This window comes from Leuciscus leuciscus (assembly GCF_965113295.1).
Source record: "Leuciscus leuciscus genome assembly, chromosome: 11".
NCBI lineage: Eukaryota > Metazoa > Chordata > Actinopteri > Cypriniformes > Leuciscidae > Leuciscus > Leuciscus leuciscus.
The window spans coordinates 30071602-30143690 of NC_138735.1; the positions used below are offsets into that span (position 1 = coordinate 30071602).

At 39.7% G+C, this 72089-nt stretch overlaps 4 protein-coding genes and 1 long non-coding RNA gene across 7 annotated transcripts in view; 3 read left to right on the top strand and 2 right to left on the bottom strand.

The window, feature by feature from the left end:
• Positions 1 to 388, top strand: part of slc6a16b (solute carrier family 6 member 16b) — a 16160-nt gene extending 15772 nt beyond the window's left edge. Inside the window, 1 exon segment of the mRNA XM_082183292.1 lies at positions 1 to 388. This exon segment is cut by the window's left edge and continues 2103 nt beyond it. The gene's annotated coding sequence lies outside the window, so the exon portion shown is untranslated.
• An 8528-nt stretch (positions 389 to 8916) lies between these two features.
• On the top strand, positions 8917 to 37137 carry slc17a7b (solute carrier family 17 member 7b). The gene is made up of 13 exons (XM_082183468.1): positions 8917 to 9002; positions 13708 to 13960; positions 16735 to 16853; positions 17093 to 17207; positions 17427 to 17514; positions 17737 to 17823; positions 24157 to 24299; positions 24394 to 24543; positions 31472 to 31604; positions 31733 to 31843; positions 32660 to 32787; positions 33172 to 33241; positions 33795 to 37137. Exons 1-13 carry the CDS (start codon positions 8941 to 8943, stop codon positions 34094 to 34096), a joined length of 1761 nt encoding a protein of 586 aa, XP_082039594.1. The 5' UTR covers positions 8917 to 8940; the 3' UTR covers positions 34097 to 37137.
• On the bottom strand, positions 36574 to 44252 carry LOC309508929 (hemicentin-2-like). The gene is made up of 8 exons (XM_082183488.1): positions 44231 to 44252; positions 43397 to 43448; positions 42688 to 42732; positions 41554 to 41772; positions 41186 to 41458; positions 39754 to 40038; positions 38846 to 39082; positions 36574 to 38274 (listed from the first exon to the last, which is right to left on the bottom strand). Exons 1-8 carry the CDS (start codon positions 44231 to 44233, stop codon positions 38057 to 38059), a joined length of 1332 nt encoding a protein of 443 aa, XP_082039614.1. The 5' UTR covers positions 44234 to 44252; the 3' UTR covers positions 36574 to 38056.
• A 12655-nt stretch (positions 44253 to 56907) lies between these two features.
• Positions 56908 to 59130, top strand: LOC309509842. 2 transcript variants are annotated; one of them, XR_014210088.1, is made up of 4 exons: positions 56908 to 56964; positions 57459 to 57515; positions 58013 to 58085; positions 58164 to 59130. It is a non-coding gene; the product is annotated as an uncharacterized lncRNA (long non-coding RNA). The 2 variants fall into 2 exon arrangements; XR_014210089.1 differs by lacking the exon at positions 56908 to 56964 and having other exon boundaries at positions 57219 to 57515.
• A 5093-nt stretch (positions 59131 to 64223) lies between these two features.
• Positions 64224 to 72089, bottom strand: part of LOC309508926 (high affinity immunoglobulin gamma Fc receptor I-like) — a 26627-nt gene continuing 18761 nt past the window's right edge. For both annotated transcript variants that reach the window (XM_082183485.1, XM_082183486.1), the window contains exon 8: positions 64224 to 65883. In XM_082183485.1, the coding sequence (XP_082039611.1) occupies positions 65594 to 65883 (290 nt within the window). In that variant the 3' untranslated portion in view covers positions 64224 to 65593. The remainder of the gene's footprint in view (positions 65884 to 72089) is intronic.

Below are 72089 nucleotides of genomic sequence, written 5' to 3' on the forward strand. Positions count from 1 at the left end.
TTTCTGAAAGTGAACATCTGACCCACAGGCCAGACATTTTATGGCTTATAGTCATTGTGAAGTAATGTTCTCTGCCTCTCACAGGGGTTGATGGGTCTTCTGTGTTTGTTCAGTAGCTTGAACAGAGTTTGTTCTGGTCCTCTAATAAATATGATGAAATGATAATTTAATATTCCTTGTAGAATACTTGATAAATCTGTGTTTTTGAAGCGTAGTTTCTTCTCTTTGATGTAAATGTCCCGTGCTACAGAATATTTTCTGTTGTTTTTTGGTCAAATGATTCTGATGTTTTCAGTTTGTGTGTTTGATGGTCACGCTGAAACAGACATATTGTACAGTTTGCCTCATGATGATCTTGTTTCTGTATAAATGGTTATTTGAACTCAAATGAGATTTGTTTTTTGTCCTGTAAAGGCTAATTATGTGCATGAAGATGTGTGTGTGTGTGTGTGTGTGTGTGTGTGTGTGTGTGTGTGTGTGTGTGTGTGTTTGTTTGTTTGTGTATATATATGTGTGTGTGTGTGTGTTTGTGTATATATATATGTGTGTGTGTGTGTGTGTGTGTGTATACAGTACAGGCCAAAAGTTTAGACACATTACTATTTTTAATGTTTTTGAAAGAAGTTTCTTCTGCTCATCAAGCCTGCATTTATTTGATCAAAAATACAGAAAAAAATGTAATATTGTGATATATTATTAGAATTTAAAATAATTGGTTTTCAATTTATTATACTTTAAATTATCATTTATTTCTGTGATGCAAAGCTGAATTTTCAGGATCATTACTCCAGTCTTCGGTGTCACATGATCCTTTAGAAATCATTCTAATATGATGATTCATTATCAAAGTTGGAAACAGTTCTGCTGCTTAATATTTTTTCATAACCTGTGATACTTTTTTAGGATACTTTGATGGATAAAAAGTAAAGAGAGAAAAAAAAAAAAGCAAATGTTTTAAAAATAGAAATCTTTTGTAACAGCAATATACACTGGTCAGTAATTTGGGGTCAGTCAATTTTTTTCTTTCTTTTTTTGAAATCAATACTTTTATTCAGCAAGGATGTGTTACATTGATAAAAAGTGATAGTAAAGAAGATTTATACTATTAGAAAATATTTTTTTATTTTGAATAAACCAATTATTTTAAATTGTAATAATATATCACAATATTACATTTTTTTCTGTATTTTTTATCAAATAAATGCAGGCTTGATGAGCAGAAGAAACTTCTTTCAAAAACATAAAAAATAGTAATGTGTCCAAACTTTTGGCCTGTACTGTATTTGTGTGTGTGTGTATGTGTGTGTGTGTGTGTGTGTGTGTGTGTGTGTATATGTATGTGTGTGAGTATATATATAATGTGTATGTGTGTGTATATATGTGTGTGTGTGTATATGTATGTGTGTATATGTATGTGTGTGTGTGTGTATATGTATGTGTGTGTGTGTGTATATATATGTATGTGTGTGTGTGTGTGTGTGTGTGTGTGTGTGTGTGTGTGTGTGTATATATATATGTGTGTGTATATGTATGTGTGCGTGTATGTATGCATGTGTGTGTGTGTGTATGTGTGTATGCGTATGTATGTGTGTATGTGTGCGTGTATGTATGCATGTATGTGTGTGTGTGTGTGTGTGTGTGTGTGTGTGTGTGTATGTGTATATATGTGTGTGTATATGTATGTGTGCGTGTATGTATGCATGTATGTGTGTGTGTATGTGTGTGTGTGTGTGTGTGTGTGTGTGTGTGTGTATGTGTGTGTGTGTGTGTGTGTGTGTGTGTGTGTGTGTGTGTGTGTGTGTGTATGTATGTGTGTGTGTGTGTGTGTGTGTGTGTGTGTGTGTGTGTGTGTGTGTGTGTGTATGCGTATGTATGTGTGCGTGTATGTATGCATGTATGTGTGTGTGTGTGTGTGTGTGTGTGTGTGTGTGTGTGTGTGTGTGTGTGTGTGTGTGTATGTGTATATATGTGTGTGTATATGTATGTGTGCGTGTATGTATGCATGTATGTGTGTGTGTGTGTGTGTGTGTGTATGCATGTATGTGTGTGTGTGCGTGTATGCATGCATGTATGTGTGAGTGTGTGTATGCGTATGTATGTGTGTGTGTGTGTGTGTGTGTATTCTACAGTCCTCTCTAGTCTGTTTTTGTGCTGCTCGTTGATGTGCAGTCGTCGTGGCGTGTGTGAGAGCTCAATGATCCTGGGACTTTGGTTGTCATGGTGTGAATCTCCACCCTGGAAAGAGAAGATCCACAAACAAAGTGATGCTCAGCACAGCTGAAAGACTGGAGAATCACTGGAGGAGAAAAGTTCATAAAGACTGAGATCAGAAACCCAGTGGAAGGTATGTAAAAGAAGACATCTTTAGCATGTTGTTGACCTGCTGTTCCTGAGATCTGCGTCTTGCTGTGAACTCTAGAATTATGTGTTTATTTTGATTTATTAGTTGAGTTGATCAGGATATAAATGTGCAGAATGCTCATGTAAACCTGCAGCTGAAGAACTTTATTTCATCCTGACCTCTTCACATCAGATCAGGCCAGAGCTTCAGTCCATTCTACACCCGGAGGGATCTTGTTTACTTGTGCACTGGTTTGAGGATTCTCAATTAATACAAAGAACACGTTTAATCTGCACATGATCCTAAGTCCAAATTTAGTGCTGATAGTTTAATATTTTTATGTAAATTGAATTGTAAGATATAAGAATATAGGTCTGGAATGCATTAGAAGCGGCTCTCGCATCTGGATTGATTTCATTGCCTTTCAAACTGAATTATTATAATTTCTTTGTTGTTTTACCAAATGTAATAATCCTGATGACAAACCCGCAGAAGTGTTTTTTTTAAAAAAATATCTAATCAGCTGGCACAACTTACCCCAACACACCGTCTAAGTTGTCTTCTGTCAAGGAGAAATTTTAAATAAAACAAAATCTATATTTTAACCTGCTTTGAACTGAAATGAAAGTGTCTATAGCATAAATGACGAATAAATGATGCGCATAATTCATAAACTAGCCAAGATGATTTAGCCTAATTATATGAATATTTGAATAGTGAATGTTTAAAGTTTAAAAATAAAACGTGTAATGTTTTGTAACAATTTGTAATGATGTTTGTAGTCGAATTTCTAGTTTATGGAGGCAAATGGTGTCAAAAAAAGGCAAAAATGTGTCTCAGCTCGAATCTCATGTGCATCTCTCAATAACAAGATATGATCGGCCTTTTCTGAACATGAGTTCAGCGCTGGATTTAGATCTGAAGCACAAATCACTACCTAAAAAATCTTTTATGAATGCTATACAAATTATTCAGTTGAATTGAGTGCATGTCTTTCTGAAATATATATAGGCTATATAGTACCAGTCAAAAGTTTGGAAACGTTATTGTTTGTTGTTGAAAGAAGTCTCTTATGCTCAAGGCTGCATTTATTTGATGATAAATGCAGAAAAACTGTAAATATTATTACAATTTAAAACAATGGTTTTCTATATAATATACTGTATATATTAAAATATAATTTATTCCAGTGATCAAAGCTGAATTTTCAGCATCATTACTCCAGTCTTCAGTGTCACATGATCCTTCAGAAATCATTCTAATATGATGATTTGATACTCAGTTATTGTCAATGATATTGTGCTGTTATTATGTGAGCTACAAAAGGAAAGGAAATCGAATAATCATGCGAACTCATCGGGATGAACTGAGACTGAGTCCCACAGGAGAATGAAACTGAATGCTGTTCTGCTCACGGCCACTAGAGGACACTGAAGAATTCTGGATGATAAACGGATTTTCTCTCATTAGTGCTTCATTATCATCTGTGTCAGGATCTAACTAGTTATTTTTTATAAACAAATGACATTTGTTTGTTTGTTCTAATGATTCTCTCTCTGTGTGCAGGATGCTCAAGTGGACTCTGGTGCTGCTGTGTGTGAGTGTGTGTTTGGGTCAGAATCAAATCAACACCGACCCGGCAGAAGAAGCAGGACTGACCTCTGATCAGCATGACCACATCACACTGAGACAAGCCTGTAAGACACACACACACACACGCACGCACGCACGCACGCACACACACACACACACACAAAACTATCATCTGATGCGTGTTTGTTCTCAAAGATTTCATTATGACCACCTAGATGCTATTTTATTTTATTTCATTCCATTATTTCACTTTATTATTTTATGTTATTATGTTTTTTACATTTTATGGTCTGGTCTGGTCCAGATACACACTGTGTGTGTGTTTTCTTCTGACAGATGCTCATTTGACGATGAACAACAACAAGCTGGCCGTGTTCATCGCTGCTGCTGTAGGAACTCTGACGCTGATGGCTGTGGTTTACTGCATCTACAACCAGTTCTACAACAAAAACATTTATTCACACACTCAGCTGCTTGAATCTGGTACACACACACACACACACGCACGCACGCACACACACGCACGCACACACACACACACACACACACACACACACACACACACACACACACACACACACACACACACACGCACGCACACACACGCACACACACACACACACACACACACACACACACACACACACACACACACACACACACACACACACACACTACTTAGATCCCAGATATAAAGTACACAAAATAAAATCATAGCACACAATGACATTACAAAACATATACATTTTTCCAAATCTTAGACTTTTTAGAGACCTTGTTTTAGATGGTGACACTAATCCGTCACGGTGCAACAAGCACTTAAAAAAACTTGATTATAAAATAGAATTATCATAATAATTGTCATTTGAATTGATTCTCTATTGCAAAGTATAGATAAAACATTTAATCTAATTTTAAAATGATTATTTCACCTAAAGGTTGTGTGTGCTTTTTAATGTTTATTTGCGTACATTAACTATTCTTTCAGTGGCTCCAGGTAGATGAATAATATATAATGCACATAATTAATAATACACACATAATGATGAGTTTGTAATCTGTGTGGTTCTCAGATATCGCTCTGGATCTGAGCAGCTCGTCCTCGTCTGTGTTTTCTGGTTATGTGATGGAGGGATGGATGCAGCAGAGGATTGAGAAAGGTGGAGGAGGGAGTTACGGATCTCTCTCTGACACTCCTTCAATAATCACTCTCCCTCCTCCTCTTTCACCACCTCAGCGAGCGTCTCCCTTTCACTCGCTCTCTCTGTCCCGAACGCCGCCTCTGAGGACCATCTCAGCCCAGGATCTGGAGAAGAGCTTCCTCTGAGCCGTGTGTGTGTGTGTGTTCTCCCTTTCACTCGCTCTCTCTGTCCCGAACCCCGCCTCTGAGGACTCATCTCAGCCCAGGATCTGGAGAAGAGCTTCCTCTGAGCCCGTGTGTGTGTGTGTGTGTGTGTGTGTGCGTGTGTGTGTGTGTGTTCTCCCTTTCACTCGCTCTCTCTGTCCCGAACGCCGCCTCTGAGGACCATCTCAGCCCAGGATCTGGAGAAGAGCTTCCTCTGAGCCCGTGTGTGTGTGTGTGTGTGTGTGTGTGTGTGTGTGTGTGTGTGTGTGTGTGTGTGTGTGTGTGCGTGTGTGTTCTCCCTTTCACTCGCTCTCTCTGTCCCGAACGCCGCCTCTGAGGACCATCTCAGCCCAGGATCTGGAGAAGAGCTTCCTCTGAGCCTGTGTGTGTGTGTGTGTGTGTGTGTGTGTGTTCTCCCCTTCTTTCGCTCTCTCTGTCCCGAACGCCGCCTCTGAGGACTCAGCTCAGCCCAGGATCTGGAGAAGAGCTTCCTCTGAGCCTGTGTGTGTGTGTGTGTGTGTGTGTGTGTGTGTGTGTGTGTGTGTGTGTGTGTGTGTGTGTGTGTGTGTGTGTGTGTGTGTGTGTGTGTGTGTGTGTGTGTGTGTGTTCTCCCCTTCATTCGCTCTCTCTGTCCCGAACGCCGCCTCTGAGGACTCAGCCCAGGATCTGAGCCTGTGTGTGTGTGTGTGTGTGTGTGTGTGTGTGTGTGTGTGTGTGTGAGAGAGAGAGAGAGAGGGTTCATTTTACATCTGTATGCAAAAGTGACGTGACCTCTGACACATTATACGGCTTCTATAACCTCTGCTGCAAACATTTAAACTTGACTACCCTCTTCAGATTTCAGCTCAGGGCTGCTGTTATTGTGCTGAATGTAACATTCTTTAAAGATTTAATGATACACATGTTCTATTCTATTCTATTGTTCACTTCTCTTGTGTGTTCTGTTCATTTTCTTTGCTATTAATATATTTTTTTTTACATTGCTTAAAGATGTTGTGAATAGAACGCTATTCTCTGCTGTTGTTCACCTCTTCTTTATATTCTCTTCATTTATTTTCTATATTCTATTGTTCACTGATGTCCTCTCTAGTCTGTTATATTCTATTAATTTCTGTTCTGTTGTTTTCGGTCCTATTCTATTTATTTCCTTTGCTATTAATATACAGAATATACGATTTTGTGATTGTAAAGCTCTATTCTATTCTTTAAAAATGTAATTATTTGAATAGCATGAACTGGAATGGAATGGAATTCAAATGGAATAGAGTTCAAATGACCAGAACAGGATCTGGCTCAGCTGCATCTGCTCTTGTAGGAAACAATATTTGGTATCACTTCACATTAAGGTTCATTTGGTTAACAATAGTTAATGCATCAGGCATCATGAAATAACACAATTTTAAGATAACACAAGATTAATATTTGACATAAGTTGTATAAATTAACATGAATGTATTTTTAAATAAATGAATTATCAGTGGATGATAATGTCCACTAACATTAAACACTTTGGAGTCTGAATTATTTATTATTATTATTGTTTATCATCAATTTAATATGTCGTTTCTGAATAAAACAATCACTTTCTTTAAAAATTTTTTGTTATCATCTTTGTTTAGCTGTTTATTTATTTTTTAAGAAAATATTGGCCTTTAGCTTCAATTACGACCTAGATCAGTTCTCTAATATTGGAAACATGTTTTGTTTACTTGTAATTACTCAGTAAATGTAAAATGATCGTTGTTTGCTCAGGACTAGGGAATAGTGACCACATTTTAAACAGAAATATGTCTCTGGATCAACATTACTGACAGACAATCACATTTTAGGGACAACGTTAAACTCCCTGTTCGGGTTGATTTCGGAATGTTGTTCCAGGACCAACAAAACATCCCGTCCTATTTGGCGCATTCACAGCTCGGGTTCTTGAGTTGTTTGCAGTGGCATATTGTGTCCACTAAGTGTGTCTCGCATCTTATTTGCCTTGTGGATTAAAATTAGACAGCTAGTGTGCGTGTATGCCAGAGTTAGGGATCGGGGCCCGATCTCACACACACACACACACACACACACACACACACACACACACACACACACACACACACACACACACACACACACACACACACACACACAGAGGGAGGGTTTAAGTCGTGTGAGCACGCCGGCTCTTCACTCTTACAGATTTACTCTAAGCTCATTTCAGCACCTTGGACAGTGACACACATTGACACCAGACCTCCATGTTCATTACAACCCCAAAACACAACCACTGCGTGTCTAGTTAAACTAGTCAAACTGTTTCTCCGAGTCTAACAACATATCGTTGCAAATAAAGTTTAGACACTTAATGCTGGTTTCATTGTCTTGTACCCCTGGCTTTTCTCCAAGAATTGATCCACCGGTATTCCTTTGGGAGTGTCATTCCAGGAATTATGTTTGAGGCACCGGACGTGGAATTATGTATAAGGCATCCACACCAGTTTTGTTGTCTGCCACTTTAAATGCTCGCGCTCAGAATGGATTTTGATTGGCTGTCAATGTTTTTTATTGTTCATAAGGGGGATTTTTTTTTTTTTTTTCAGTAAAAACTATTTTGTTTCTTTGTGTCTTTATCGTTGTGGTGTGGACTTAATGTTTCTCATAGAATGAAGGCCCTTTCACACTAAAAACGATAACTATGATAATATTGCCAGCCACACAAACACTTATTAGCCTATAAGCACATCCTGCAGGTATGTATTTTGCGCTTTAAATGCTCAAGCAGGAGAGATTCTGATTGGCTATTATCGGCTGGAAAAAAATCGTTTTGAAAGTAATTCCAACCATATCGTTCCTGTAGTTATCGTTATAGTTGTGGTGTGGACTCTTAATTCTTTTAAATTTACAACGATTTTTACAATTACATTTTGTAATGTTATCGTAACACCGTGCCCTAAAGTACACGCGACGCGCGTTAAAAGGTATATTTTCCATGTTAATCAGAGTTTTTGTCCTAACCGGCCGCGACGGCGACACGCCGTCTATTTTTCTGCGACGTCGCGGCTGGAACAACAAACACAAAGTGTGGCAGTGATAATCTCACACCGTGTCCTAACCAGACGCGATGTGATAAGATTCCAGCGACAAATAATTTGTCTGTCCACACTAGACGCGTCGCAACTGCGAGATGCGTCAAAATCAATCAAAAACCCACAGCCAATCAGAACAGCGTGTGGGCGGAGTCTCGCGGCAAGAAAATGGATAAGTATCAAATTCACAAATATTACACTATTTAACCATTATTAAAAATACATAGGCTACTGAGTTACTAAAACAATCTTTGTCAAAGAATACACTTGTTTGTTCACAGTTTGAACATTTAATTTTAAGATCTGAGGTGAACTATCCATTATTGCTTTTAAAGCTACAAAGCTGGAGCACTAAATGATATTCAAAGTCACATTGCATGCTTTTAACATTAAACAAAGCACATAATATGTGTGTGTGTGTTGGTGTGTGTGTATGGGTGCATGCGCGCCCGTGTGTCTGTGCGAGGGAGAGTATTAGCGTGTGTGTGTGTGTGTGTGTGTGTGTGTGTGTGTGTAAGGGGTAGGTGGGTGAGTGCTTGTGAGAGCAGGAGCGCGCAGATCTCGCCCGGTCCCGCAGTGAGTTGTAGAGGATGGAGGTCCGACCTGAGCGCTTTAAAGCAGCAGCGGCCAAAACACTTGGAAGAATAAACCGGTAAGACGCAAAAATAACTAATTAAAGTTTTAAAGAAATGTCTAAGCCGGTTTATGTGTTCATATTAACAGTTGAATGTCTAATTCTGCGTAGTTAAAGCATTAAAATAGAGCTGAATGAGGTCTAATTCTGATCAAAACTGTTTAGCCAATAGTTGATATTTATCAGAACATGTATTGTAAAGATAAGATGTTGAGATGGAGATGGTGGGATTATAGCATGTGACCTGAGGTACAGGATCGCAAACACGCAATACAGTCATATAGAAGATAAAGACAGGATTTAAGTCCCTCTTTCAGTGCTTTGATGCTTGTTTCAGTGACATTAGACATTGAAGAGATACTCGTTTGTGTAGTTGTTTGTCAAGTGTGTATGTGAGTGTGACTTTATTAACGCGACCAGATTAACTCGACTGGACTCTATTAATAGCGACCCTTGTCCGGTTTGTGTCGTCACATTTCACCTGTCAGGTGACCACTTCCGTTCTGCATCATGGCATCATGTAAAGATGCCCAGGTTTAGAAAAATACACTTGATAGGGGATTTTAGTTTACTTTAAGCGTACTGATCGTTTAAAACACTCCCTGGTAATATAATATAATTTTTTTTGTTGAGTAGTCTGAGTATACTGTTCAATTGTATAGACATATTTGACCTTAATGTAGCCTATAGGCTCATATATGATTAATTTAAATGCATATTTTATAATATCTATGGCATTTTTTTATTATACCCTTTACAGTGGTAGTTACCATATATAATGTCCACATTTTATATTAAATTATTGTTATTATTATATTATCATAGCTGCACTTTTAGGATTTTCTGCATTTATCCTCCCAGTTTTTTTGCAACATATTCACTACCTTATTTTTTGGCAGCTAAACTTGTAAACTTATAATTGAGATTAATTATAAAATAATTTTAAATGAATAATATAAACTTCCCTCACAATGTTCCTGTTATAAATGGGAAAAACAAACAGTATACATTATGTAGTGCGGAAGAACACTTGTAATGCACCTGTAATAGACTTTAGATTGTAATTCAGTGGAAAAGATTTTTTAAAGAGAACTATATTGTGATAAAGCAAAAAGATAATGAACTAAATATGAAATGCTTTCTAAAACAAGCAATCAAGACTTTTGTTTCAGCAGTAAATTGTTAAATATTGTTTTGCAATGAACACTGGTTAAGTATTAATGTGTCAATTAATACTTAATGACATTCAATATTTAATATTATAATCGATTCTTCAATGTCAATGGAATAATTACAGTAATATTGAAGGCATTTGATGCTTTTCTGCATTTATAGTTTCCTGCAAAAGTACAAGTATTTGTATTTATCCCCAAGGGCAAAAAAGTCTTCGTATTTAAATGATATATATGCAGATAAAAATGTTATCCATTTAATCAGTGTTCATACTTTTAAGGATCAAATCAACTTTCATTGATCTGTCACATTAGCATACTGGGAATAACACAATCTCTCTCTCTCTCTCTCTCTCTCTCTCTCTCTCTCTCTCTCTCTCTCTCTCTCTCTCTCTCTCTTTCTCTGGATTTTGAGCGGTCTTTAATGTGTAAATCCAGGCCTGAAATAGATCTCCAACTAACCTGCTGCTAGTTAAATCCTCTCTCTCTCTCTCTCTCTCTCCCACAAGTCATCACGGTCGTCCACGTCACGACTGCTATTACTGGACTGGACAGTGTCATTAAACTGTTAGTTCTTCCTGCACAATGTGAGGATGTTGTTACACATAAACGGCCATTTAAAAGCTCAATTCTCTTACTTGAGTGTGGATTCCTCTGTAATCAGATCAAATGGGATCAACAGGTTATTATATTGGTGAAAACACCCTCCTCGTCTGTGATAGAAACATGTTACCGTCTGCTCTTCTGATGATGCTGTGCATGTGTGGTTGAAACCGTTGTGTGTTTTGTGCTGTACGAGCCTTAAGCAGAGCACTTAACCTCACGTTCCTCCAGCGGACTGAAGCCGTAAGAAGTGTTAGATTAAAAGTGTCTCGCTAGCAGAAAGTCTGGTTCACTTTGCTGCTTATTCTGGACAGATTTAAACGGGAACTGACGTGGACTGATGCATAAAGTGACCGGCAACAGGTCAATTAGTTTTTTTGTGACATTTAGTAAATCTGAAATAACACTGAAATGTGTAAGAATTGAGAGTTTCTGTCCATCCAAAATTAATAAGAAAAATAATAAGAGAATAAATTGAAATATAGGCATAGTTCCTCTGCATAGTGTTATTTTAGTATTATTTCTAGTTTTATAGTATTATTAATATTTCCAGTTAACTTTTATTTTAGTTCTTTCTTTTTAATTTTAGTTAAATTTTAGTTAGGCCTATGCTATAAAATTTTTAGTAAATTTTTTTTTTAATTTCAGTGCTTGAGATTAAACATTCCAGTTTGTTGCCTGAGTTGCCTTTTCATTTTCATCTTATTTTTAATTGAATTGAATTGAATTTATTTGCCATAGTACTGCTACACATCTGAATGACTAAGCCTAAACTGATTGTTTTGTTTGTAAATGGTTTAAATGCATCTAACTGTCCTCAAATACATCAAAATCTCTATTTACCTCTTTAAATGTACACTGTAAAAAACACAATTTTTTTTATTTTTATTTTATTTTATTTTTACAATTGAACACTTTCAGTCACATCAGAATTTCATGTTTAAATCATCGTGTTACTTTGCGTTTCTTTGAAATTATTTGTGAAATTTACTAGCAATTTCTGAGCGCAAATGCTTTCAAAGCATTTTTAGTGTAGATGGGAAATATGGAACTGGATGAACTGATTTAGGAGAACAGAGAGGAAGAATGGATGGATGAAGGGGGAGGGAGAAGAGAGGCAGAAAAAGACTAAAATAGAAGGTTTGATCAATAATTCAGGCTCTGAGGAACATGATTATTTCATCAGCTGCAGTGGTGCTGTAACCTGACGGTAAGAGTCTGTGCTTAACAGTGATGAGAGATTCACATGGATGTTCACTACTGTACCAAAGGCCAGATATTTGACACATCTGATGTGAAATTTTGTGGTCTTTAAGTCAAGCTTATTATTCCTGCTTATGTTTAGGGTTATTGATGTGCCCAAACCTCTAATGGTGATTGTGTGTGTCTTCCTGCTGTGTTTGTCCTCCAAACATGAGCGAGTCCTCAAAACATCGTGCCCTCTTTTTGATGGAATTATTGTGCTGTTACTTCACTAAAGTTGTGTCCCAAATGTGTCACCATACACTGTGCACTACTGTATGTACTCAAACTGTGTAGTAGTGTATGAATTTTATAAGGTCGTTCCCCCTTCGTTACATAATTAAAGCTGTGACAGTCGAGTGCATGACGTATCCAACATTTTTTCAGTTAACGAAGTGCATCATCTGGATTTTTCTATTTGGAAAATTCACTACTCACACTATTTATACTACAAAACGTCATAGAATAGTGCATAGGAATGCAAACTGGGAGTTTTGTCCAGTCAAACACCACTCACAGATTTTTCTGAAGATATTTATGAATATTTAATGTGATTCTGTGAAGGAAACTGCTGCTCTCATAGCGTGTTACTGTGTGTTTAATCTGGATTAGATGTGCCACATCGGTTCATTATGAATGTGAACCGGGAAGCGTTTTACTACTGCCTCTAATTTTTGATTTATGAACATCAGAAAGTTCACAGCATTAAAATGTCTTTAAAAGCGAAACTCTGAGATGTTTCTCCTAAAACTCCTTAGCACAAACACAAACAGATGCATATCAAAATTGTCATACCTTTAGAGTTTAGAGCTATAAATTAATTATGGCTATATGCAAATTAATTATTAATGTGCACTCAAAAATATTTATGCTTCCATTTAAGATGTATGTATTTTGAATTGCAATTTCGATCCATCTGGATTACACAGTTTATCATACATACACTAATAAACTTAATGTGATGCATAGTCAGTCATACATAAACATGTAAGATTTCTGCAATCAAAAAATCATATTATTAACTCTTTTTGATTTTATTTTATTTAAATAATCATATTTTCAGGATGCATTTATTCAAATTTCTTAGAATCAGCATAAATGTGTTCATGGTGAATTATTATTTTTTATTCAGTTGACATGGCTAGCTGTGGAACAAGCAATATTCAGTTAGTTAAAATGTATGAGATTTTATTGATTGATTGATAATAGTAATATGAACCTGGTTATTGCATATTTAACAGTTTATTAGTGCTATTCCAGAATTCTGACCTGTTACTCTTTTCATTTATGTATGACTGACATTACATTTATTAGTTTGTGCTAAAACTGTGTAATGCAAATGGATGAAAATTGTACATGCTGTTCCAATACATCCAGAAAATCTTACATTTAGCCATAATAATTGAGTGTGGAGCAGCTCAGAGCATATCTTGTAAGATTTTGATGAGATACTCTGGTGTCTTGATCAATCTGAGCACATTTTAAGCCTTTATTAAGGTTTGTTTCTCAGGAGACCCTCAGAATCACGAGTCTTCAGGAAAAGCCTCCAGCTCTCTCATTACCGTCCAGGGAGAAAGAAGTGAGATATTAAAGAGATTTTTCTCAGTTGTGTTTCCCGCAGGCAGCTGATCCTGACGTCCCACGGGTTTAGTGGTGTATGAAACAGTTTTAAGAGCATAATGTGTGTTGGTGTGTGTGTTTGTCAGGGTCCTAGAGAAGCGTCAGGAGAATGGCGAGACGATTGAGTTGTCGGCGGAGGGTCGTCCTGAGCTCCAGGAGGAGAAGGATCTTCCGGTTGTGGACTGCACATGTTTCGGCCTTCCCCGACGCTACATCATCGCTATCCTGTCAGGCCTGGGATTCTGCATCTCCTTCGGGATCCGCTGTAACCTCGGTGTGGCCGTGGTTAGCATGGTGAACAACCACACCGTCTATAGAGAAGGCAAGCCATACGTCGTGGTAAGTTGGATTTCATGTGCGACCAAAATTCAGAACTATTTTCACCCTTTCAAGTTTTTCCATGTAAATTTGTCATTGTTCTCAAACCCTTAATGTCACTATATTTCCATTCAAAGTTGCGAATTTTAACGCAAAATTGGAATATCACACAAAACATTTGCGAATAAAACAGCGTTTCCATCCAATGTGTCCAAGAGAACAAAATTGTCACTTCCTGGGAAATTGGCGCAAAATATATGTAATAAAAATGGAAGTTGCTGTAATCGGTGAAGCCACTCTGGCTCTTTATTCCTTCATCATAAATGACTTGCGTTTCAGAGTCCGGATAACTATACGGTTATCCGGACCACACGTGTGTCTTTTAGTCCCATATAGTCCATATAGTCATCCCTGATTGGTCTTAACCCCAGTGACGGGTAGGTTTAGGGGCGGGGTTAGGGGTAGGCCATCGTATGATTGGTCTTAACCCCAGTGACGGGTAGGTTTAGGGGCGGGGTTAGGGGTAGGCCATCGTATGATTGGTCTTAACCCCAGTGACGGGTAGGTTTAGGGGTGGGGTTAGGGGTAGGCCATCGTATGATTGGTCTTAACCCCAGTGGCGAGTAGGTTTAGGGGCGGGGTTAGGGGTAGGCCATCGTATGATTGGTCTTAACCCCAGTGACGGGTAGGTTTAGGGGCGGGGTTAGGGGTAGGCCATCGTATGATTGGTCTTAACCCCAGTGATGGGTAGGTTTAGGGGCGGGGTTAGGGGTAGGCCATCGTGTGGTCCGGATAACCGTATAGTACCCAGAACGGAAATGCATTAGACGCTGTCATGATCTCTTGCGTTCGGATGCTTTTGTTTGGAAACGCAATCATGCGAGACGCTTCGAGGGAATTAGACCAAATCATTCTGATCACAGACCGACCAAACCAACATTTGAGATGCTGTGATGTGATTGGTCCGCTGTTATCCAATCACATTCTCAGTTGAGGCAAAGTGAAGGGAGTTTTTTTGTTGCACATTGAGCGATTAATTATGTAAATGTGTTTCCATCAGTACATTACTAAATGTTGTGATGTTACTTTCATCAAGATGTTGTGTGTCAGTGCAAGAGTCCAGCACTCTGTCAAGTCTCCTCCAGCACATCCCAAACACTTTCAATGAATTTAAAGGACAAGTTCGGTATTTTACACTTAAAGCCCTGTTTTCAGATCATTTCTGATGAAATACAATGGTTAAGATTGAAATTTGGACAAATGCTGCTGGCCCGAGAATTTTCGGTTTCTGTGGTAGCACCCCCCCACCTCCACAATGGTTGCATAGGTGCATATCGTAGTTTTTGTCCAACTCCATTGACTTGTATTGGATGAAAAACTACGATAAAACCTGTTGGAAAGCATCTTTTGCAGCGATTTTTGTGTGAGCATATCAGTGAACACCCCTGACCACTCTGTGAGTTTCACGTCTTTGTAAACGAAAGTTTAATGCGTTTTAGGAAGGATTATTCCAGTGCACCTATGCAACCATTGTGGAGGTGGGGGGGTGCTACCACAGAAACCGAAAATTCTCGGGCCAGCAGCATTTGTCCAAATTTCAATCTTAACCATTGTATTTCATCAGAAACGATCTGAAAACAGGGCTTTAAGTGTAAAATACCGAACTTGTCCTTTAAGCTCTGGATTCATGTGAGGAAATGATTCTTCAAGCTTTTCACAACCATTCTTTCACAATCTGAGCCTGATGAATCTGGATATTATCATCCTGGAATATGAACATGATGTTCTTCATACATGATTGTTTCAGAAATGAAAAGCTAAACACTCCAATTAGAGTTAGAAGAACTGTTGCCAAACAATATAACATGTTAGAAACATAATAATCACTGCAATAATGATCCAATCATAGACTCTTAAGCTTTTGCCTATTTAAATCCAAACAGTGGCTTCTTTTGGCCAGGCAGTGTGTTTCATGTGCATGTCTTCTAATCGGATAAAAAAATGTATCCACCTCAATTGAGTGCTTATGTTTTTATGTGCACTTTTAGATTTTATGCGCCTCCACTGTTTTTTATGCGATATTCCTAAATGAAAAATTAAATAAAATTTCATGTTCATGTTTCATGTACAATTTCCACCCTACTAGATTTTCTGCAATTTTGTCATACATTTTCAAACTCCCCATAGTTGTTCATCAGATCTTTGTGTCCAGATAATCTTGCAATTACGCTGCTCAAATGTTATTTTTAGATATGACAAACCGTTTGTGTATAATGGCTGTATCTCAACAAGACTTTACTCTTTACAGAGAGCACTTTACAAATGTTGACCAATAGGTGGCGCTGACACCTAACTTGTATGTTGTAAATAAAGACTGATTCTGCTCATAATCTTTCAGTTTGGCATACAATCATGTTTGATGCAGAGCATTAGATTTTTTGATGCATTTTAAAAGCAACACTGCTGGTAAATGAAAAACCAAGTGTGCTTGTTACATGCAGCAATGCAACATGACTTATTTTTCATGAGCACTGAGTAAATTATAATGTGATACTTTTAAAAGTAACATTTCCCAACAGTGTTGCATACAATATTGTTACATGACTCTAGTTATTTTGCATTTTGTTTTAGTTTTGCTGAGTGCATGCATCGATTCATTTGGTGTGTTTCATTAATAAAAGCAATATTATAATTTAAGGCAATGCAATCGTGTTATTGGAGGATTTCAGTATTGTTTTATGCATTATGTTGTAATTTGTTGATTATATTAAGTGTAGAAAGTTTGTGTGTTTCAGAAAGCTCAGTTCACCTGGGACCCAGAGACAGTAGGAATGATTCACGGATCATTTTTTTGGGGATATATTGTCACTCAGATTCCAGGAGGCTTTATCTGTCAGAAGTTTGCAGCCAACCGGTCAGTCATGCAGTCTTTAAACCACAGCGAACAGACACACACACACACACACACACACACACACACACACACACACACACACACACACACACACACACACACACACACACACACACACACACACACACACACACACACACACACACACACACACACACACACACACACACACACACACACACACACACACACACACACACTGTTGATGCAGTAGATGTTTCTCTCTCTCTGTTTCTCAGAGTGTTTGGCTTTGCAGTCGTGTCCACATCTATCCTGAACATGTTGATTCCCTCGGCAGCACGGATGCACTTCGGCGCTGTGATTTTTGTGAGGATACTACAGGGGCTGGTGGAGGTAAAAAAAAAGGAAAAAGATATATATATATATATATATCATAACTTAGTTTTTCCCATGAGAAACACAAATTATATGACATATTACTTTTAAAAGTAACATTCCCCAACAGTGTCACATGACCTCTGCATGTTCATCCGGGTATTGTGTAACTGAAGCACAGTATTGCTCTGGTTACAGTTTATGACTTCATCTACTGTTATTGTCATTTCTGCCCAGGGTGTATCTTACCCAGCATGCCACGGGATCTGGGCCAAATGGGCCCCGCCTCTGGAAAGAAGCCGATTGGCCACAACAGCGTTCTGTGGTGAGGTCATTATTTTTGGATAACCCCCCCCCATCCCATTCAGTGTTTTATTCAATAAATAAAACAATAAATATGAAAATTATGATTAATATTATAATTAATATCATTAATATTGTTTTTTTTTACTATAATTTTCATTTAATATTTAATATTTTTAATGAATACATGTATAGTTTGCATAGATGTATGTAGAGTGTATATGTGATTTGTTGTGTTTCTCAGGCTCATACGCGGGCGCTGTGATAGCCATGCCGTTAGCTGGAATTCTGGTTCAGTATTCAGGCTGGCCCTCGGTCTTCTACGTATATGGTGAGAAACACACACACACACACACACACACACACACACACACACACACACACACACACACACACACGCAAAACGGAGCGTCTAACAGAAAAGTTCTGACTGCTGACTGAACATTGGTCAGTGAGCGTCTCCCGCTCGGCGCTGTCAGCAGATTTAACTCCGCACAGCTAAATAAAACAGGCTGGAGGCAGACTAATAATTAATATTTCTGATGTAAATATTTCTGTGAAACGTGTAAAGTTGCACAGAAGAAAGCCCAATAGGACCTGCCCTGTACAGTTTAAGAATCTGTAGCCATAGTAGAGGACTATTATTTTGTTGAGCAGACCTGACCTGAGCGACAACTGATGACGTCACATGCTCAGATTTGCTTGACCAATCGGCGGAAGGGGGCGTGTCAGGCCGCCCACATGTGGAAAACGAATTTTGAAGTCATTTATTCGTTTTTTACCTGTGAAACTAAAAAACGAAAACTCAAGCCGAAATCTCGTTTTTTCGTTTTTTTGAAAAAACGAAAAAACGAATAAAGGAGCCGTTTTCTCGTTTCTGCTTATTTCATTTCAAATTGGAAAACAAACTATCAAAACGTACACGGACCGTCGCCAGTGTTTCAGTGTGTGTCGCAAGTGTTTCAGTGTGTGTCGCAAGTGTTTCAGTGTGTGTCGCAAGTGTTTCAGTGTGTGTCGCAAGTGTTTCAGTGTGTGTCCCAAGTGTTTCAGTGTGTTTCGCAAGTGTTTCAGTGTGTGTCGCCAGTGTTTCAGTGTGTGTCGCAAGTGTTTCAGTGTGTTTCGCAAGTGTTTCAGTGTGTGTCGCCAGTGTTTCAGTGTGAGTCGCAAGTGTTTCAGTGTGTGTCGCAAGTGTTTCAGTGTGTGTCGCAAGTGTTTCAGTGTGTGTCGCAAGTGTTTCAGTGTGTGTTGCAAGTGTTTCAGTGTGTGTCCCAAGTGTTTCAGTGTGTTTCGCAAGTGTTTCAGTGTGTGTCGCAAGTGTTTCAGTGTGTGTCGCAAGTGTTTCAGTGTGTGTCGCAAGTGTTTCAGTGTGTGTCCCAAGTGTTTCAGTGTGTTTCGCAAGTGTTTCAGTGTGTGTCGCCAGTGTTTCAGTGTGAGTCGCAAGTGTTTCAGTGTGTGTCGCAAGTGTTTCAGTGTGTGTCGCAAGTGTTTCAGTGTGTTTCGCAAGTGTTTCAGTGTGTGTCGCCAGTGTTTCAGTGTGAGTCGCAAGTGTTTCAGTGTGTGTCGCAAGTGTTTCAGTGTGTGTCGCAAGTGTTTCAGTGTGTGTCGCAAGTGTTTCAGTGTGTGTCGCAAGTGTTTCAGTGTGTTTCGCAAGTGTTTCAGTGTGTGTCGCAAGTGTTTCAGTGTGTGTCGCAAGTGTTTCAGTGTGTTTCGCAAGTGTTTCAGTGTGTGTCGCAAGTGTTTCAGTGTGTTTCGCAAGTGTTTCAGTGTGTTTCGCAAGTGTTTCAGTGTGTCCCAAGTGTTTCAGTGTGTTTCGCAAGTGTTTCAGTGTGTGTCGCAAGTGTTTCAGTGTGTTTCGCAAGTGTTTCAGTGTGTGTCGCAAGTGTTTCAGTGTGTTTCGCAAGTGTTTCAGTGTGTTTCGCAAGTGTTTCAGTGTGTCCCAAGTGTTTCAGTGTGTTTCGCAAGTGTTTCAGTGTGTTTCGCAAGTGTTTCAGTGTGTCGCAAGTGTTTCTGTGTGTTTCGCAAGTGTTTCAGTGTGTTTCGCAAGTGTTTCAGTGTGTGTCGCCAGTGTTTCAGTGTGAGTCGCAAGTGTTTCAGTGTGTGTCGCAAGTGTTTCAGTGTGTGTCGCAAGTGTTTCAGTGTGTGTCGCAAGTGTTTCAGTGTGTGTCGCAAGTGTTTCAGTGTGTTTCGTCCCATACGGCCTCCCATACACTAATGTTGAGGCATGATGCTCATCTGTTGGTGTTGTACATGTGTTCAGAGTTCTTCTCTCCATCTCTCTTCTCTCCATCTCTCTACTCTCTTCTCTCCATCTCTCTTCTCTCTTCTCTCCGTCTCTCTTCTCTCCATCTCTCTACTCTCTTCTCTCCGTCTCTCTTCTCTCCATCTCTCTACTCTCTTCTCTCCATCTCTCTTCTCTCCATATCTCTTCTCTCCATATTTCTTCTCTCCATATCTCTTCTCTCCGTCTCTCTTCTCTCCATCTCTCTACTCTCTTCTCTCCATCTCTCTTCTCTCCATATCTCTTCTCTCCGTCTCTCTTCTCTACATCTCTCTACTCTCTTCTCTCCGTCTCTCTTCTCTCCATCTCTCTACTCTCTTCTCTCCGTCTCTCTTCTCTCCATCTCTCTACTCTCTTCTCTCCATATTTCTTCTCTCCGTCTCTCTTCCCTCCATCTCTCTACTCTCTTCTCTCCGTCTCTCCTCTCCATCTCTCTACTCTCTTCTCTCCGTCTCTCTTCTCTCCATATCTCTTCTCTCCGTCTCTCTTCTCTCCATCTCTCTACTCTCTTCTCTCCGTCTCTCTTCTCTCCATCTCTCTACTCTCTTCTCTCCATATTTCTTCTCTCCGTCTCTCTTCCCTCCGTCTCTCTACTCTCTTCTCTCCGTCTCTCTTCTCTCCATCTCTCTACTCTCTTCTCTCCGTCTCTCTTCTCTCCATATCTCTTCTCTCCGTCTCTCTTCTCTCCATCTCTCTACTCTCTTCTCTCCGTCTCTCTTCTCTCCATCTCTCTACTCTCTTCTCTCCATATTTCTTCTCTCCGTCTCTCTTCCCTCCATCTCTCTACTCTCTTCTCTCCGTCTCTCCTCTCCATCTCTCTACTCTCTTCTCTCCGTCTCTCTTCTCTCCATATCTCTTCTCTCCATCTCTCTACTCTCTTCTCTCCGTCTCTCTTCTCTCCGTCTCTCTTCTCTCCATCTCTCCATCTCTCTGTTCTCTCCATATCTCTTCTCTCCGTCTCTCTACTCTCTTCTCTCCGTCTCTCTTCTCTCCGTCTCTCTGTTCTCTCCATATCTCTTCTCTCCGTCTCTCTACTCTCTTCTCTCCGTCTCTCTTCTCTCCGTCTCTCTTTTCTCCGTCTCTCTTCTCTCCATCTCTCTGTTCTCTCCATCTCTCTGTTCTCTCCATATCTCTTCTCTCCGTCTCTCTTCTCTCCGTCTCTCTTCTCTCCATCTCTCTACTCTCTTCTCTCCGTCTCTCTTCTCTCCATATCTCTACTCTCCGTCTCTCTTCTCTCCATCTCTCTACTCTCTTCTCTCCGTCTCTCTTCTCTCCGTCTCTCTTCTCTCCATCTCTCCATCTCTCTGTTCTCTCCATATCTCTTCTCTCCGTCTCTCTACTCTCTTCTCTCCGTCTCTCTTCTCTCCGTCTCTCTGTTCTCTCCATATCTCCATATCTCTTCTCTCCGTCTCTCTGTTCTCTCCGTCTCTCTTTTCTCCGTCTCTCTTCTCTCCATCTCTCTGTTCTCTCCATCTCTCTCTTCTCTCCGTCTCTCTGTTCTCTCCATATCTCTTCTCTCCGTCTCTCTTCTCTCCGTCTCTCTTTTCTCCGTCTCTCTTCTCTCCATCTCTCTGTTCTCTCCATATCTCTTCTCTCCGTCTCTCTTCTCTCCATCTCTCTTCTCTCCATATCTCTACTCTCTACTCTCTTCTCTCCGTCTCTCTTCTCTCCGTCTCTCTTCTCTCCATCTCTCTACTCTCTTCTCTCCGTCTCTCTACTCTCCATCTCTCTACTCTCTTCTCTCCATCTCTCTTCTCTCCATCTCTCTGTTCTCTCCATCTCTCTCTTCTCTCCGTCTCTCTGTTCTCTCCATATCTCTTCTCTCCGTCTCTCTTCTCTCCGTCTCTCTTTTCTCCGTCTCTCTTCTCTCCATCTCTCTGTTCTCTCCATCTCTCTGTTCTCTCCATATCTCTTCTCTCCGTCTCTCTTCTCTCCATCTCTCTTCTCTCCATATCTCTACTCTCTACTCTCTTCTCTCCGTCTCTCTTCTCTCCGTCTCTCTTCTCTCCATCTCTCTACTCTCTTCTCTCCATCTCTCTACTCTCCATCTCTCTACTCTTTTCTCTCCATCTCTCTTCTCTCCATCTCTCTACTCTCCATCTCTCTACTCTCTTCTCTCCATCTCTCTTCTCTCCATATCTCTACTCTCTTCTCTCCGTCTCTCTTCTCTCCGTCTCTCTTCTCTCCGTCTCTCTTCTCTCCATCTCTCTACTCTCTTCTCTCCGTCTCTCTTCTCTCCATCTCTCTGTTCTCTCCATATCTCTTCTCTCCGTCTCTCTTCTCTCCATCTCTCTTCTCTCCATATCTCTACTCTCTACTCTCTTCTCTCCATCTCTCTTCTCTCCATCTCTCTACTCTCCGTCTCTCTACTCTCCATCTCTCTACTCTCTTCTCTCCATCTCTCTACTCTCCATCTCTCTACTCTCCGTCTCTCTACTCTCCATCTCTCTACTCTCTTCTCTCCATCTCTCTACTCTCCATCTCTCTACTCTCCATCTCTCTGTTCTCTCCATCTCTCTGTTCTCTCCATATCTCTTCTCTCCGTCTCTCTTCTCTCCATCTCTCCTCTCCATATCTCTACTCTCTACTCTCTTCTCTCCGTCTCTCTTCTCTCCATCTCTCTACTCTCTTCTCTCCATCTCTCTACTCTCCATCTCTCTACTCTTTTCTCTCCATCTCTCTTCTCTCCATCTCTCTACTCTCCATCTCTCTACTCTCTTCTCTCCATCTCTCTTCTCTCCATATCTCTACTCTCTTCTCTCCGTCTCTCTTCTCTCCGTCTCTCTTCTCTCCATCTCTCTACTCTCTTCTCTCCGTCTCTCTTCTCTCCATCTCTCTGTTCTCTCCATATCTCTTCTCTCCGTCTCTCTTCTCTCCATCTCTCTTCTCTCCATATCTCTACTCTCTACTCTCTACTCTCTTCTCTCCATCTCTCTTCTCTCCATCTCTCTACTCTCCGTCTCTCTACTCTCCATCTCTCTACTCTCTTCTCTCCATCTCTCTACTCTCCATCTCTCTACTCTCCATCTCTCTACTCTCTTCTCTCCGTCTCTCTTCTCTCCATCTCTCTACTCTCTTCTCTCCGTCTCTCTTCTCTCCGTCTCTCTTCTTTCCGTCTCTCTTCTCTCCATCTCTCTGTTCTCTCCATCTCTCTGTTCTCTCCATATCTCTTCTCTCCGTCTCTCTTCTCTCCATATCTCTACTCTCTACTCTCTTCTCTCCGTCTCTCTTCTCTCCGTCTCTCTTCTCTCCATCTCTCTACTCTCCGTCTCTCTACTCTCCATCTCTCTACTCTCTTCTCTCCATCTCTCTACTCTCCATCTCTCTACTCTCCATCTCTCTACTCTCTTCTCTCCGTCTCTCTTCTCTCCATCTCTCTACTCTCTTCTCTCCGTCTCTCTTCTCTCCGTCTCTCTTCTTTCCGTCTCTCTTCTCTCCATCTCTCTGTTCTCTCCATCTCTCTGTTCTCTCCATATCTCTTCTCTCCGTCTCTCTTCTCTCCATCTCTCTGTTCCCTCCATATCTCTTCTCTCCATCTCTCTGTTCTCTCTACTCTCTTCTCTCCGTCTCTCTTCTCTCCGTCTCTCTTCTCTCCGTCTCTCTTCTCTCCGTCTCTCTGTTCTCTCCATCTCTCTCTTCTCTCCATCTCTCTGTTCTCTCCATATCTCTTCTCTCCGTCTCTCTTCTCTCCATCTCTCTGTCTCTGTTCTCTCCATCTCTCTTCTCTTCATCTCTCTTCTCTCCATCTCTGTTCTCTCCATCTCTCTGTTCTCTCCATATCTCTTCTCTCTGTCTCTCTTCTCTCCATCTCTCTGTTCTCTCCATCTCTCTGTTCTCTCCATATCTCTTCTCTCCGTCTCTCTTCTCTCCATCTCTCTGTTCTCTCCATCTCTCTGTTCTCTCCATATCTCTTCTCTCCGTCTCTCTTCTCTCCATCTCTCTGTTCTCTCCATCTCTCTGTTCTCTCCATATCTCTTCTCTCTGTCTCTCTTCTCTCCATCTCTCTGTTCTCTCCATATCTCTACTCTCTTCTCTCCGTCTCTCTTCTCTCCATCTCTCTTTTCTCCATCTCTCTACTCTCCATCTCTCTACTCTCTTCTCTCCATCTCTCTACTCTCTTCTCTCCGTCTCTCTACTCTCCATCTCTCTACTCTCTTCTCTCCATCTCTCTTCTCTCCGTCTCTCTTCTCTCCGTCTCTCTTCTCTCCGTCTCTCTACTCTCCATCTCTCTACTCTCTTCTCTCCATCTCTCTTCTCTCTTCTCTCCATCTCTCTTCTCTCCGTCTCTCTTCTCTCCGTCTCTCTACTCTCCGTCTCTCTACTCTCTTCTCTCCGTCTCTCTCTTCTCTCCATCTCTCTCTCTTCTCTCCATCTCTCTGGCTGCAGGTAGTTTTGGGATCTGCTGGTATTTGTTCTGGATTCTGGTGTCCTACGAGAGTCCGGCGGCTCATCCGACCATCACGGCGGAGGAGAGGAAGTACATTGAGGATGCCATTGGGGAATCAGCTGGACTCATGAACCCACTGACGGTACGAACACACACGAGCGCATGTTTAAACACTGATGATAGAAACTCGTGCAGCATGAGGACCAGGACTCTCTCCTTCTTCTCCTCTCACGCAGAAATTTAAAGCTCCATGGCGGCAGTTTTTCACATCGATGCCCGTTTACGCCATCATCGTGGCCAATTTCTGCCGGAGCTGGACCTTCTACCTCCTGCTCATCAGTCAGCCGGCGTATTTCGAGGAGGTGTTTAAGTTTGAGATCAGCAAGGTGAGAGAAGTTCTCCTATCAGAGCCTAGAGTTTCAGAAGAGATCTCAGCCGTACATCAGACTGTGCTCAGACGAGAATAATCATAATATTGTTCATATTTTGATTAGTCAGTGTTGTGTATTCAGCCTTCATAATGATAATAATACAACTTAAAACAATAAATATGATTATTATTCTTATTATGAACACTGAATATACTTTTTCATAATAATAATTAATAATATGAAAACAACAACAAATATTTTTATGAACATTGAATAATAATAATAATATTGGGATTAGTCAGTGTTGGTTATTCATATTAATAAAAACAAAAACAGTAATTTTATTGTTATAATGAACACTGAATATAATAATAATAATAATGATAATAACAATAATAATAATTATATGACAACAACAAATATTTTTATGAACATTGAATAATAATAATAATATTGTGATTAGTCAGTGTTGGTTATTCAGTGTTCATAATAATAAAAACAAAAACAGTAATATTATTGTTATCATGAACACTGAATATAATAATAATAATAATAATAATAATGATAATAACAATAATAATATTTTGATTAGTCAGTGTTGGTTATTCAGTATTCATAATAATAATAATAATAATAATAGTTGTTTTGCTTAGTGTGGGTTCTAATATTTGTTATTAATAATAACAATCGTTGTTATTATTAATAATATGATAATAACAATAAATATTTTATTTTTATGAACATTAAAAAATAATAATAGTTATATCAATCATATTATAATAATTGCTTGGTGTGGGTTATAATAATCGTTATTTCACTTAGTATGGATAAAAATGATAATAATTATTATAATAATTGTTATTATTTTTTGTTAATAATATAATAATAACAACAACTAGATGCGAAAGTTCGTCGAGACAAACTTTAAGTTGGCTTGAGAAAGTTTGGACCAGAAAGTTTTTTGCTAGGCGGTTGCTAGGATGTTATGGGTGGTTGCTATGGTGTTGCTAGGGTATTTTGGGAGGTTGCTAGGGTGTTCTGGGTGGTTGCTAGGTGGTTGCTAGGGTGTCCTGGGTGGTTGCTAGGGTCTTTTGGGTGGTTGCTAGGGTGTTCTGGGTGGTTGCTAGGGTATTCTGGGTGGTTGCTAGGCGGTTGCTAGGATATTTTGGTTGGTTGCTAGGGCCTTTTGGGTGGTTGCTAGGCGGTTGCTAGGGTGTTCTGGGTGGTTGCTAGGGTGTTTTGGGTGGTTGCTAGGGTATTCTGGGTGGTTGCTATGCGGTTGCTAGGATATTTAGGGTGGTTGCTAGGGTCTTTTGGGTGGTTGCTAGGCGGTTGCTAGGGTATTTTGGGTGGTTGCTAGGGTATTCTGGGTGGTTGCTAGGCTATTTTGGGTGGTTGCTAGGGTGTTTTGGGTGGTTGCTAGGGTATTCTGGGTGGTTGCTAGGCGGTTGCTAGGATATTTTGGGTGGTTGCTATGGTGTTTTGGGTGGTTGCTAGGGTGTTCTGGGTGGTTGCTAGGCGGTTGCTAGCGTGTTATGGGTGGTTACTAGGATGTTTTGTGTGGTTGCTATGGTGTTGCTAGGGTATTTTGGGTGGTTGCTAGGGTGTTTTGGGTGGTCGCTAGGGTGTTCTGGATGGTTGCTATGGTATTCAGAGCGGTTGATATGGTGTTACTAGGTTGGTTGGTAGTTGTCACAGATGGTTACTATGGAGTTTTTATAGAGTTCTTACTTAACTAATCGCTATTAGCATGTAGCTATTCACTGCTAGCATGTTGAAAGTGCTGTTTGCTAGCATGAGTCAAAAGAGCCAAACCTCATCTCTATACGATGTTCTGATACAGAGATATAGGTCTTGCAAAACGGTTGCTAGGGTACTCAAGTTTGGTTGCTATGGTGTTGCTTTGGAGCTGGTATATTTAAATTAAGAAGTTTAAAGTGGTTTGAAGTTTAAAGTGGTTTGAAGTTTAAAGTGGTTTGAAGTTTAAAGTAGTTTAAAGTAGTTTGAAGTTTATGATTGATAGATAGATAGATAGATAGATAGATAGATAGATAAGTTAGATTGATAGACAGACAGACACACACACACTAACTCGCTCACTCAGACACACACACACACACTCAGAGTTTATGAGTTTAGAGTTTATAAGTATAAATTGATGAGTTTATAAGTGTACGAGTTTTTGAGTTTAGAGATTATAAGTTTAAATGAGTTTACAGTTTATAAGTTTGAGTTTAAGAGTTCAGAGTTTATACATTTATGAGTTTAAGAGTTCATAAGTCTATGAATTCATGAGTTTATAAGTTAATTAGTTTATAAGTGTATGAGTTTAGAGTTTATAAGTTTAAATGAAGTTGTCAGGGTTCTGTCACTTCGGTCTAGTTAATTTCTTGGTTTTGTGACAGAGCTCTGACACTCCCTGTTTTGTCTCGTCTCTGTGTGAGTGCGCGGTTCCGAGCGCGCTCGGGCCGTGCACTCACTTGTCTACGTGCCTTGTTATATGTGCGGGGCGTGGTGTTTGGATCCCGACACGTCTGTCTGGTTAGGTTTCGGTTCTGTGTCGGGATTCGGACATCAATGCTCCGCGTGTTTGTTTTCTTTTGTGAGCGCACGGAATGAGCTTTCGCTTGTTCTCGTGCGCTCTGTCTTGTCACGTGAGCGCGCGCGGTTTCGAGTTCGCTCGAGCCGCGCGCTCTTCTGTCTGCATGTGTTTTTTCTTGTCTTGTGCTGTGTAGCACACAGCTTGTTTTTCACTGGCTGTGTGCTTTCATGTTGTCATGTTTTGTGTGAACACGTGGCTTATGAGTTTTCACTAGCTGCGTGTTCATGTCTCGTTTTGTGTTCTAGTCCTGTTTGTTGTGAGCACATGGCTTGTCATGTGTTTCCTTGTGCCATGTGCTCTCTAGTCGATTGTCTAACCCCGCCCACCTTGTTACCTGATTATTGATTCATTTTCCCCACCTGTCCTCCCTCGTTACCTGCTTTGTTTGCTCTCCCTATTTATTCTCCTTGTGTTTGCAGTCCTGGGCTGGTTCGTCGTCGTATCTATGCTGTGTGTTTCCCTGCTGTCAAGTCAAGCTGAGTCAAGTCTAGTCTGTCTTGTTTTTCCCCCTCGGGGTAGTTTTGTTTGTATTTGTTTTATTTTATGCTTAATAAAAGCCCATTTGATCTGCACGTGAGTCCTCGCTACTTCCACCTACCCTAACCCTGACAGAACGAACCAGCCATAAGAGGACTCAGCAGAAAGATGGTCATCTTCCTGTTTCCATCTCCCAGTGCTTGCCCCTCCACTTGTCAGACGATGAAGCACTATGGCAAGCTCTTTTCTCTTCGCCAAGGGGTGTCTACAGTGAAAGAGTTTGCCCACCAGTTTGTCATCACTGCGGAGGGGCTTGACATTAACAACACTGCGCTCAAGGACATTTTCAACAACGGCCTTAATGAGCCTGTCCCTGCCTGGGAGATGGGAATGCTGGGGATTCTTTCATTCTGGCAGTTTGTGGGGTACGTATACAACCGTGGTGAGGAGGGAGGCCTTCCACCTCTTGGCCCACCTCCTATTCATCTCACAAGCTGCCAGGTCCCCAGTCCTCCGATGACCCCTTCGGGGAGAGGGAGGAGGAAGAACAGTTCCGCCTCATCTGCCTCCTATCCACTGGCGGCTGAAGAGGCTGCAGCGCCCCCACTGGCGGCTGAAGAGGCTGCAGCGCCCCCACTGGCGGCTGAAGAGGCTGCAGCGCCCCCACTGGCGGCTGAAGAGGCTGCAGCGCCCCCACTGGCGGCTGAAGAGGCTGCAGCGCCCCCACTGGCGGCTGAAGAGGCTGCAGCGCCCCCACTGGCGGCTGAAGAGGCTGCAGCGCCCCCACTGGCGGCTGAAGAGACTTCAGCGCCCCCTGTGGCGTTTCTTGAGACTGCAGCAGCACCACCTTGCTCACGGAAACGGAGGAAGAGAAGGAGGGCTCCTGTTGCTCACTCAAGGCCAGTGGTCCCAGTTCCCGTTCCGGTGGTCCCTGTGTCGGGGGTCCCAGTGTCGGTGGTCCCGAGTCCGGTGGTTCCAGTTCCAGTGGTTCCAGTTCCAGTGGTCCCTGTGTCTGTGGTCCGGAGACGGAAGAGGAAAAGAAAGGCCTCCTCAACGACTTGTCCGGTGGCTCCGGGCCCGGGGACCGTCCCAGAGGTGACTGCTATCCCTGACTCGCCGTCCAGGCCCCCTGCCCTGCCGGCCCCGCTCAAGCTGCTCGCCCTGCCGGCCCCGCTCAAGCTGCTCGCCCTGCCGGCCCCGCTCAAGCTGCTCGCCCTGCCGGCCCCGCTCAAGCTGCTCGCCCTGCCGGCCCCGCTCAAGCTGCTCGCCCTGCCGGCCCCGCTCAAGCTGCTCGCCCTGCCGGCCCCGCTCAAGCTCCTGGCCCTGCCGGCGCCACCCAAGCTCCTGGCCCTGCCGGCGCCACCCAAGCTCCTGGCCCTGCCGGCGCCACCCAAGCTCCTGGCCCTGCCGGCGCCACCCAAGCTCCTGGCCCTGCCGGCGCCACCCAAGCTCCTGGCCCTGCCGGCGCCACCCAAGCTCCTTGCCCTGCCGGCGCCACCCAAGCTCCTGGCCTTGCCGGCGCCACCCAAGCTCCTTGCCCTGCCGGCGCCACCCATGCTCCCAGTCATGCCGGGTTCGGCCAAGCTCCCGGAAGCGGTCCCAGAGCCCGTTGCCAGCCCGGAAGCCGTCGCCAAGCAGCCTGCTCCTCCTTATATGGCCTTCCTCACTATAGTCCCTGTCTTTCCCAAGCCTGGCCAGCCTGCTCCGCCTGCCCTGATGGCTCTGCCCTTGCAACCTGTCCTGTCGATGCCACCCAAGGTCCCAGCAACGCCCTGGCCCTCAGCCAGGATTCCAGACCCGCCGGAATCTCCCTGGTCAGTTCCTCCAGCACCGCCCTGGCCCTCAGCCAGGATTCCAGACCCGCCGGAATCTCCCTGGTCTGTCCCTCCGGTTCCACCCTGGTCTTCTGCCATGACCCCAGATCTGTCTGAGCCTCCCTGGCTCAACCCGCCCGTCCCTCCCTGGTCCCTCTTTTTGACTTTGTGGATGTTCCTGCTGGCTCTGACTTGGCTCCCCTCCCTCCCTCCCCACTTTGTCTCTGTGTCTTGATCTTCCTGTCTTGTGTTGTCTGTTGGTGAGTTGTCTTGTCATGTTCCTGTCTTGTTTTTGATGTCCCGCTTTGGGACGCCAGGTGGCGTCCCTTGGAGGAGGGGTAGTGTCAGGGTTCTGTCACTTCGGTCTAGTTAATTTCTTGGTTTTGTGACAGAGCTCTGACACTCCCTGTTTTGTCTCGTCTCTGTGTGAGTGCGCAGTTCCGAGCGCGCTCGGGCCGTGCACTCACTTGTCTACGTGCCTTGTTATATGTGCGGGGCGTGGTGTTTGGATCCCGACACGTCTGTCTGGTTAGGTTTCGGTTCTGTGTCGGGATTCGGACATCAATGCTCCGCGTGTTTGTTTTCTTTTGTGAGCGCACGGAATGAGCTTTCGCTTGTTCTCGTGCGCTCTGTCTTGTCACGTGAGCGCGCGCGGTTTCGAGTTCGCTCGAGCCGCGCGCTCTTCTGTCTGCATGTGTTTTTTCTTGTCTTGTGCTGTGTAGCACACAGCTTGTTTTTCACTGGCTGTGTGCTTTCATGTTGTCATGTTTTGTGTGAACACGTGGCTTATGAGTTTTCACTAGCTGCGTGTTCATGTCTCGTTTTGTGTTCTAGTCCTGTTTGTTGTGAGCACATGGCTTGTCATGTGTTTCCTTGTGCCATGTGCTCTCTAGTCGATTGTCTAACCCCGCCCACCTTGTTACCTGATTATTGATTCATTTTCCCCACCTGTCCTCCCTCGTTACCTGCTTTGTTTGCTCTCCCTATTTATTCTCCTTGTGTTTGCAGTCCTGGGCTGGTTCGTCGTCGTATCTATGCTGTGTGTTTCCCTGCTGTCAAGTCAAGCTGAGTCAAGTCTAGTCTGTCTTGTTTTTCCCCCTCGGGGTAGTTTTGTTTGTATTTGTTTTATTTTATGCTTAATAAAAGCCCATTTGATCTGCACGTGAGTCCTCGCTACTTCCACCTACCCTAACCCTGACAGAAGTCAATTTAGTAGTTTGAAGTTTAATTTAGTTTGAAGTTTAATTTAGTTTGAAGTAGATAGATGAGTTTATTAGTTTAAATGAAGTAAATTTAGTAGTTTGAAGTTTAAATTAGTTTAAAGTTTAAATTAGTTTGAAGTTTAAAGTTTAAATTAGTTTGAAGTTTAATTTAGTTTGAAGTTTAATTTAGTTTGAAGTTTAATTTAGTTTGAAGTTTAATTTAGTTTGAAGTTTAATTTAGTTTGAAGTTTAATTTAGTTTGAAGTTTAATTTAGTTTGAAGTTTAATTTAGTTTGAAGTTTAATTTAGTTTGAAGTTTAATTTAGTTTGAAGTTTAATTTAGTTTGAAGTTTAATTTAGTTTGAAGTAGATAGATAGATGAGTTTATTAGTTTAAATGAGTCTCAATGGCTCATATAGTATATAGAACGGCAGTTTGGTTTAGTCTTCAAGGGATTTAGATTTGAATTTTTGTCGGTTGGTCAGTTTGAAAAAGTCAATGGGGAGTTTTTCCGAGTTTTGATCGTCATTTTTAGGAAAACCGTAAGTCCGATCAGTTAGAAAAGATATAGCATACCGAGTCAGAATAGTCTGAAGGTCTGAGCCGAGTTTGGAGTATGTAGAGTTAAAGCTCTAGGCTGTATTAAAGTTATATTTTTTTAGTCTCAGAAGAAGAATAATAATATTAAGTTTAAGTACAATATCAGTAAGTTGGCTCTCTCAAGCCAACTTAATTATAAAAAAAATTATGACCATTACAATTTTTTTTTTTTGATTAGTCTGTTATTTCAGGAGAAGCATCTGAACCGAAGTTTATCCTTGAAACACGTCGCTGTTCTCTGTGTTTAGGTTGGTATCATCTCCGCTCTTCCTCATCTGGTGATGACCATCGTCGTGCCGATCGGAGGACAGCTGGCCGACTACCTGAGGACACACAACTTAATGACCACCACGAACGTCAGGAAACTCATGAACTGTGGAGGTAAAGCCTGCGCGTTCATTATATAATACATATATGCTTATCCATTCATCTATTCAATCAATAACATACACAGATGCTGCTAGAAATGAGACATCTGAAGTTGTGTGTGTGTGTGTGTGTGTGTTTAGGTTTCGGGCTGGAGGCCACGTTTCTTCTGGTGGTGGGTTTCTCTCACACGAAGGGTGTCGCCATCTCGTTCCTTGTCCTTGCTGTTGGATTTAGTGGTTTTGCCATCTCAGGTAAGAACATACATTGCCTTGCAAAAGCGAGAAAGTAAAGACATTTATAATGTTCAAAAAAGATTTCTGTTTCAAATAAATATAGTTTTTTTTTACTTTCTGAAAAAATTTCCACAAAATATGCAGCAGCAGAACTGTTTTCAACATTAATAATAAGCAGAAATGTTTCTTGAGCAGCAAATCTGTATATATATATATATATATATATATATATATATTTATTTTTTATAAGAATTTTTATTAATACAATTATTAAAATTAGTTTAGTTTATTAATTTATAAAGCACATTTAAAAACAACAGATGTTGAAACCAAAGTGCTGTACAACAAATAAATTATAGGATAAAATTAAAGGATTTATTATAAAAAAATATTTAAATTATTTATTAATTAATAAAACATTTTTTTTTTTTTTATTGTTTTTGGGTGGAAATTTGTATTGTTGTTAGTTTTCTGAAGAAAAAAAAATGCATCACGGTTTCCACAAAAATATGCAGCATTAGAACAGTTTTCAGCATTGATAATAATCAGAAATGTTTCTTAAGCATCAGATCATCATATTAGAATGATTTGTGAAGGATCATGTGACACTGAAGACTGGAGTAATGATGCTGAAAATTCAGCTTTGATCACAGGAATAAATTACACCTTAGAATATATTCAAATAGAAAACAATTATTTTAAATTGGAATAATATTTTTTTTTTTTTTTACCGTAAATCTTTTGATTAAATAAATGCAACCATGTATTTCTTTGAAAAATATATAAAAATCTTCCAAACCCCAATTTTTTCGCTTTTTTCTTTTCAACCTTCAGGGTTCAATGTAAATCATTTGGACATCGCTCCTCGCTACGCCAGTATTCTGATGGGCATCTCTAACGGCGTGGGCACGCTCTCGGGCATGGTGTGCCCTCTGATCGTTGGTGCCATGACCAAGAACAAGGTAAACCATAGACTCAGAGGAGAAGAGAGTCTGCTGTGCTGGATGTGTCTGTTCCTCTTTGTGTTTAAAAAGCTCATGCTTTTCCTTATAACATTTATTGAGATCCTGTGGCATTTCCCATCTCTCTGGTTTCCTGTCAATATATACCCGCACCTTTTCTCATTCTCTTCTCTTTTCTGTTCCTGGCCATCACATGTTGTTCATGCACATCGTCCCTTCTCTTCTTGCTCTTATTTCTCTCACAATAGGGTTAGGTTGCACATATTATCTGAATATAAACTTGCACATACATTATCTGAAATGTTATGGTGACACATGCATACATAGATATCTCTATACACACACATGAACATGCACTCTTGTCCTGTGTGTTTCTCTCTGTAGACGCGGGAGGAGTGGCAATATGTGTTTCTCATTGCTTCACTTGTTCATTATGGTGGAGTTATCTTCTACGGTGAATATTTCTGTCCATTTCCTTCCATCCATCTCTGTCTGATTGTGCATATGTAATATTTATAGTTATTGATCAAAATCAATTTTGGTGTATTTTGTTGTGTGTGTAATATTTGTGGCACTTTGGATTAAAGGCTGAATCTCATGACAAAAATGTCTGGTTTAAAATAAAAAAAATTTGCATAAAGAAAATTTTTCTAAAAATACAAATATTTTAAAATTAATATTTTTTATTTGATAAAAAAAAAATTCTGTTATTTATAAAGTAATATTCCTCATTTCATGTTTAATTTGATTCAAATTAATAACTGTATTGATGAATTATATATATATATCAAAAAAATTTCTTTCAAATTTATATATTAATCAATTTGTTTAAATTATAGGATAAAAAATCATGTTTGTGTGGTCCTAAAAATAGACTTTCAGACTTTGGGATTGGGAATTTTATGCCATTTTATGCCAATTTATGTGAGATTCATCCAAAAGCCCCTTTTAAATGAATAACGGTCCACATAAATCATAGTGATGATGTCACTGCTGATGCGTTTCAGGTATCTTTGCGTCGGGAGAGAAGCAGTCGTGGGCGGAGCCTGAGAACACGAGTGAGGAGAAATGCGGGATATTGGGAGAAGACGAGCTAGCGGATGAAACGGAAGAGCTGTACCGCTCAACGGGAGGCGGCGGCTACGGAGCTACTATCCAATCAGGTGACCCCAATGGGGCGGGGACTGGAGGGGGCGGAGCCGGAGGAAGCTGGGTCTCAGACTGGGACAAAACAGAGGAATATGTCCAACCTGTCGGCACGAATAGCTTCCTATACGGAGGAGAGGAGGATAGGGGACTGACCGAATGATGTTCAGGGATTCTGGGCTCAGAGATCAAGAGTAAAGCTGGAAGAGGACGGGTGGAAAACAAGGACTGAATATTCCTCCCGTGCAGAAACTGAGTGGTTTTGACCCAAACTAAAAAGAAAACATCAGAATTAACATCAAACCTTTCTAGGGATATCACATAGATTCAGCAGAGGTGTGTGTGAGTGTGTGTGTACGTGTCAGTTTGAGTGCATGTGGACGTTTACCAGGGTACGAAAGCCTAAAACCAGCTGATCTACATGACCAATCAAACGTGTGGATGTCAAGTGTGTCCGTACTTTTGACTTTCTGGTCATGTATTTTTAGCCAGTGATCATCAAGGTTTTGACAGTATTACAGTTATGAGATATTACTGCCATTCTGCCTAAATTGTGACAATCATGAAACTGTGTGTAAACGGTGATACTCACATATGACATAGATGTTCAAATCCACTTTTGCAGAACAACTAAAGTATAATTTCAATTAAAAACAGGATTTAGAGAATTGATCTCATGTGCCAATACTGTGAGGTGTGTTTAGTATTGGTCTCATGTAGACAAATACACATTTAAAGGCTAGTGATAGAAACTATTTGGATAAACTTATAGCAGCGTTGACATACTTTTTTTTTTTTGATAGCTAATTCTCTTTAACGATAAATTTTTTGATCTTTAATTTGTATTTTTTTTTATGTATTTAATCTGTAGCAATAGTAAAGTTGTATTCATTTATTCTATTGAAGGAATATTTAGCATTCAATAAAAGTCCATCTCTATTTGCAGTGTTTGTGGCACAATAACAATTAGCACTAAAAATGGTCCTTTTGTCTCAATTTTTAATTGAGTGACAAAAAAAATTTCTGTGATAATTGACATTATCCCACAAATGTTGTCAATAGAGCTTTTTTATTGAGACAAAAACATTCCTTTAATTTCTAATTTGTTTAATTAAAACATCATATTCAGCCTTTACTTTTTTTGTTCTAAGTCGGACAAAATCGATGCCAAGCGCTGACCGTTAGCGTGGGCTTCCACTCAGCAACATGAACAACGCTGTGGAAAGATTGCACATATAGCCGAGAGAGGGACCAGAAAATGGTAGTAGAGAAGATGAGATGATCCTGCAGGTTCGGACAGTATAATTGAAAAGAAATAACACAGTTTAACTGGAATTATCGGCACTTCCTCTCTTTCTCCTCAGCATGGCACTTGACATTTTCAATATAATCTTATTTACTCTCACATCAGCATATTAAAGGGAAAGTTCACCCAAAGATGAAAGTTTCATCATCGTTTACTGACCCTCATTATCCCAAACCTAAATGACTTTATCTCTTCTGTAGAAGAATATCTGGCTTTGGAGAAATAGGATATGACTAAATGTCTGAGTCATTTTTTTTTTTTTTTTATCCCAAAATTAAAATGAACACACACACAAAAATTTTGTAACCTCAATTTTGCATGTAAGAAAATGAAAAAAAATATTAATTTTTTTTCTAAAAATAGTAAAAAACATATTGTTAATACATTTTTAATTTGATTAATACTTAAAAAAAATGTTTTAAAATTTAAATCAGCGTAAATTGTATGCATATATTTCATGTGTGTTTGTATAGTTTGTAAACCCCTTATACATATCGGAAATATCATTGCAATTATGATGAAAGTGAACGTTGATTTGAGCTGTCAAGCCTGAGACTTTGAATATGGTGTGTGAGTCATATGAACTGCTGTTATGAAGCTTTATGATTCTTTCTAAGCCGGAGATCTTCGGTCCCGATTCATTATAATTGCATGTATTCAAATGAGCGTGTTTTGTGCTCCACAGAAGAAAGTAAATCATTCAGGTTTGGAGCGACATGAGGGTGAGTAAATGATGACACAATTTACATTTTTGGGTGAATTATTCCTTTAATATAAACCAAGAAGCAGATCCCATAGAAATGAAGTGATATTTCTGTGGTTCTCTCTCTGAATAATTAAGATAATATAGTCACGTATGATGAAATCTCTCTGTAGAAGGACATTCTTGTAACACATCACTGCGGTTTGTGTCTTTTCCTTTCTTTTTGTTTCTTGGGGTTTGTTTCCTACGTACTTGTTCTATGTTGTGAAATGTGAATGTATAAAAAAAAAACTTGTGATAAAGCAACTTGTACGATTAAACTTTATTATTGTGATTATTATTATCATTGCTGCAGTTCAAACAGAGACTTAAGGTCAGAATCCTGATCTACAGCATACTAAACTAAACTACTGCTATATCGTTATTTGTAATGTAAATGTATTTCTACATACATTATTCCTTTATATTAAATAGTTATTAGATACTGTTATGAAGGGATCAGTTTCTGCGATCCATAAATGGTGGTCAAACTAAAGATGCAGTAATGAAAACCACGGTTTCATTTATAAAAAATGTAATTTGAACACTTAGAATTATAAAAAGATACTATACAAGGAACAAGAATAAACCGTGCATTGCAATATAAGTTTATTGCTGCATACAGTTATAATTTTGATGATACATTTTGACATATTCAATTAAACAAGCAGAAAATGCATTGCTTTTTAATAGTCTGAACAAGTTATTAAACATGAATAAACAGTGCAAATGCAAATACATCAAAAGTTCCTTTCTAAAAGTGGCGTTCACTCTCCTGAGCATCTCCACGTGTCCCAAAGGTGACACATTTCATTAGCAATTTGATCTTAGTCGTAATCTTCCTTATATTAAAGGGATGAAATGAAAATTTTCTCATGATTTATGCCGTTCAATGTTTCATAACGTGCTGACGTTACCTCAAGCGTGAACCCGACCCAGTGTGACCGTCGGCCGGAAGGGATGAAAGAAAAATATAGTGTAAATAGTAGTTTAAAATAATCATATTTTTCTCTCACACACCTTTTATTATCTTCAGAAGACATTGATTCGTCAGCTTGGGTCGTTTGGATTACCGTAGTGTTCATTTTGTGTGGTTTTTGAGGAGTCGACTTTGGAGGTCCATGCATTGTATTTGTAAATGTAAATTATGTGAGAATTTGGAGAGAGTTTTTAAAAAATATAAACGATTACGGCTATTAAAACTTAATTTATTCAAACATTAAATATTGAAGAAGAGGTGGAGTAAAAATATGAAATACATTGCATATATTTAGCAAAATGCTCCTTTATATTGTTTATTTGTCGAGCTACGGACACTGAATGGATTTTCTCGGCTAAATATAACGTTACTTGACAGATTACAAGCTGTTTTATTGAGATCTTTTCATGCTTGTAAGCGATTAAATGAGACATGACACATTTCGGCAGGTTGTACTGTATCTTTCAACATACCTTCTGATGTTCATTCATGTTTATGCTATAACTAGTAGTAAAGAGAGATGATCAGTTTCTCCTTAGGTCACTGGTAGGGTTGGATTAGGGTTAGAGAGTATATAGGGAACATTGGTGGAAAAGACTTCGACACAACTAAAAGATTGATTCTTGGGATTTAAGAATTGATATCGGAAGTCAAAATGAGAATTGATCATTGGTAAATCGTAATGTGGTGCTTTTTCTTCCAAGTTCTTTCATCCTTTTTATTTGCTTGTTTGTTCTTCTCCTGTTTTACAGTGTTACACCAAATTCTCTGACCCATCGGATTATGTGATCGTAATAGGCGCTTCAAAATGAACAAATCTTTTTTCAAGTAATTTTGTTAATTTCAGCAGAATATAATTAAAATGTTACATGTTAATAGCCAAATTCCCCAGACACATCAAATGTTGATCACATTTAGAATAAGAAAAAAATTGCTATGCAAGGCCAAATTATGAGAAAAAGAAACGATTAATTCATTGCTTATCTGGGTCTTCAGTCATATAAAAGATAAGTTCAAAATGACCGTTCATGACCGACCCATCATTATTCTCCAGGTCCCATTGTGAGGTACACCGCCTCCTGCCTCGTAACCCACCTCAGTCTTTTCCTTGTCCTTGGCCATAATGTGGAAAATTGGTGAATTGGATTTGATCAAAGTCTCCACCTGTCCACCTGTCAGTCGCCTTAAAACTGAATACTCCACGTTTTCTGCACTTCAGCACGATCAGCGCGATCAGCACCACGACCAACACCACGAGAACCGTCAGAATCATAGCCATAATGATGGCCAGCAGATTTACAGACTCTGGTTGTGCTATGAGAAAGGAGGAGAATGCATTTTTTTATGCTAAAAATAATGAGAAGTAGTGAAGTAAGAATTGGAAGTGACTGTAGTTCATTATGAGTAATGTCAACATTAAAATGCACGGAAAATGAAAGTGTTCATACAGTTCTGTGTGCATATGTTTTTTGCCCTGAAACTGGGTGTAGACGATACTCTGAGAACCGTTTCTGCTGTTGATTACCACAGAAAATTAAGTAGACTTGTCTCTCAGCTTACAATAACACTTTTCTTTTTCTTTTTTTTGCCAGGTTATTATCGTTTAACTAAAACCTGAAATGAAGTAATAGCTGAAATTAAGTAGCTGAGATTTAACTTATTTTATTTCAGTTAGTTGCCAATTATGCCAAAGCAACATTTCAAAAGTTGCCTACAAAAATAAAAATAAAATAAAAAAATTACTAAAACTTTAAAATTGAAATGATAATATAAAACAAAACTAATTCAAAATATTAATAAAAACTATAAAAGAATATTAATTATACTAAAATAACACTGGCTTATGGGCATGAAGTCTAAGTAGTGTGTGTGTGTGTTTAGGTACCTGTGTAGCTGTAAACGTTGCTGAAACGAGAGAAACCTTTCCCACACAGCATCCGGCAGCTGTACTGTCCTCCTTCCTTCACGTTAATAATGTGTGTATTTTCAGGCAGTCTTCGGCGTGGGTCATTAGGGAGTTTGTGATACCAGTAATAGGACGTGCAGTTGTCAGGACAGTCTCTGCAGAAACACTTCAGACTGTTCTGAGACGTTGATTCCACTGTAGCAGCAGGAGGCCCACCTGAACCACACACAGATATGACTTACAAAATAACTGATTCAGTGGTTGTTCCTGTAACTCAGTTGGTAGGAGGATAGTGACTTAACGCTAGCTAAGGTCATGGGTTAAACTCCCAGTGAATGCGTATCCTGATAAGGATAAAAGCATCTGACAAACCGCGCTGACAGATTCAGTGAGTAATTCGTTAGATTCGAAACCGATAACGTGTGAGTCGTTCTGACTGATTCACTAAAAGAGTTGACTCATAAGAGTCATTTGTTCATGAATCAGACTATAGGCTATTGGTGAAGCGGTGTGCTTGCTTTTTCCCCCTAATCATTACAGTTATTATTACTAGTAATGTTTTATAATAATTTATATATAACTGATATATTCATATATATCTCATTTGTACTGCAAACTTACTGAGTGTAAAGTATTATTATATATAAATATTGCTTAAATATATTGTTATTTATTTATATTAGGATTATTGTTATTATTATTAATGTAATCCTTCTTTTTATTATAATTATTATTATATAGGCTACTGTCACATGGCACTCTTACATATACAGTATTCAGGAATGCCATGGTACCATGTCCAAAAAATACTCTCTAGTTCTAGTACTATCTAGTAGTGGTTGTGTATAAATGAAGGGGAGAGGTGAGGCCGTTATTGTAATGTTTACCTATAACTTTTAACTCCTGGGGATCAGAATCTCCTTCCTGCCGGGCAGCGTCTGCACTGATGTGGGTGTACCTGTAGGTGGCGTGACATCTGTACTGTCCGCTATCGGCTTGTGTGGCGTTGGTGATGATGTATGTGTCTTTTGTTATGTATGTGTCTGGGATTGTCTTATTATCCTTATAGAATGTAGCCTTTTCCGCTTCCCCACCCCAGACTTCACACCTGAGAGTCACGCTCTCCCCCAACAGTGCAGGAGCGGCTGGAGGATCCAACATCACCTTGAGATCTGAGACACACAGACACACAGAGACACAGGTCAGACATCCATCATCTACTGCTGCACGAACCTAATGCTTCATTTAAAGTATGGTGTTACTGACATAAACTACAGGCTATTGGCTGTTTAAGAAAAAGGGATTCAAAATGTATATTGGAATTTTTGGAATTTAATCTATAATGATCAACTTTGTCTTTGTTAGTCAATAGTTGCCATACAGTAGGAGGATAGACAAATAAACCCTGATCTTGGAGAAGTGTTAGACTTTATACTGAGATCTGATTTTTATAGACTTTGATGTTTTGGCAAGTCTGAGCACAGTTTGAGCTATTGTTGACAGATGTGAGGTGTCTTTTTCTCAACATCTGAGAATCAGTTTCCATTTGCTCTCCAGTTTAGTCCCATGGCTCTTTATGGAAGCCATTGAGATTTAGAGGATATCGTTTGTAATTTTTGAGGAGAACCTGATTCAAGGAGTCAGAAATCATTAAACCAGAGAACATGGTCTATTACTTGACTATTACATTCAGATTTAAAGGGATAGTTCACCCAGAAATGAAAATTCTGTGATCATTTACTCTCCCTCAAGTTGTTCCAAACCTGTATGACTTTCTTTCTTCTGCTATACACAAAAGAAGATATTTTATAGAAGGTTGGTAATTAAACAGTTGCTGGTCCCCATTGACTTCCATAGTATTTTTTTTTCCTACTATGGAAGTCAATGGGGTCCATCAGACATTTGGTTACCGACTTTCTTCAAAATATCTTCTTTTGTGTTCAGCAGAAGAAAGAAAGTCATACAGGTTTGGAACAACTTGAGGGAGAGTAAATGATCACAGAATTTTCATTTTTGGGTGAACTATCCCTTTAATTATAGTGAAAATTCAATACACTCTAACATCACTTGCTTAACATGTTCGAGAGCACGTAAGACTGATGGGAACTAGCTTGTGGTCAGAATTTTCTTTTCTTTTTTAGGAAAGTCAGTGAGATCCAGTGTTGTTTTTAAATTTAATTTAATTGCTTGGAAGCAGATAATCTACAAATCATGGAACTACATGAAAGCGAGTAAATAATGACAGAATTAGTATTTTTGTATTTCCTTTTAACTACACAGGGGATCTGAAATACAACAGGGAAATGAGGAAGGAGTCACCTGTCATTTTCAGTGTCACGGCATTGCTTCGTCGTGTACCGTTCTTGCACCAGAAAGTGGCTCTTTTTGCCTCATTCAATTCTGCATATATAACAGCCGTCTTGTTCTTCTTTTGAACATCGGGTTTTAGCACGAAGCCGCTCTCTCCCCGCAACACAAAACACTTCCAGCCATACGCATCATCATCCACATACAGCACCAGGTTTCTTCCACCACCTTTGGACATCACAGCGCCACCTATAGATGGAGAGAGCTGAGCGTGAGGCTCCAGCTCTGAGAGAGAGAGAGAGAGAGAGATGATGAGAAACAGCAGGAGGAACAGATGATCGTGAGGGAACCTTTAGAGTTATTTAGGATGGTGTTCATACCTTCGACAGTGAGTGTGTACGGGTCGCTCTTCGATCCGCCCCGCTCACATCCGTATATCCCGTTGTCTTTTGATGTCACTACTGCAAGAAGCATTGAAGAACCCTGATGTGATTGTGGATCTCCATTAATGAACCATTTTATCGGTTCACCCCTTCCTTTACAGATCAGAGTGATGTCATCTCCAGCAAACACATCTGGGAACCTCGACAGGAGAAACACTGAGAGAAAGAATACAGACACATAAGAGACACGTCTTCTGTAACGCCAGGTTGTCTGACTACTTTACTATTGTAAAATACACTGCCCGTCAAAAAAAGTCACTGTTTGGATTTAAATAGGCAAAAGCTTAAGAGTCTATGATTGGATCATTATTGCAGTGATTATTATGTTTCTAACATGTTATATGTTTGGCAACAGTTCTTCTAACTCTAATTGATGGAGTGTGTAGCTTTTCATTTCTTAAACAATCATGTATGAAGAACATCATGTTCAAATTCCAGGATGATAATATCCAGATTCATCAGGCTCAGATTGTGAAAGAACGATTGTGAAAAGCTTGAAGAATCATTTTATGACATGAATCCAGAGCTTAAATTCATTGAAAGTCTTTGGGATGTGCTGGAGGAGACTTGACAGAGTGCTGGACTCTTGCATTGACAATATAAGATCTTGATGACCTCTTGATGGAAATAACACCACAACTTTTTTTTCAATCGAGATGTAAATCAAATTTTTGGTCTGGACTCAGAGGTGCCGATTCATGTGTGAAAATGATTCTTCAAGCTCCTCACAACCATTCTTTCACAATCTGAGCCTGATGAATCTGGATATTATCATCTTGGAATATGAACATGATGTGTCATCATACATGGTTGTTTCAGAAATTTAAGAACAACAGTTATTACTTTGGACAAGGCTGGAGGTTCATTATAAATGACCCTCAGTGAGGTACTTACTGACACTAGAAACATCAGTATGCTGGCTGGGTGAAGTGATGAGGTTTCCTGCACCAAAGTTCTGCAGATCTGCATTGGTTTTTTCTTAATGCTGTGCTTTATAATAGATTTGATAGTATCTCTTTTTTTTTTTTTAGCTCCTCTGATCTTGTGCACAATGAAAATGTGTGTATATACCTGCTGGTTTTTGTCCCTTGTCTTCTCTTACAAGAGCCAACAACACTGTGACATAAAAAGATAAATCAGATTATTTCTGCACTAAGAAACTACATCTTTAAGTTTAATTTGCAGCTTCATTGACATTGAAAGGAGACGGCGGCACCCAGTCAGTTTCGGGTGAATCATGACTCAAGAGTGGGGTATTGGCGATTAGCCCACTGGGAAAGGTTCAGGTGCTCCCGATGGCCAGTCTACTCCACAGCCAATCACAGGCACCCTCCTGGCTCGGGTCCTGGGGCTTCGGCCCGCAAACTCTATTGTTTGTTCGGCCCTGGCTTTGCTGATATTGTGCATCATAAATTGTTCAAAATATTGGCTACAAATACAACAACTATTTGAAAATAAATCTTTAAAAAAAAAAAAAAAATGGCAGTGAAATGCAAATCTGTGTAACAAAATGATCATATTAGTAATATAATTAATATTTCTGTGAAATCTGCAATAAAATTGGATAATTTTTTGGGAAGATTTTCAACATTTATCATCATTTAATGTCAATTACCCAGACAAACAAAGCTTATTAAACCATTTGCCTCTTCTGTTGCATGAAAACTGCAAACTGGTTGGTTTGATTTAAAATTCAACATGAATGTAGCAAATATCAACATAATCAGAAACCCATTACACAGAATCAGACAATAAGCTGCATAAACTCTTGTGTTTTTACCTGACAGTGTCAGCAGAGACCTCATGTCCATCAGCCGAGCCACGCTGTCCGTCTGTCAGAAAGAGAAATATGGGGAAGTGGACTTCAACAATAACCGAACAAAAAAACAAAACAATAGGTAGTTGTATTTAAGGTGTTTACAAATTCAAAACAGTCCAAAAACACAATTCCTTCAAATTAAGATGAAGTTCTGAAGACAACCACCAGTAGACACACCCTGATGAAGGCATGTAGCCGCAACACGTAGATGTACTTCTCACCAATTTTCAAGTAAGCCAGGAATGAAATAAAGGCTTTTAACTTTTCTCACTAACATTCGAGTGCCTTGGAATTCTTGTCTTCAGAGATATACTATCCCACAACCAAAGAGCACCGAGATTTTATACACCCCATGCAGCACTTCTTTTTTGCATTAAGATGTAGTTCTGTTCTGAGGGGTGGCAATCTGGCCTTGCCAAGAAGAAAGATGACATGAGCTATGACTATTCTGTAATATAATTTAGGACACAAAGCCATATCCCTTTTCACTGGCATCTGAAAATTGTGCAGTTGCACCAAAACCATGTGGCTTCAAACATTAGTCAACTGTAAATGCATTAATCTGATCCAGACCAGTAACCTATTCAATCATTGTGGGTCAAGAACTGGAGGAATCTCATCATTCCAGCTATAAATTGTCCTGCATGATTCCTGTAAAATGAGCTTGACTGGAAGGTACCCTAAGGATCATAGACTGAGCCGATCACTGACAAAATCCCACGGCCACGTCTACTATGATTTGCCCTTTACAGAGTACAGACAGTCTTGAACCTGAGAGTGTCTGTCTGCACTCACCATTGGAGCTCTAGAGCCCTTTCCATCCGCAGTTGATCTCGCTCCACGTTAAGCTCACTGATATTATTTGATCTGTCTTGCTCTGGAATGGATTGCAAGACCTGTTGTTGTCCCTCTGTGTCAGATGGAAAGTACCTTAACTAAGAGCAGCCAGATCTTTGGCAATCTGGATTGCTTGCTTCCTTCTCAGCTCTTCACATAATCGTCCATATCGAAGTTCTTGTAAACAGTGTTCATTTCCTCTTTCCGCCGCCACATGAATGCGCACACTCATTGGGCAGATAACTTGGGATTTAGTAGAGACAGATCTGTGCCGTTTGTAGTATGACTGCACACCCGAGTTTCATAACAGCGCACTGGTTTTCCTCTTGATGTTGTTTTAGCCACACATTGACAATAACAGGAAACTCCACCAGCCACAGCGATTTGGAACCATGTTTCATGGTTTTCTCTCTTCATTGTAAAATACAAATAGCAGAGGTGTCATGCCCATTCAAACCGAGGGGGAAAATGGATTTGAATGCAGCTTCCAAAGACCAAAAATTCTATTTTTTACATTTGATAATTAACCCTTTAAAGCGTATGATCACACCGGTGTGATTAGAACGTTCAGTGCGTCACGTGATCAACTGCTAAATTAAAGGTCCTCTAAGTGATGTTGGGTAACGTCACTTCTTGTTGACGTTCAAAGTATTGTCAAACAAAACGGAGGCTAGCTCGACCTTCCCTCCTCCTCATCCCGTCCCCTCCCCCTCCCTTCCGTGCTTCCTGAAACAGTCATGAACCATTTAGAAAAACCAAACTGGATTTACACACCTGTCCAGCAAAAACAGAACCACCTGAATGTGGGATTGGAAGCCCTTCTGCCGGCGGAGTTCTCGCCACCTTTTGAACGCTTTTCCGATGTAAATTCGGGACTTCGCGCGTTCCTTCTCCTTGTTATTTGTTCATCGGAACGTCGTCTCTTTGGTCGTGTGTCGGCCATATCAAAATTCTCAAGAATATAAATTTTTAATGTTAGTTGTTGTCGTTGTCTAGGACATCTCTCCTCTAGCTAACTCCCCTCTCCATGCTTCTCACTCCTCCACTCCCCACACCCCCCTTCATGTGCACACGCACTAACCAAATCCTTCTTGTTGGTTATTGGCTGGAACACTGTTTGTTATGTTTCGTGGTCCAGGCTGGGCCAGTTTGTTTTTCTTGCCGTTTGTGGAGCCTGGGCTGTCTACAGAGACCGCGTTTTTTTTTACAGTGTGTTCAGGGGACAGGCAGCTAGCGGATAGTGAGGAGATAAAAAAAAAAAAAAAAAAAAAAAAAAAAATTTCCTTTACCTTTGAAACATCACTTATCAGGCTTATGCTACTCTGAATAATACCTGAACTTCGTATTTTGAGCACTTCCTGCGTTGTTGTTGCTTTTGCCTCTTTATGATGACTCGCTGAATTTAGTCCTAATTTGTAAGTCGCTTTGGATAAAGGCGTCTGCTAAATGACTAAATGTAAATGTAAATGTAAATATTTGCTGAATGTGACAAAAACATTTTTGGCCTAAAAAACGTGTGACATCGTTTAGAGCACCTTTAAAATCTGCGTTTGCGCTATGGCTCAGCGCTCGTCATTTATGAAGTTCTCAATCATATACTGTTTATACTTGTCATTTATAAAGTTTTCAATCATATAATGTTCATTTTATGTTTCTGACATTTATGTACAGATAAGTAATTAGAATTCATAGTTTGTAAAACATGAAAGTGGCAATAATCCTTTCAAATATAATTTGATTTATATCTGATACGGTAAAAGACGGTACGATCGAGACGGTACGCAGCACATCGCCTGAAACAACGATCATCGTGTCTGGACCGCTTCCCACGTACCGACTAGGACATGAAAGGTTCAGTAGATTATTTGCTCTAAATGAATGGTTAATGTCATGGTGTAACGAACAGAGACTGCTCTTTGTAAATAATTGGAATCTGTTCTGGGAGCGACCTAGGCTCTTCCGTGCTGATGGACTTCACCCCAGCAGAATCGGAGCGGCTCTTCTGTCGGACAACATCTCCAAGGCGTTGCACACCATATGACTAGTAAGTCAAAGTCCAAATCACACTCTTTGCTGTCCAAACTTAATTGATATAAGTACCAATGTAGAACATTATATTGAAACTGTGTCTATTCCTCGTTTAGTGAGGTCAAACATTAAATCTACTGTAGGATCTAGGAAAAATCTAATCGTAATTAAACCAGAAAATCTCAATATTAGTGAACAAAAACAATTTATAAAGCTGGGTCTTCTAAACATTAGATCGCTCACACCTAAGGCAGTTATTGTAAATGAAATGGTCACAGATAATAGTTTCGATGTACTTTGCCTTACAGAAACCTGGCTTAAACCAAATGATTATTTCGGTATTAATGAGTCTACTCCATCTGGATACTGTTATAAACATGAGCCTCGTCTGATTGGTCGTGGTGGCGGTGTTGCAACCATCTATAAAGACATTCTTAATGTTACTCAAAAAACAGGTCACAGGTTTAATTCGTTTGGAGTACTTGTACTAAATGTTACACTCTTAGATGTAAGAAATAAATCCCTATTATCTCTAGCCTTGGCTACCGTATATAGACCGCCTGGGCCTTACGCTGATTTCCTAAAAGAGTTTGCAGATTTTCTATCAGACCTATTAGTCAATGTCGATAAAGCATTAATTGTTGGAGATTTTAACATACACGTAGACAATCCAAATGATGCGTTAGGGGCTGCGTTTACAGATTTATTAAACTCCTTTGGGGTCAAGCAAAACGTTACTGGTCCCACTCATCGTCTTAATCATACGCTAGATTTAATTATATCACATGGAACCAAACCAAGCGATATAGATATTATACCGCAAAGTGATGATGTCACTGATCATTACATGGTAACTTGCATATTACGTACTGCTGAAATTTGTCATGTTGCGCCACGTTATCGACCAGGCAGAACAATCCTTCCAACCACTACAGATAGATTCTCAAATAGCTTACCTGATCTATCTCAGCTGCTCAGTGAACCCAAACAAACGGATGAACTAGAGGAAATGACTAGCACAATGAGCACCATTTTCTCTAGTACATTAGACATCGTTGCACCAATTAGATTAAAAAAGGTTAGAGAGAAAACTAAAGCACCATGGTATAACAGTGCTACGCATGTTATCAAGAGAGAAACTCGAAATTTAGAGCGTAAATGGAAACAAACTAATTTAGAGGTCTTTAGTATCGCGTGGAAAGACAGTATGTCACATTATAAAAAGGCCCTAAAAGCAGCCAGGGCTGAGCATCTCCGCAAACTAATAGAAAATAACCAAAGTAATCCAAGGTTTTTATTTAACACCGTGGCTAGACTAACAAATAAACAGACGTCACCCGAACAAAATATACCGTTACAGTTCAGTAGTAATGATTTCATGAACTTCTTCACTGAGAAAATAGAAAGCATCAGAAACACAATTGTAAATGTACAATCTTTAATGGTGTCCTATGATTCAGCCTCAATTATCGCCCCTCAAGAACAACTACGCCGCTTTACAACTATAGGACAGGAAGAGCTAAATAAACTTATCATTGCATCTAAACCAACAACATGTTTATTAGATCCAATACCCACTAAACTACTGAAAGAAGTGTTATCTGTAGTGGAAGAGCCTCTTCTCAATATTATTAACTCGTCTTTATCTTTAGGTCATGTTCCAAGAACATTTAAACTGGCAGTTATAAAACCTCTCATTAAGAAACCACAATTAGATCATAATAATCTAGCAAATTATAGACCCATTTCAAACCTACCATTTATATCTAAAATACTAGAAAAAGTGGTGTCCGCTCAATTGTGCTCTTTCTTGCAAGAAAATGATATCTATGAAAAATTTCAGTCAGGATTCAGACCGCATCATAGCACTGAAACTGCGCTCGTTAAAATTACAAATGATTTACTTTTAGCTTCTGACCAAGGCTGTATCTCAATACTAGTTTTACTTGATCTTAGTGCTGCGTTCGATACTATAGATCATACATTACTCTTAGATCGACTACAAAATTATACTGGTGTTCATGGACAGGCATTAAGCTGGTTCAAATCATACCTATCTGACCGCTACCATTTTGTCTATTTAAATGGGGAAAAATCTATCATAACTCCAGTAAACTATGGAGTGCCGCAGGGATCTGTATTAGGCCCTCTGCTATTCTCAATATACATGCTGCCGCTTGGTAATATTATAAGAAAACATGGAATTAATTTCCACTGTTATGGTGATGACACTCAATTATATATTTCATCACGACCGGATGAAAACAATAAATTATCTAAATTGACAGAGTGTGTTAAAGATATAAAATACTGTATGACGTGTAATTTTCTGCTATTAAACTCAAATAAAACGGAGGTATTACTTATGGGTCCAAAAAACTGCCCACAAAACCTCTTACAATGCAACTTCAATTTAGAAGGATGTCCTGTTACTTTATCCACTACAGTAAAAGACCTGGGGGTTATACTAGATCGCAACTTGTCTTTCGAAAATCATATTTCATATGTTACAAGAACAGCCTTTTTCCACCTTAGAAACATTACTAAGCTACGTAATATGCTATCTGTCTCTGATGCTGAAAAGTTAGTTCATGCATTCATGACCTCGAGACTAGATTACTGTAATGCTTTATTAGCTGGTTGTCCTGCATCCTCAATAAACAAGCTACAGTTAGTCCAAAATGCAGCTGCTAGAGTTCTTACGAGATCAAGAAAATATGATCATATAACACCAATTCTATCATCTCTACACTGGTTACCTATTAAGTTCCGTATCAATTACAAAGTATTACTAATGACCTATAAAGCCCTAAATGGTTTAGCTCCTGGGTATTTAACGGAACTTCTATCGCCCTACAATCCATCGCGCTCTTTAAAGTCCCACTCCGATCATATTTTGATTTATTTTTAAACATTCTCAGTGGTCTTTAAATGATGATTATGCCGTTTTTAGCCAAAATCACAAAACCTGTGCCGTTTTCTGGGACTTCGCTTCAGCAGAGCGGCAGTAGCTTATTAGCAATTCGCCTCTGCGTTGTGGGCGGAGCCGTTGGCTGAAGTGAGATACATAGGCAGCAACAGCCTCTTTCTTTCTGTCTTTCTTTCTTTCTGTCAACACAGAAAACATTTCATCACTGGATAGTTTTTTTCGTTTAATTAAAGTGTTGTTTTATGTCAGCTGAATGTCCGGAACGCTTTTCAGAGAAGATAAGGCAACTTTTTAAGCACAATTCACACCCAGCGGCAATTCAGAAAAAGAAAAAAAAATCTCCGAATGCTCCACACGAAACTTTGGTCTTCCGACCTTTTACCGCCGTGTCGATTTATTTTGATTAATATGTGCGAGGGAGAGAGAGCAAGACCGCGCTTAGTTTGGAGACGGTGAGGTCTTGTTTACATTTTCGCTCGGCTCCGAAGACAGAGAGTGCGCGCGCGCGCGTCCGGGTCTCTCTCTCTGCTCGTTCTTTCAGGTATAAACATGTCCTGTCACAAGCGCAGCAGTTCATCTACATTACTCACCGATCAAATAAGACTTTGGCGGGACAAAAAATCACTTTGGCGGGCGCTAAAACAAGTTCAATGCAGGAAAATTCATGCGTGAATTTAACTGAGTAACGTTAGTACATGACCATGCACTCGCACAAATGCGACCACATAAAATTTTAACTCGCACATTCTCAAAAAATGGTCGCAGTCTGGAACCCTGGAACGTAATCCATTCATCTCTCACAGCAACATGTTTTGGTAAAGAGAGATATTGGTATTAGCTTTCAAGTATGGCAAGCCGTTTTAGCTTAAATTGTACCCAGCGTTACTCGTCGTAATTGCATTTTTACTAGTAAGAATTCAATTAGAGAGCTCTACAATTCAATTCTTACTAGTAGCAATTACAATTAGAGAGCTCTCCAATTCAATTACTACTAGTAAGAATTACAATTACAGAGCTCTATAATTCAATTATTACTAGTAAGAATTACAGTTACAGAGCTCTCTAATTCAGTTCTTACTAGTAACAATTCCAATTAGAGAGCTCTACAAATGAATTTTTACAAGTCATATGTCTCCATTGACTTCCATTCATTTTTAATTACGGAGCTGTACAATTGAATTGTTACTAGTAAGAATTACAATTAGAGAGCTCTACAATTGAATTGTTACTAGTAAGAATGCAATTGCAGAGCTCTTTAATTCAATTCTTACTAGTAACAATTTAAATAGAGAGCTCTCTAATCCAATTATTACTAGTAACAATTCCAATTAGAGAGCTCTCTAATTCAGTTGTTACTAGTAAGAATGTAATTGCAGAGCTCTTTAATTCAATTACAGAGCTCTGCAATTATACATATCTTTAATTCATATTTTTACTAGTAAAAATTCAATTAGAGAGCTCTGTAATTGCATTCTTACTAGTAAGAATTTAATTAGAGAGCTCTCTAATTGTAATTGTTACTAGTAATAATTGAATTAGAGAGCTCTCTAATTGTAATTCTTACTAGTAACAATTCAAATGTAGAGCTCTCTAATTGTAATTCTTACTAGTAACAATTCAATTGTAGAGCTCTCTAATTGTAATTCTTACTAGTAACAATTCAATTGTAGAGCTCCGTAATTAAAAATGAATGGAAGTCAATGGAGATATACGACTAGTAAAAATTCATTTGTAGAGCTCTCTAATTGTAATTGTTACTAGTAAGAATTGAATTAGAGAGCTCTGTAATTGTAATTCTTACTAGTAATAATTGAATTAGAGAGCTCTATAATTGTAATTCTTACTAGTAATAATTGAATTGGAGAGCTCTCTAATTGTAATTGCTACTAGTAAGAATTGAATTGTAGAGCTCTCTAATTGAATTCTTACTAGTAAAAATGCAATTACAACGAGTAACGCTGGGTACAATTTAAGCTAAAACGGCTTGCCATACATGAAAGCTAATACCAATATCTCTCCTCTTAGCATTGCAACCCGCTACCGCACATAGGTATTGATCCGCCATCGTCTTCTCTACTCCTCAGAACCTGACCGACCGGGCGGGCCCCGCCCAGTGGAGTTACTACGTCACAACTCCAGTCTATTTTAGCCGGCATTTTAGCGTCTGCTACTGATTCACAGCCATTTGAATGCAGAAATACTCAGAAATACAACTTTGAGCTTATTTTTCTCAAGATATGTCCTCTAGCATAAGAAAAATGCCACAAGAACATGTTAACACCTAGAAAAACATGATTTTCATCGGAGTGGGTCTTTAAGATCACTAAATTCGAGGCTTCTGGTCATTCCTAGGATATCTAAGACCACTAAAGGAGGGAGGGCATTTTCACATTTAGCTCCTAAACTCTGGAATGGCCTTCCGGATATTGTTCGAGGCTCAGATTCGCTGTCCCAGTTTAAAACTAGATTAAAGACGCATCTCTTTAGCCAAGCATTCACATAATACTTACCTTTTATACTACAGTTGAATCAGATTGAATGCATTAATATTAGGAACAGCAGCTACGCTAATTATTTCCCATCTGCTTTTCTGTTGTTATCTCGGGACGCTAGTCCCGAGGTAAATAGAGTACGTCAGCTCCAGTTTGTATCCAGCCTCTCATGGAAACTTCAGATGCCCCAACACCCATGCAGAGACGACTCCACGCCCGTGAGGAGACGACTCGACGCCGGCGATATGTTATGCCCTAAATTAATGCATGATTAACTAACTGTACTACTTTTCTATGTAAATTTTTTTTAAATGCACTTTCTGTAAAGCCGCTTTGAGACAATATGTATTGTGAAAAGCGCTATACAAATACATTTGAATTGAATTGAATTGAATTAAAAGTTCATTTTAATCTTAGAATATTGTTGGTACAAAATGAATAGTGCCCCAAAGTTGAATATCTTTGTTTTGAAGCTAACCTTGGGTTCTAAAGACAAGGTTTAATGTTTAAGCCAAGAAAAACCTAGACTAAAATGCATGTTTAAGCTGTTTTAACTGAAAGCAACTTGCACTGAGATATCTTATCCTATCTTGTCAGTGATATTGTTTTGTCTCAAGATGCACACCAGTAATGTTATTTTCTAATGCACTTTTATAAAATCTACTTAAATGTCCTAATTAAACTAAGGCCTAATCCTGGCTTAATCTAAGCCCTGTCTGTGAAACCAGGCCTTAATGTCACTCAGCTATAAGCGATTTGTGCAGAACCATGCAGTGTCAGTGCTTATATGCTTTAAATTAATTTGTTTCTATAAGCTACAAAATACGTGGGAGACTGAATCGATGCAGGACTTATAGTCCTAATATTATTATATTCTGGAATAGCGACAGTAAATGTGTTATTTGCTTCAATAATTCAAAAGTATAATCGGATTTGATGACACTGCAGTAATTCTTAAAGTGAAAGCTAAAGTTAAGTTTTATTTTATCTAAATAATAATAATTTTTAGTTATGTTTTTTCTTCATGAAACACACAGATCTACTGTCACAAAAAAGTGGTGCCCCTCAAAAATGTGCATGACTCCCCTGAAAACTTGGGATTATTTTGCCTCTTTGCACTGGGTTTTGAACTTCTCAAAGGTGCTTTTAACCTCCCTTTCAAAGTCTATGCTAATCATGAGATCATAAAGGCCCACTAAAGTGCTTTGAAACGCGCTGCATTATTTCAATGTGTTGACATAATTTCGACTGAAACAGGAAGACAGGATTGAGCAGCTCTTCCCCTTTTTAAAAAATAGCCAATAGCATTTTGTTTATATCACATGCAGCTCGACCAGAGCCGTTGAGCTCGGTAAAGCCGCAGTTTCCTCCTAATCTCTACCATAACGCTTTAAAATATAGCATTCTGTTCAGAATTAAAATGGGTCCGATACGTTTTGTGGTATATGATCCCCTCTGCTGTCCTGTCTCTGGACCGGAGCTGCGGCGGTTCGTGTGACACTAACGTCACGTGAAACCAGACCTCATTCGTCCCAATGGAAAGTAAAAAAATATTTAAACGGTCTGAATCGTTCCCTAATCCCCTATATAGTGCACTATGTGCCTTTCACCATAAAGAAAGTAGTAAATGTGTGAACAAGTGACTGATTTCAGCATCTGTTTATAATGTAGGGGGTGTGACGTTTTAGATTCTAGAGAGCATTTGATTGGGCAGAAAATCTGATGAGAAGCTGAAGTTCAGATGATGTCATCAAAATGATTAGGCTCGTTTGAGGTGATCAAATTTCCAATTTTCCACAGCTTAATTTATCGGGAGTTTTTTTTTTTTTTACTGAAATTTCTTGGATATATATTTTTTCCCAGTATTTCATGAGCAGAACAATCCAAAAACACATTAAATAACAGTACAGCCCATTGAAGAGATGCATGTCTGTCCCTCACAGCCTCGCTTTCATTCCCATTAAAAATCAAAGATGGCGCTGATGAATAAGGTTTCAGATAGGCTTAAGGCTTATAGATAACAGTAGCCTAGCTACTAACACATTCATACTAAAAGCCAAAAAAAATTCAATTTTGATTTCATGACGACTAAGATGTGATGCTTTTTCAAACTTGGATTTTCTCAGTTTTTGCAACATATATCGAGTAACAACAGTTTTTTTTATTAAGTTTAGGTTCGGTTAGTTATTTTTAGGCTTCAGTAAACACTTTAACTTGTCTAGCCTACATCATAGGCTTAGTACATAAACACAATGTTAACAGACATTGCATGCACAAGATAAACCATAACAAACAGTTCTCTCTTTAGTGTGCTCACAGCTTTTCTAAATGGCCGTGCAAGTTTGCCAATTTTACCTTAATGTTCCACCGTTTGTGCAGTGCGTGGATGAAGAAATAGCGACGTCTTCCTCATGCAGCTCTCCTACGATGCATTCTCAGCAACAATCCACAGTGATACTCCCCAAAAACGATAAGCTTGTTGTTTCCTCCACGGAAAAACTGTTTTCCTCAGAAGTGAAGCTCGCAGTTTCCTCTTGATCAGTCAACTTGTCCAATAGTCTCCAATTAGATCCATCGAAGAAGACTTAAATCCCACCAAATAAAACCAGCTCCCATAACGGTCAAACATTTTGACTTTCTAGGCTTTCAATCGAGCTAATGAAATAATTTACTTTTTTGATGAAAGAAATTACATTCTATGAAGTGATATTTCTGTGGTTCTCTTAAGATAATAGTCACTTGTGATGAAACATTCTTGTACATCACTGCCTTTTTGTTTCTTGAGGGTTTTTTTTCTACGCATTTTTTGAAATGTGAATGTATAGCCTATAGGCTATATTAAAAAAATTATAAAGCAACTTATTATTTATTATTGTGATTATTATTATCATTGCTGCTGTTCAAACACAGAGACTGAAAGGTCAAAATCCTGATTTCAATCTACAGCAAAACTAATGCTTTATCATTATTTTTAATATAAATTAATTTCTATTTATTTATATATATATAATTAATTTATATTAAATAGTTAATAGTTGATAGTTAACTAGTAGATACTTGAAATAATATTTGTGTGTGTGTAGGCCTATATTTACAGTAGTAGGTATTCTTGGAGTTCTTAATCTGAATTTGGGATTCACATTTATAATATCTGGTGTATTATTGTTGTGATAATGCATCAGAAGTGGAATTATGAAGGGATCAGTTTCTAAGATCCATAAATGATGGTCAAACTAAAGATGCAGACGTCAGCAAGTATTCAGGAAAAAGCAATGTATCCGTCTCAGGTTTCACTATAGAGAGAAAAAACCACAGCTTAATTTATACACAATTTAATCTGAACACTCAGAATTACAAAAGATACTATACAAGGAACATGAATAAACTGTATAATCACTGGCTAAAGCAAAATCACTAACCAGTGAGTGAAAACCAACTCAATCCTGCAGTGACCTCTTGTGGTTGAAACAAACAAACAAACCTGAATTTGATGCTGGGCACCAGTTTGCCTTTAGTGGAGATACACTGAACTACAGTTGCATTGCAATAAAAGTTTATTGCGGCATGCAGTTATAGCCTACAGCTGTGGTCATTTTGATATACATCTTCAATTAAACAAACAGAAAATGCATTGCTTTTAAAGTTCTTGCATTTTAAAAAAACATGACATTCAAACATTTACAATTTTGAAAAAACATTCAGAACAACGTGCATGAATAAAAATATTGAACAAAAACACAATAACTATAATTAAGATCTAACAATAAGCATGATGAAAGAATTAAATACTCCAAATAAACAAGAGTCCAAATACATTTACATGATGCTGAATGAGGCTGAGAATGACATTACTTGAAATATAATTGCTTATATAATAAATCTATTGTTAAACCAGTGTAATTATAAAAAAAGCTCAGAAATTAGTACATTTGCTAATGATGTGTTAATGCTCTTCAGCCCCACAGATAAACTATAATAGCATAAACTGTACAATCAATAACTATCACGCAGATATTCACAATAACTGATTCTGTGTAATTATGTGTGAGTGTAATTGCCTACGGTCAATCTATAGCCTTGTGTGGGTTTGATGCTTATTAATGCGTGATGCTAATAGTATTTACATGTATAGCCTTTAGATTTCTGTGGTTTCAATCCTTCAGTTTTATTGCACAAAACTAACTTTCTTTCTCCTGTTATAGAACATTTGTATCAACCTCTGAATTCTCATAACTGCAAGAACATTTCTAAAACTGTGAATGTGGATCTGTAACTGTAATCTTACTTGTTTGCTGTGTTAACTGTATATTCTTATGTTCTAATTTCTTTCTTTACGTAGCCTACACTGTAAAAACTAAAGGAGCCTCAAATATCCTGTCGGATACTCAAGGAACTTCAAAATGTAATTTAAGTGCCTCAAAGCTCTTTCTCCTATAGTAGGGTTACTGGAGGAGCATTGACATTCTTTGAGGTTCTTGCTGGAACTTATGGGATCCTTTAAGCACTTTGTATTTAGTTCAGAGGTTCTGGAGTCACCTTTTCATTACCATGAGACCTCGAAGTGCTTTGGGGGAAAATAGAGGAACTTGAATGCGATAAAAGGGTTATTGGAAGATCTTTTAACATTTAAGTGGTTCCTGGAAGATCTCTTATGTTAAAGCCAGCATCTGGAGGAACCCAATGGTTCTGTGAGGCCAGAATGAGAATATTATTATCCTATTATTATTATTATAGGCTACTTAAGTTTGATTCAGTATAGCCTACATACCCAGGTGAAAAAAGACGTACTATTAAAAATGTACTTGAGTGTGTTTTTAGTAGGCCTACAATACAAATATACTTTAATGCATTTTTAATACATTTAACAGTAGCCTACGTCTTTTTCACCTGGGTAGCTTACATTTATTTAGTATCTATAGGCCTATTTTGTTGATTAATTTAAACCTTAAACAACAACACTAAATTATAATAATATTAATAAGAAGAATTCATTAATTATTATTGAATAAATAATAGTAATAAAATAATAATTTTTACCTACTTCTTCATAAATTATTATTTGAAGAAGAAGAACTAGGAGGAGAAAAGTTTTATTCTGTCACGAAACTGCTGCTACTCCTCTGCTGTCGTCACTTCAGTGATCCTCGCGCTGCTCGCGCGCAACAAGCTCAGCTGATCGACGTCATCGGGTAACGGCTCCTCTCATCAAAGCTTCCGCCGTTTGATCGGCTCTCCGTTACAAGGTTTGGAATATAAACTTGCCAAATAAATATAAATACAGAGTCTACTCACTATATATTCAAACACACATATATATAAACTAAATTGATTATACATTACTACTTTTTTACAGTGTTTACCACTCGTTTATTGCACAGTATCTGGTATGAAGGTTTTAGCAGCGATGCTAACTACGTTGATCTAACGTAAGTTAATGAACAAATGGAAATTATTGACTTATTGTCTTAGATTGATTTAGTCATTCGATTCAACATATTCTGTAAAACTGTGTCTTCAAATTGCTGAGATAGCCTAACTAATGTAGCTGATTCCTGCTGTCGTCATTGGCGTTTGTTATGAATAACAAAAGCAGGTTAATATAGTTTGGTCTGTTTTTGTTTAGCCTAACTTTACTTACTACAGGTGCCCTCATTCTCTCAAATACCATTTTAAAGCCATTTACTGGTCAATAAATATTATGTTGTGAATAATCAGCTTTGTTCTTTTGTTTCCCCAGAACAACCAGTACATTTCTAAAATAATCTGAACATTTCAGAGGCAACATTGAATTACAGTAAGTTACCTATACACCACATGCAAGTACTTTATTACTATGAACTTTCTCTGTGTGAAATTGTATTGTTTGACTGTGTACTTTTTTAATAAGTTATTCTCTGAAAATCTTCCCTCATGCTCTCAAATCTCATTCATGTTACTCAGAAAAATAATATCACAGGTTTGGAGCTAATAATGCTATGTATTTTTTATAGGCTATACCTTAATCATATGCATTTGAATATAAGACACTTGAACCCTGAATTATAACTTAAAGTTTAGTCTTTTTCGACAAAAAAAAGGAAAAAGCTATTATATGACTTCAGAAGACTTACAACACAACCCATAACACATGAATTGTGAACTCATTGACTATTTTTAGGATCTTTTCTGGGACATTTTTGGAGCTTAACCATTTTTACATAAATTGTTGCATTGAATTGAACTAGACAAGTGTACATAAGAATAGTTTGAATGAATTACAAAAAAAAAAAATTATGCTTGTGTTTCATGCAGTGATATTGAATGGTGACGGGTTGCATTATGCCTGAGATCTGCTTTCGGGTTCCACAGACAGAAAGTCAAACAGGTTTGGAGCGTCACAAGGCTGAGGAAATTATTTAATAACTTTAATAACCTTACTAACAGTACATTTTGTACTTTGCAGGGATCTCGGTAAGCTGAAATACAAGTTTGATCAAGAATAAAAATCCTCCTGTAGACCTGAAAATCACTGAAGTGCCTGGACCATCCACCAGAAAAGAGGAAAAGAAAACAGAAAATGAAGCTGATGCACCTTTTCACTTTTCTAACTCGTTAAGTACCTCACGTGTCCCTTGTGAAGATTTTATAATTGATTGCATTTTATGTTGCAGCGAGTAAAGGTGCATCACATTTGTGAATTTCGTGAAATTACACAGGCAAAAAGACAAAATTGCTGATCGTGTGGATTCTTATTGAAATGACTGAATTCATTCACAGAACAACAGATCATTTTACTGCACCTTAACTCTGTTAAAATGGAAAATGTTTTCTGCTTGTTGTGACATAAGGAATACTGTTTCCGGGTCGAAGCCTCTACTTCTACTTCCTCTATCTTGTTTATAGATATTGAGAATACTCAACAACCATTTATGGGAACTGTTGATTCAAGTCACACATTTAAGCTTTTCAAAAGGCATAGTGTACATTTCAGTCTCCAGTCTCACGGCATCCCAGACTTCAACATTTTATGATTCAAAACAGCTGAATAACTAACCATCTGAGATTTCGGAATAGAGATAAAGGTTAGGATCCTAATTTTCAGGAATATTACAGCACAATGAGTGTATATTAGCACTGTTTGTTGTTTGTTTTTGGCATCTGATAGAGCTTTTGGACTTGGAAACAGTGACGTCAGACTTAACAAGCGGACTGAAACACATTTTTAAAAATTAAGTGAAGATGGACATTTTTAATTAGTCAAAATTGTAATTTTTTACATTGATTTATTACATCATGGAACATGTGTTTTCCATGCATTTTGTTGAGATGTCTTTTCTTGTGTAGCCTATTGTATACACATGGTTGATTATTCATGTTACTTATGTATTATACTATTTTGTGTGTGTGTGTGTGTATTCATTAATATTAATCTATTACTAGCTTTTTTTTCAAGTGCATGGAAGTGTATATATTAAAATGGATCTAAAATATGTAATAAACAATTCTTATTTTGTATTTGGTTCAGTTTGTTTATTATAATAGAAGTTAATGGTGGTAACCATAGTAACAACATGAAATTAATTTAATACAAATAAAATTGAAATTTGGTTCCTGGAGGCACCCACAGTGGTTCCACACAGTGCCTTATATAAGAGTTCCTCAGGAAACCTGTGTGGTTCCTCAGAGAACCGCCCCTTTTTAAAGGGTGCCTAGAGGATCTACAGACGGTTCCGCCGGTGTGGCAAAGTGAAGAACCCCAAAAGGTTCCTCCAGGCACCTTTTATTTTTACAGTGTACTATGAAAAAATATCATTTAAACAAAGAAGTGTCACCTGGCGGGGATACATGAAGATGCTCTGGAGAGTGAACGTGACTTAACTTCCACCTCCAAAAGCTCAAAAGTGTGTACCGGTGTCGTGTTTCAGAAGATCCCAGACAGTCCGCTGGAAACTTAGAGATCGGACTCCATTCTGATCAGAAAAGAAACCTTACATCAAATTCCCTTTGCTTCAGATTCAATCTACTGTGAGTTTGGTCCAGATGTTAGTGGTGAAGAAATAATGCACTTTACCTTTAAAGAAAGAGTCTGATACTACACTGTAAAAATAAAAGGTGCCTGGAGGAACCTTTTGGGGTTCTTCACTTTGCCACACCGGCGGAACCGTCTGTAGATCCTCTAGGCACCCTTTAAAAAGGGGCGGTTCTCTGAGGAACCACACAGGTTTCCTGAGGAACTCTTATATAAGGCACTGTGTGGAACCACTGTGGGTGCCTCCAGGAACCAAATTTCAATTTTATTTTATTTTATTTGTATTAAATTAATTTCATGTTGTTACTATGGTTACCACCATTAACTTCTATTATAATAAACAAACTGAACCAAATACAAAATAAGAATTGTTTATTACATATTTTAGATCCATTTTAATATATACACTTCCATGCACTTGAAAAAAAAAGCTAGTAATAGATTAATATCAATGAATACACACACACAAAAAAAATAGTATAATACATAAGTAACATGAATAATCAACCATGTGTATAAAATAGGCTACACAAGAAAAGACATCTCATCAAAATGCATGGAAAACACATGTTCCATGTAATAAATCAATATAAAAAATTACAATTTTGACTAATTAAAAATGTCCATCTTCACTTAATTTTAAAACATGTGTTTCAGTCCGCTTGTTAAGTCTGACGCCACTGTTTCCAAGTCCAAAAGCTCTATCAGATGCCAAAAACAAACAACAAACAGTGCTAATATACACTCATTGTGCTGTAATATTCCTGAAAATTAGGATCCTAACCTTTATCTCTATTCCGAAATCTCAGATGGTTAGTTATTCAGCTATTTTGAATCATAAAATGTTGAAGTCTGGGATGCCGTGAGACTGGAGACTGAAATGTACACTATGCCTTTTGAAAAGCTTAAATGTGTGACTTGAATCAACAGTTCCCATAAATGGTTGTTGAGTATTCTCAATATCTATAAACAAGATAGAGGAAGTAGAAGTAGAGGCTTCGACCCGGAAACAGTATTCCTTATGTCACAACAAGCAGAAAACATTTTCCATTTTAACAGAGTTAAGGTGCAGTAAAATGATCTGTTGTTCTGTGAATGTTCACTGGTGAATTCAGTCATTTCAATAAGAATCCACACGATCAGCAATTTTGTCTTTTTGCCTGTGTAATTTCACGAAATTCACAAATGTGATGCACCTTTACTCGCTGCAACATAAAATGCAATCAATTATAAAATCTTCACAAGGGACACGTGAGGTACTTAACGAGTTAGAAAAGTGAAAAGGTGCATCAGCTTCATTTTCTGTTTTCTTTTCCTCTTTTCTGGTGGATGGTCCAGGCACTTCAGTGATTTTCAGGTCTACAGGAGGATTTTTATTCTTGATCAAACTTGTATTTCAGCTTACCGAGATCCCTGCAAAGTACAAAATTTACTGTTAGTAAGGTTATTAAAGTTATTAAATAATTTCCTCAGCCTTGTGACGCTCCAAACCTGTTTGACTTTCTGTCTGTGGAACCCGAAAGCAGATCTCAGGCATAATGCAACCCGTCACCATTCAATATCACTGCATGAAACACAAGCATAATTTTTTTTTTTTGTAATTCATTCAAACTATTCTTATGTACACTTGTCTAGTTCAATTCAATGCAACAATTTATGTAAAAATGGTTAAGCTCCAAAAATGTCCCAGAAAAGATCCTAAAAATAGTCAATGAGTTCACAATTCATGTGTTATGGGTTGTGTTGTAAGTCTTCTGAAGTCATATAATAGCTTTTTCCTTTTTTTTGTCGAAAAAGACTAAACTTTAAGTTATAATTCAGGGTTCAAGTGTCTTATATTCAAATGCATATGATTAAGGTATAGCCTATAAAAAATACATAGCATTATTAGCTCCAAACCTGTGATATTATTTTTCTGAGTAACATGAATGAGATTTGAGAGCATGAGGGAAGATTTTCAGAGAATAACTTATTAAAAAAGTACACAGTCAAACAATACAATTTCACACAGAGAAAGTTCATAGTAATAAAGTACTTGCATGTGGTGTATAGGTAACTTACTGTAATTCAATGTTGCCTCTGAAATGTTCAGATTATTTTAGAAATGTACTGGTTGTTCTGGGGAAACAAAAGAACAAAGCTGATTATTCACAACATAATATTTATTGACCAGTAAATGGCTTTAAAATGGTATTTGAGAGAATGAGGGCACCTGTAGTAAGTAAAGTTAGGCTAAACAAAAACAGACCAAACTATATTAACCTGCTTTTGTTATTCATAACAAACGCCAATGACGACAGCAGGAATCAGCTACATTAGTTAGGCTATCTCAGCAATTTGAAGACACAGTTTTACAGAATATGTTGAATTGAATGACTAAATCAATCTAAGACAATAAGTCAATAATTTCCATTTGTTCATTAACTTACGTTAGATCAACGTAGTTAGCATCGCTGCTAAAACCTTCATACCAGATACTGTGCAATAAACGAGTGGTAAACACTGTAAAAAAGTAGTAATGTATAATCAATTTAGTTTATATATATGTGTGTTTGAATATATAGTGAGTAGACTCTGTATTTATATTTATTTGGCAAGTTTATATTCCAAACCTTGTAACGGAGAGCCGATCAAACGGCGGAAGCTTTGATGAGAGGAGCCGTTACCCGATGACGTCGATCAGCTGAGCTTTGTTGCGCGCGAGCAGCGCGAGGATCACTGAAGCGACGACAGTAGAGGAATAGCAGCAGTTTCGTGACAGAATAAAACTTTTCTCCTCCTAGTTCTTCTTCTTCAAATAATAATTTATGAAGAAGTAGGTAAAAATTATTATTTTATTACTATTATTTATTCAATAATAATTAATGAATTCTTATTAATATTATTATAATTTAGTGTTGTTGTTTAAGGTTTAAATTAATCAACAAAATAGGCCAATAGATACTAAATAAATGTAAGCTACCCAGGTGAAAAAGACGTAGGCTACTGTTAAATGTATTAAAAATGCATTAAAGTATATTTGTATTGTAGGCCTACTAAAAACACACTCAAGTACATTTTTAATAGTACGTCTTTTTTCACCTGGGTATGTAGGCTATACTGAATCAAACTTAAGTAGCCTATAATAATAATAAAAGGATAATAATATTCTCATTCTGGCCTCACAGAACCATTGGGTTCCTCCAGATGCTGGCTTTAACATAAGAGATCTTCCAGGAACCACTTAAATGTTAAAAGATCTTCCAATAACCCTTTTATCGCATTCAAGTTCCTCTATTTTCCCCCAAAGCACTTCGAGGTCTCATGGTAATGAAAAGGTGACTCCAGAACCTCTGAACTAAATACAAAGTGCTTAAAGGATCCCATAAGTTCCAGCAAGAACCTCAAAGAATGTCAATGCTCCTCCAGTAACCCTACTTTAGGAGAAAGAGCTTTGAGGCACTTAAATTACATTTTGAAGTTCCTTGAGTATCCGACAGGATATTTGAGGCTCCTTTAGTTTTTACAGTGTAGGCTATTATTGTAACCTTCATTATATTAACTAGTCCAGTGGCGTAGCCACGAGGGGGCCTGGGTGGGCCTAGGCCCCCTCATTTGTATGTCCGGCACCCTCAGATTTCTGATGTCTTAAAATAAAATAATAAAAATAATAAATCATTGATGTGTTAGTCTAATTGATAGATTGATCAATCAAAATACTGCACGGTAAAATGCGGCTGTTTTCAAACTTAATTTGACGTGTTGTGCGTAACCTAAATGATGACACTATTTACATTTTTGGGTGAATTATTCCTTTAATATAAACCAAGAAGCAGATCCCATAGAAATGAAGTGATATTTCTGTGGTTCTCTCTCTGAATAATTAAGATAATATAGTCACGTATGATGAAATCTCTCTGTAGAAGGACATTCTTGTAACACATCACTGCGGTTTGTGTCTTTTCCTTTCTTTTTGTTTCTTGGGGTTTGTTTCCTACGTACTTGTTCTATGTTGTGAAATGTGAATGTATAAAAAAAACTTGTGATAAAGCAACTTGTACGATTAAACTTTATTATTGTGATTATTATTATCATTACTGCAGTTCAAACAGAGACTTAAGGTCAGAATCCTGATCTACAGCATACTAAACTAAACTACTGCTATATCGTTATTTGTAATGTATTTCTACATATGCATTTCTACATACATTATTCATTTATATTAAATAGTTATTAGATACTTAAAATAATATTTTTTGTGAGTTCATTTATATTCATTTTATATTTACCGTAGTAGGTAGGCCTATTCTGGGAGTTCTTGATCTGCATTTTGGATTCACATTTATAATATCTGGTGTATTATTATGGTGATACTGTTATGAAGGGATCAGTTTTTGCGATCCATAAATGGTGGTCAAACTAAAGATGCAGTAATGAAAACCACGGTTTCATTTATAAAAAATGTAATTTGAACACTTAGAATTATAAAAAGATACTATACAAGGAACAAGAATAAACCGTGCATTGCAATATAAGTTTATTGCTGCATAGTTATAAATTTGATGATACATTTTGACATATTCAATTAAACAAGCAGAAAATGCATTGCTTTTTAATAGTCTGAACAAGTTATTAAACATGAATAAACAGTGCAAATGCAAATACATCAAAAGTTCCTTTCTAAAAGTGGCGTTCACTCTCCTGAGCATCTCCACGTGTCCCAAAGGTGACACATTTCATTAGCAATTTGATCTTAGTCGTAATCTTCATTATATTAAAGGGATGAAATGAAAATTTTCTCATGATTTATGCCGTTCAATGTTTCATAACGTGCTGACGTTCCCTCAAGCGTGAACCCGACCCAGTGTGACCGTCGGCCGGAAGGGATGAAAGAAAAATATAGTGTAAATAGTAGTTTAAAATAATCATATTTTTCTCTCACACACCTTTTATTATCTTCAGAAGACATTGATTCGTCAGCTTGGGTCGTTTGGATTACCGTAGTGTTCACTTTGTGCGGTTTTTGAGGAGTCGACTTTGGAGGTCCATGCATTGTATTTGTAAATGTAAATGATGGAGAGTTTTTAAAAAATATAAACGATTAAACGGAGGCTATTATAACTTAATTTATTCAAACATTAAATATTGAAGAAGAGGTTGAGTAAAAATGAATATGAAATGTATTGCATATATTTAGCAAAATGCTCCTTTATATTGTTTATTTGTCGAGCTACGGACACTGAATGGCTTTTCTCTGCTAAATATAACGTTACTTGACATATTACAAGCTGTTTTATTGAGATCTTTTCATGCGATTGAAAGCGATTACATGAGACATGACACATTTCGGCAAGTTGTACTGTATCTTTCAACATACCTTCTGATGTTCATTCATGTTTATGCTATAACTAGTAGTAAAGAGAGATGATCAGACTTCGACACAACTAAAATTTGAGAATTTGAGAATTGATATCGTAAGTAAAAATGAGAATTGATCATTGGTAAATTGTAATGTGGTGCTTTTTCTTCCAAGTTCTTTCATCCTTTTTATTTGCTCGCTTGTTTCTTCTCCTGTTTTACAGTGTTACACCAAATTCTGTGACCCATCGGATTATGTGATCGTAATAGGCGCTTCAAAATGAGCAAATCTTTTTTCCAAGTCATTTTGTTAATTTCAGCAGAATATAATTAAAATGTTACATGTTAACAGCCAAATTCCCCAAACACATCAAATGTTGATCACATTTAGAATAAGAAAAAAAATTGCAATGCATGGCCAAGGCCAAATTATGAGAAACAGAAACGATTAATTCATTGCTTATCTGGGTCTTCAGGCCATGCAGTCTGTTAGTTTACCTCACCTCCCGATCGGAGTCGTTTGTTCATCACATGACATCCCCATAAACTGAGCTTTGCAGTCTGTAGTACCGGATACAGAATAGATTTTTTTCATCTTCCGAGTCTTCATGTTCGAGTCGTTCGTTCATCACGATTGAACAAATTTGATCAGAGTCTCCACCTGTCCACCTGTCAGTCGCCTGAAAACTGAATCCTCCACGTTTTCTGCACTTCAGCACGATCAGCACCACGATCAACACCACGAGCAACACCACGAGAACCGTCAGAAGAATCACAGCCATAATGATGGCCAGCACATTTACAGACTCTGGTTGTGCTATGAGAAAGAAGGAGAAAAAAAATTCATTTTTTTATGCTAAAAATAATGAGTGGTGAAGTAAGAATTGGAAGTGACTGTAGTTCATTATGAGTAATGTCAACATTAAAATGCACGGAAAATGAAAGTGTTTATACAGTTCTGTGTGCATGTGTTTTTTGCCCTGAAACTGGGTGTAGCCGATACTCTGAGAACCGTTTCTGCTGTTGATTACCACAGCTTACAATAACAAATGTTTTTTTTGTTTTTTTTTGGCAGGTAATTATCGTTTATTACATGGCTTGGTTGAATTCTAATGTAGAATGCGGTCTGTTATTTCTTGATAACCGACCGCTGCTAAGGATAACACACCGTTGCCATGAAAAACAGAGCGTTGCTATGGACGCAGGATTCTAACCGTAGAGACGATTTTCTTTAGCGGAAGCAATACAATCGTTTTTAAATCAATAAGCTCCTTTTTAAATCAATATTTTGTGTAAAATTATTGATTTATTTGGTAGGTAGCCATGTAATAAGCGGGATAATGTAGTGCGAGGCGGTTGTTTTAGCGAATACAACCCCTTCAGGCAGATTCAAGCTCCGCTTCGTGTCAGGGTCCTGATCCTGTCGGGGTTGTATTCGCTATAACAACCGCCTCGCTCTACATTATCCCTTACTTAACTAAAACCTGAAATTAAGTAATAGCTGAAATTAAGTAGCTGAGATTTAACTTATTTTATTTCAATTAGTTGCTAAGTATGACAAAGCAACATTTAAAATGTTCATTAAGTTTCAGTTGAAGCACTAAAATTACTTTAAAAAAGCAAAAACACCTAAAAAATAAATAAATAAATAAAAAACACAAAACAAAATTAATAAAACTTTAAAATTGAAATGAAAATATAAAACAAAACGAATTCAAAATATTAATAAAAACTATAACAGAATATAAATTATACTAAAATAACACTGGCTTATGGACATGAAATCTAAAGGCCATTGCACACTGAGTCCGAAATTCGCATCCGAAATTTTCGCACGTTAAAAAAAAAAATTCGGCCTCACGTTATGTCACGCTTGCACACTGTCTACGAAACTTTCGTCCGTAATAAAAAAATTCGGATCGGGTTCGATTTTCTGCGTTTTTCGCATCCACAGTCAGTATTGTGAGTTTTTTTTTCACAATTCAGAGCCACCGTACAAGCGAACGACAAAATCCACAATGGATTTAGCAGCCAATTCGACCACTAATCATGTATTATTTGGGTATAAAATATAACCTGTATACAGCTGTTCTGTCTGCCCAGCGCTTCCGCCGGCCGCCTGCGTGTGTGTGTGTGCGCGCGCGCCCATACATACTGCCAGTCTCTGTTCAGGATCGATTGGTTCACGGAAATTGGTGGTCTTGTTTTTAATATGTGGCTCCAGTATCGCTAGCAAAGCATCAAACTGTTCCACTGACATTCTGAGGTAAATTTTGAATCGCTCGGGATAATTTCGCAACTCCTTGATAAGGAGGTGAAACGTATCGGTTACCTAACGTAACCTCTGTTCTCTCTAGAAGAGGGAACGAGTATTGTGTAAGTAGCTTACGCTGCGGGAAAAGTCATCTTTCTCGAGATATGAAGCCAAAAAATTATCCTTAATTTTTATAATCTTGTCAACGCAGTGCAGCAGCACGCAGACCTAGAGCAGGCTAACTAGCGTGCTCATTGGCTGCCCTGCCGCAACTGCAGCAGCCTACCAGTGAGCCTGGCGTGACGTCACGCCCAATGGGAGCGCTCAGCGCCCCCACGCGTCACGGCCCGTAAGAGGGGCGTGTCTTAGCTTATAAAAGGAGGCTCGGAGGCTGCTTTCTCTGGTTTTTGTCGCTTGAAGCGAAAGAGCTCGTGGCGCGAGCACGGCAGGTTACGCAATACTCGTTCCCTCTTCTAGAGAGAACAGAGGTTACGTTAGGTAACCGATACGTTCTCTTACGAGAGGTTCTCTCATATTGCGTAAGTAGCTTACGCTGCGGGAACTCCCTTGTCAACGCCGTGCGCGCCCAGCATCCACTGAATGAGTCCCAGGGAAGTCCGGGGAACACAAATAGTGTGAGCCAGGCGGCCAATATGATGGCTAGCGCGAGTACACAAGCACACAATAGGGCATACAGAGCGGCGCAGCCGGTCTGACTGACAAACCCATGTATGGTACAGCTCAACCAGGAGAGCTAAATCAACAGCAGTAGCCCGCGCACAGACAGTGGGCCGGCCTACGCGAGATTTAGACTGATAAAAGTTTAGCCTGCAGGGCGGGAACTTCCAGATTGTAAAATCTAACAAATGTAGAGGGGGAGGCCCAGCCTGCCGCCGTACAAATGTCATGAATGGAAATTCCACTAGACCAAGCCCACGACGAGGCCATGCCTCTGATAGAGTGGGTTCTGATGCCCAGGGGGCACTGCAGGTCTTTAGACGCATAAGCAGCTGCGATAGCGTCCACTATCCATCTGGACAGACTGTGTTTCGAGGCGGCGAGACCCTTAGTGCGCCCACCAAACGAAACGAAAAGCTGCTCCGAGCGCCTGGCGGCGGCGGAGCGCGTAATGTAATATCTGTCAACCTCGCTGCCGGTTGCCGGCAAAGCTGAGAGAGAAATGACCTGTGCTCTGAAGGGTGTGTCCAAAACTTTGGGGACGTAACCATGCCTTGGTCTGAGAATGACTTTAGAGTCATTAGGTCCGAACTCCAGGCATGAGGCGTTAACTGATAACGCATGAAGGTCACCCACACGTTTGACTGAAGACAAAGCTATCAGAAAAACGGTTTTGAGCGTGAGGTATTTCATATCCACAGTTTCCATGGGTTCAAAGGGATGCGCTTTCATGGCCTCTAAGACCAGGGAAAGATCCCAAATAGGAACCGAAGGGGGTCGCGGGGGGTTCATCCTCCTAGCTCCTCTCAGGAAGCGGATGATGTATTCGTTTCTCCCTAATGCGCGGCCCAGCGCCGAGTCGGCGAAAGCTGAGATGGCCGCAACATATACTTTGAGCGTGGATGGGGACCTGCCCAAGTCCAGCAGCTCTTGGAGGAAACAAAGTACACGCGACACTCCACATGCTTGTGGATCCAGCCCTTTGGCGGTGCACCATTTATTAAACACAGACCATTTAGACGCGTAGAGCCGCCTCGTAGAGGGAGCTCTAGACTGTGTGATCGTGTTCACAACCCCTGTTGGCAAGTCAACGGGTATCCGTTGAGAGTCCATGCATGCAGAGACCAGCGCTCTGGATGAGGATGCAAGATCGAGCCACGGGCTTGAGAGAGAAGGTCTCTTCTCACCGGTAACGGCCAGGGAGCTGTGTCTGCCAGCCGTATTAAATCCGGGAACCATGTCTGATTCTCCCAATACGGGGCTATGAGGAGCACCGTGTGGCGCGCTTCCCTGATTCTCCTGATGACTTGTGGCAACAGAGAGACCGGGGGAAAAGCGTATAGCGGGCCGCTGGGCCAGGCTTGGGCCAGCGCGTCCTCGCTCTTTGAAAAGAAGCTTGGGCAGTGCGCGTTGTCTATTGACGCAAAGAGGTCGACTTTCGCTCTGCCGAAACGGCGCCACAGTGACTGGACTGATTGGGGATGCAAAGACCATTCCCCCAGGGGAACGTTGTCCCTGGAAAGTCTTTTTGGACCCTCGTTCAGGCGACCCGGCACGTGCGCGGCTCTCAGCGAGCGCAGTGAGTGCTGAGCCCACACAAGGAAGCGTTCCGCCAGGGTGCAGAGCCTTTTGGATCTGACACCGCCTTGACGGTTCACATAGGCCACCACTGACGTGTTGTCCGTACGGACTAGTACATGGTGACCCTGTAGGTATGGGAGGAAGTGCTTGAGCGCGTTCTCGACCGCCAGCATCTCTAGACAGTTTATATGAAGGCGACTCTCCTGGTCTGACCAATGGCCAAAGACCGGTCTGCCCTCGAAGAGCGCTCCCCAACCTCGGTTGGACGCGTCTGTCGAGACAACTTTCCGGTGTGAGACAGCACCCATCGTCACTCCTGTGCGATACCATTCGGCCGCCAGCCAGGGCTGGAGGGCTGAAACACAGCCCTGATTCACCCTGACTCGCAAGCTGCCGGCAGTCCAGGCTCGGTGAGGCACTCGCGCTTTCAGCCAGCGTTGCAGCGGGCGCATGCGCAGTAAGCCCATCTGGAGCACCGCTGCAGCTGAAGCCATATGCCCCAGGATTCGCTGGAATGTCCTCAGCGGAGCCTGACTGCCCGTCTGGAAAGACGCGGCGAGATGTCGAATGCGGCGCGCGCGCTGCTCTGACAATCTGGCCGTCATAGCCACCGAGTCCAGTTCTATCCCGAGAAAGGAAATTGACTGACGGGGCAGTAATGAGCTCTTGGTCCAGTTGACTGAGAGACCCAAGCTTTCCAGATGGCTGAGAAGCGCTGTTCTGTGAGACAAAAGCTCTGTCTCTGACTGCGCCAGAATTAGCCAATCGTCCAGATAGTTCAGTATCCGCATCCCCTGTCTTCTCAGGGGAGAGAGAGCCGCGTCCATGCACTTCGTAAATGTACGGGGTGCCAAAGATAGACCGAACGGCAGGACGGTGTACTGATAAACCCGACCGTCGAAGGCGAATTTCAAGAATGGCCTGTGACGGGGTGTTATCTGGATCTGAAAATATGCGTCCTTCAGATCGAGAGAGATAAACCAGTCTCCCGGGCGAATTTGCGCGAGAATTTGCTTGGTTGTAATCATTTTGAACGGCCGTCTCATGAGAGCTTTGTTCAAATGTCTCAGATCTAAAATAGGTCTTAGCGCTCCGTCCTTCTTGGGTACGAGGAAATAACGTCTGTAAAAGCCCGACTCGCTCAGAGAAGGATGCACCTGTTCTATAGCCCCCTTGTGCAGCAGCTTTGCTATTTCTGCCTGAAGCAGATGCGCCACTTCTTTGTTCAATCTCGTCTCGGTCCGTGCTAAAAAGCGCGGTGGACGGCGAGCGAATTGAAGCGAATAGCCGTGCATTATAGTACTCAGCACCCATTCTGACACGCCCTGGATAGCCTGCCATGCTTTCGCACGCATTGCTAGGGGTCGAATGGTCTCTGGGTTCAGATCGCCGCGCTGCGCGGGATGGGGAACCTGTATCAGAGAAGATGGGGCGGCGCACATTTTGTTGCTAGAAACCCGTGGCGCGAGAGCGGCATGGGGGTAAACGTGTTTGTTAGTAAGCGCGCGCGCTCGTGAGCGGGCACAGAGCTTACATTCGCAACACGGCCAGTGTTTGGGAGCTTCAGAGGATCCGCGTCCCGGGATAACTGTGTGACAGAGCGGGCAGTGGGTAGGTGTGGGCACAGAATTGTGGGCACATTCTCTACACTTAGCACTCGAGCGGCGCGTGCCCGCTTTATGAGAGTGCGCTCTGTGAGCGTTACCGGGGAGATCGTGTTTGTGTGTAGTGGTGAACACAGGGGTGTGGGCACATATTCTACACTCATGACACCTTCGGCGTGAGCCGGGAAACCCGAAACAATACTCTTTCTGAGATTTCTTTGGGTCGCCGTGAAAACGGCGTTTGTGTGCAGGCGAGCGAGTTGTGTTACTGGCTCGTTGGCTGCGCAGGTCCGTCAATGAATCTGGATCCGGGCCTTTCTCGTCCAGCTCGCGGAGGAGATCGGCCTGGAGGATCTGAAGCACAGCCATGGAGTGCAGGGCGGAAGCGGCCTGGCCGGCGGCAGCGAAGGCGCGGCCGACGAGGGCAGAAGTGGTCCTGCAGGCCTTGGACGGCAGGGCAGACTTTGAGCGCCATCTGGCGGATGGCGGGCAAAGGTGCGTTGCCACAGCTTCCTCAACCGGGGGAATTTGCGTGTATCCCTTCTCGGCGGCTCCGTCCACCTGGGAGAGAGTCGAAGAGGCCGGAGAGCGGAGTCTAGCGGAGAACGGGGCGTTCCACGACTTAGAGAGCTCAGCGTGGAGCTCGGGCAGGAAGGGTGCTGACCTAGAGGCAGGCGCTTGGCGGCGGCTAGGCAGAAAACACCCGTCGAGCCTGTTGGGCGCGGGCGCCTTCGGTGGGGACCAGTCGAGTCCCAATTGTTCGACCACTTTAGTGAGGAGGCGGAGAAGTTCCGCGTCGACACTGGAGCGGGACCAGCTAGACTCCTGTGTTGAGGATGAGGAGCGGTGAGAACCCGACCACTCCTCGCTGTCCGAGGCAAGGATAGAGCAGCTGTCTGCGATAGC

Excerpts from the sequence above, each read along its gene's own strand:
- slc17a7b (XM_082183468.1), top strand. The coding sequence starts at position 8,941 with ATGGAGGTCCGACCTGAGCGCTTTAAAGCAGCAGCGGCCAAAACACTT. Across the intron at positions 16,854-17,092 it reads CAGAAGTTTGCAGCCAACCG|AGTGTTTGGCTTTGCAGTCG; the intron begins GTCAGTCATGCA and ends TCTGTTTCTCAG. Across the intron at positions 31,605-31,732 it reads GAAACTCATGAACTGTGGAG|GTTTCGGGCTGGAGGCCACG; the intron begins GTAAAGCCTGCG and ends GTGTGTGTTTAG.
- LOC309508929 (XM_082183488.1), bottom strand. Across the intron at positions 42,733-43,396 it reads GTCTCTGCTGACACTGTCAG|TGTTGTTGGCTCTTGTAAGA; the intron begins GTAAAAACACAA and ends TTTATGTCACAG. Across the intron at positions 38,275-38,845 it reads CAACGTTTACAGCTACACAG|CACAACCAGAGTCTGTAAAT; the intron begins GTACCTAAACAC and ends CCTTTCTCATAG.